The sequence below is a fragment of the Sturnira hondurensis genome, unplaced genomic scaffold, assembly GCF_014824575.4.
Source record: "Sturnira hondurensis isolate 20B ecotype Veracruz unplaced genomic scaffold, ASM1482457v3 Scaffold0020119, whole genome shotgun sequence".
NCBI classification, from domain to species: Eukaryota; Metazoa; Chordata; class Mammalia; order Chiroptera; family Phyllostomidae; genus Sturnira; species Sturnira hondurensis.
In genome coordinates, this window is record NW_028092750.1 from 4710396 (window position 1) to 4774976 (window position 64581).

Below are 64581 nucleotides of genomic sequence, written 5' to 3' on the forward strand. Positions count from 1 at the left end.
GGAGCCACACAAGAAGCAGCCTGAGGGGATGAGTGTTGGTTTTCTCAGGGTGGGGCGGGAGACAGCTTCATCTGTGGCGTCTCGGGGCAGAGGGGCCACAGCTGGGTGCAGGACACACCCTCACTGAGTACTGGTGGGCACCTTCAGCAGAGCCAGGGTCTTCTCGAGACCCTTACTAAGAGCAGTGGCTTCTTCCAGGAGTCCAGTACGTGGCCACAAGCAGAGGCACCTCCAGCCACCCCACACTCTGCCAGAGTCCCCTGCCTGGCACAACCCACCCTCACTGGGCCCGGCAGCCACTCAGCCCTTCAGTTTTGAAATAACTTGAGGTGAAACTAACGAGGCCAGGGTCGCAGCTCAGATGGCAGACTCTTCTAGGCAGCTTTAAACAATGTATAACAGGGTTTCTGGAATAAAAAGATGCTCTCAGGCAAGTGCTGGCTTGAAGTAGTTAGCTACTTTTCTACAGCCAAAACAGAAATAACAAACCAGAAAAAAACAACAAAAAAAATGTAACAAAAACGCCCTGGCCACCCTTGTCTGTAAATAACAGTAACAGTGGCCACAGTGCAGAGAAAGAAAGAGGAAAGCAAGTCCTAACACCTCCCAGAAATGACCTGACTCCACATGTTCCCTGGCAGGCCCTGTCATCCTGGCCAGGGGCTCCCGAGCAGAGGCAGCCCCAGAGGGACCTGGAGTGGGGGGCAGGAGTGGGGGGACCTGGAGTGGGGGGCAGGCAAGGCAGGAGGGGGCTGGGAAGATCTAGCTGTTCAGTTTATACCTTTGTGTCCACCCCCATGGGAAGGGCTCTAGCATCCTGTGTGCTCAGAAATATAAAAGAAAGCAATCAAAATAGTGTTTATTTCGAGCTGGGTCTGTCCTTCTCTCTGGCGCCCTCTCCCTTTGGCGGGTGGGGTGGGGCTGGCTCTCTACCTAACCATGACCTGGTGGTGGCAGGTGTCGGCAGAACCCGGGACAAAGGAAGGCAGTGAGAGCTGGACAACAGTCAGAAATGCACACCCGCCCACTACAGCATGGACCAGATCCTGGCGCCCCCAGGCCTGTGGCCCTGCCCAACACGCTTTCTGCATCTTGTAGGAACTGATGGCTCAGGGTCTGGGGTGGGAGGAGAGAGTGCTCGCAGGAAGAGTCCAAGGAGGCAGCTCACAGCCTCCCATGGGAGAGGAACAGCCGAGGGGGGTGGGGGGTGCTTGGCGGCATTGCAAGCTCAGAATCACAAGCTCGGCCGTTTGCAGGGACAGTGTGTGCAGTCCCTGGGCTCAGAGAGACTCCGTTGGGACCACTGACCGGCGGGGTGACGGAGCCGGGGCTGGGTGACAGAGTGCTGGGACTGCACTCACAGACGGTCCATCCGGAAGGTGTCCTCGGTGGCTGGGTCGGCGAGGACCATGTCAGGGTCGTTGAGCATGTGCAGTCCATCCAGGGTCAGGGGGTCAATCTTGAGTTCGTCCAGGGGAAACTGGCTGTCAGAGTCGAAGCTGACATCGCCGACCCCGGCCAGTGTGCTGGTAAGTTCTTTAGAGAGGCTGGGAGGGGACTCCCCTGTCACTGGAGGGAGGGGTGACACAAAAGTCAATTCATTCTTCGTTCCCCACCCCTACGCCCAGGGAAGAGGGTTTGGACCACCCCAGGGATGCTCACTAGGTATCTGCCTTCCAGGGCACACTGGCAGTATCTGGGGGTGTTTTCAGTTGTCATGACTGGGGAAGGGGTGCTACTGATGTCATGAGGGTGGAAACCAGGGACAATGCTGAACACTCCACAGTGCACAGGACGGCCGCACCCAGAGAAAGATCCAGCTCCAGACACCATGTCAGAGATGCAGGCTAGGACGTATGCATCAAGGCACCTCCCTTAGGCTTGGAGGAAGTCTGGTTCCTCTATAGAGACCCAGGTTCAAACCTGGACTCCCTCTTCTACTTGTGGGGAGTCCCTGGGCCTCAGTTTCCCCATCTAAAATCAGTATGAAAGTCCCCATCTTTCTGGACTGTTGGGGTCATCGGGAGCACTTGGTCCTCCTCAGGCATCTGAGGCACCCTCAGGGAGAGGAGGAAGTTCTGGGTCTACATATGGGGTTTAGGGCTCAAGGGGCTCTAGGCATAGATCCTCTCCATCCTGAAGATGTGAGTGGGGCCCACCAGGCAGTGTCCCCCTCAATCCTACAAATAGCCCTGGCTTATAAGGAAACTGCTTCCTTCTTCAGTAAAACCCAGAACCTTCGGGAGGAAGCCGGGGGTGGGGGGTAGGGGGGCGGGTGGGAGGGCCTCAGAGGTCTGGGCTCTGTGTTGCATGAAGCAGGACTTCCTCACACAGGCTGTTAACACCCCGCATTCCTCCACCCCCCCCACCCCGTCACTGTGCTCAGGCCACTTGAAGCACTGCGGTGTGTGCAAGCTGTACAGGTCTGTCAGCTGCACAACAGTACCCTGCTCACCCCTGCCCTGGTCACCTACACCCCCAATACACTCAGCTAACAGGGCTCAGGTGTCTGGGTGGCAGGCATGGGACTGGGGGACTGATTCTGTATAGTTCTTGCTCTGAGCACAGAGCACTGTATCCCTGGTGTAGGGTCCAGGTGTGTGTCCCCCTGGCCTGTCTACAGCTAGCCAGTGAGTCAGGGTTGGGGGGTGGTCTGGCCTCCTTGGGGCCACACCAAAGGCAGGAATACCTCAGTCAGTCATGACTCACCCTGCAGGGCAGAGGGTTCTGTCTCCTGCAGGGCCGAGGCCTACGGCAGCTGCCAGCCCTGCAGGAGCACCAGGACTGAGACCCCTGCCCAGGACTCCATGCATGGGGCCTCACCTGTGAGAATGATGTTGGGGATGCTGCTATGGCTGGGATAGCCCAGCTGCTGTGCGTCTGGCAGGCTCCCGTGGCTGCCTGTCAAGCCCATCATGGCCGCCTGCGAGTAGTTGAGTGTAGAGCCTGGGCTGTACAGACTGCTAGAGCTGATGGCAGTCTCCATCATGTTGAACTGTTCCAGCTGGGAGGGGATACAGGGTGTGAGGCTGGCCGCCAAGCACTGGGTGCTTTGAGCTGGCCTGCTTGAGGCTGCCAGGACCACATCCTCTGCAGGACGCCTGGTGCTGTACTCAGGCCCACCCTCAAGGGCTGCCCACGTGAGTCCCTCTGCTCGGGGTATCACCCTCTCCTAACTCTCAGGGCTTGCTAGATGAATGAATAAGTGGATGGATGGATAAATGAATGGATGGGTGAGTGACCGGCTCCAGGCAGTGACCAACCCCTCCTGTGCCTGTACACCTGATTCTGGCCTCCACACAAAGCCAACATGACCTCCCACAAACCCACATGCATGGACCACGCCAAGTGCCAATCTCTGCTGGCGTTCACTGCCACTCGAGGTGCAGATGCCAGGGGAGGCAACGATGGCCCCATGCTCCACTGCCTGGAGACAGGGGGTGGAAGTCAAGCCTGAGGGCGGACAGGGTCCAGGCAAACATTTGCTGGGGGCACTGTGGCCCGGGCGCCTGCTCACCTGGTGGGACAGAGCATTGGCCTGCCTGGCTGCCATCTGCTGCTCATAGTATGAGTCCCCAAACATGCTGCCCAGGTTGGAAGAGTGCTGCAGATAGAAGAGAGGCCTGCTGTCATCACAATCCCCAAGACTGGGGCGGGGGATGGGGGCTGCTGTGGCAGGGGGGGTCTCCCACAGGCTGGTTGAGCCCGCAGGGAGGCCCTGAGACCTCCTAGAGGACGCTCAAGGGAGGGGAGGCCTATGACAGCTATTCCAGGGCTCCCAGGAGGACCCACTCTGAGCTGGTGCTCCCCCGTCTCAGGATGATGGCTTCTTTCCACGGCCTGTTCCTGGGGGGGGGGGCGGGGGACTGCACCGTGACATCTCCCAAAGCACCAACCCCATCTCCTCTCCTTGAGTACACATGAGGGTGACCTCCTTTCTGTCAGACAGAAGAGGAGGGGCTTAGGGATGTGGGTATCAGGAACCCTGCCTGACAGGGCCCAGAGGAAAGAGTGTAACAGGGGCAAAGGCACAAGGTTTTTTAAGTGTTCGGGATTTGATGAGCACTTGGTGACCTTTGTCGGGCTCCCAGGAAGATATGGGACTGGTCAGCAGGCCACGCACATGTGGGTAGGATGGGCACAAACATAGGACAGGCGCTTGGAAAACCCCTCCCCTGTTGGCCCCGGGCTGCCTGCTGCTGAGACCCCAGGGCCCGTGGGCAGGCATATGGCTCCATTACTGCTCGTTCAAGGCTGGCCAGGAAGGGGGCTACTGCTGGGAACGGAGTGGGAAGACAGGGCCTCAGATGTGGTGGGGACACCAGAAGGAGCCTGGAGTCCTTGCCCACTCTGGAGATATGGCCCCAGATGGTGGGATGGATGGAGCCTGACAGGATGCGGAAGGGATATAAGAGGGACAGCTGGTGTGTGGCCAGGCTGCACCCGAAATTCCAGGCCTGGAGAGAGACACCCCAGCCTGGACCCCAAGTGTCTTTTCTGCAGGACAGGGTGGCTCATGGAAGCTGCTGTACCATGGCCATTCCCAGATGTCCCAAGTGATGTATTTAGCATGCATCATCTCAAATATCTCCACAGACCAAATGCCCTGGAACCCTCCCTCTGAGCTCCCTGTTCTAGAAAGGTCCCCATGTGCTCTGATGATGACCAAGGATTGAGTCTTAGGCCTCCATCCCAGCCAGAGCTTGGCCACAAATCCACTGGCTGCTCCAGCTGGTTGGTGGGCTGAGAACAGAAAGGGACAAACAGCTACCTCAGTGGGCAAGGAGGGTCTTGGAAATGAATGTTCTATTTCCAGAGAAGAGTTAAAAATCACCAGCTTCAGGCTGAAGGTTTTGGCTGCGTTTCCCCATAAAGGAGGTGGCAGGTCTGTTCCAGGGCACTTGTTCCTTTCCCTGTGGCTTTAGCCTCAGAAAGGCCCAGCATGCAGAGGGGACCCCAGGCCATGGTTTCTCTTGTGAGGAGGCCATGAAGGTGTGCCAAAAAAGTTTGCTCAGAATTAAACAGGGAGGCAGCATGCACACCTGTACAACTCCAGCTGCCTGAGACCCAATGTGTCTGCTCGAGGCTGGGTGGCATCCCCCTCCCCGGGCCTCTGTGTCCAGGAGAGATGCTCTCTGGGCCATGGAAGCATGGGGGAACCAATGCATCCTGGAGGACCAAACCTGCAGAGGGTAGTCAGGTCTGCCCTCTGCCTGGTACTTGTTGCCCCTCTAAGCTGCTGTCTCTGGTTCCGTCAGACAGCCTGATGGCTCCATCCTCACACCTGAATGAGCAGCCTGCATCCCTCATGAGCACATGACGGATGGACAGATGTACCAACACACAGACCGGGGCTTGACATGACAGGAACACGCTCTCTGCCCAGGATGGACCACTTTGGTTCAGGCAAATCTCTCCTGAAAGAAATCTGCTTGACCCTAAATGCCTGTCCTGCTTCAAACTGGAGGGATGTTATTCAGGGACTGGCCCTGGGAAGGGCTGCCCATCTGGGACAGGCCCCAGCTGCTTGCCCTGCCAGGATCAGCTTCTCTAGCCTGCTGTGTCCCACAGCACCGCACAACGAGACCACCTTTGCGGAGCTCTGAGAGCTCAGAGCTACTGTGGATGGACTGAGTATTCAGGCACTAGGCTGGGCCCTGGCATGTCCCAAGCTTACTGACGCTTGCCTTCCCTGCCTGCCTACAGAGCAGGAGGCGGCACCCCAGTGGTTCCAGCAGGATCCCTAGCGGCTGTGGTGGCAGAGGAAGCACCTGGGGAGGGCCTCTTCTGTAGCAGACGGAGCCTTGAGTCCTCTTTGAGCAGATGCCTACTGTCCCAACACAAAGAACCGGGCTTGGGGTACATGTCTGAGAGCTGGGGAGGTGGGGACAAAGGAGCCCAATGTCTTTCCTGTCAGGTCCTATCTGGAGCACTTCTCCATGCTCTAAGTAGGAAGTAAAACCCTATTTCCCCTTCGTCAAAAATGAGGCCTCAGAGCCTGGGGCACTGCAGGGGATCCTAGCGGTTTCTCAGCTTGGTGACCTTTTGGAGACTGAGAGACTGCTTCTAGAGTAAGATGTTTCAGGCCCAGATGTCAGTGTTTTGGGCACCCCTTCTTCTTTGATGGAACTTTCCATCCTGAATGGAATGTGGCTATGACCGAGCTGGGTATGTGAAGTCAGAGACTGGGGCCCAGATGTGCCGGGCATGGGGAGGAAACCTGCATCTGATGGTCGTTGTCAAGCCCTAACTGTGGCCTAGAGCCTGGGGTCAGCCTCAGTCTCATCTGTGGGAGGGGGACAAGGACCCAACAGGCTGCTGTGCTGTTTAGAGAAACTTCCTAGGGGACACACCTTCCAATGGGATATAAGAGACTGAAGGAGGCTGAAGAGTCAGTGCCCCAACCACAGTGGGCTGCCACCTCAGCTGTGCCCCAAAGCAAGGGAAACACCCCCCACTTCAAAAGCCTTAAGGTACCAGGCTTCAGGGTGGGCAGATGCAGGTGGGGACATGTGCACAGGCTGTTGGATGAGCATTTGAGGCACACTCAGGGCTGTTCCCAGTCACTGAATGAGGAGCTGGGGGGTGGCTGACCCTAAGATCATTAACAGGAGTAAAGTGCCAACCACCCCCAGCCAGAGCCTTGCACAGACCAGAGGAGCAGCGGGAACGAGGGGCAGCGCCTTATCCTCCCAGCCCTGTGGAGCGGACAAGATGAGATGAAGTGAGGCACAAGGCACAAATGGTAGGCAGGGGCACAGGGGTGCAAGGCAAGGCTGGGGCGTGGGTGATGGCATCCCTTACTTGTGGGGAGCTCCCAGGGGAGAAGCCTTGATTGGAGACGGGTGAGGTGGGAGACTGGTTGGCTGGGGTGCCAGCACTAGTGCGGTACTGCTGCAGAGCCGGGGCCTGCAACAACAGACGGGTCAGGATGCAGAGGCCCCAGCCCAGCTCCCCACTGAGCCCCCACAGGTTCCCACCCCTCAGTGAGCAGGGGACCTGGGCCCAGAGCCCAGGGCCCCATGGAGACCTGCCTCCATACCCAGCTCCAAGGTGTGGGGGCTGTAGTCAGAGAACCTGCAAATCAGCCTCATGGAGTTGCTCTGGAGGGCTGTGGAGGAGTAAGGGAGGGGTCTACCTCAACTTAGCAGGCTTCAAAGCACCCACACCCCATACATATGCACACACCCACATACATGTACACCCATGCACTCACAGGCAGGGATGGCCCAGGGCTGGGCAGGCAGGCACTGCCTTTTGCTTCTGACTCTGGGTGGGCCCCGGGCATGTCCCGCACACCTCAAGGTGGTAGCACTGATAGCAGGGCTCTCAGCATCAAGGAGTCACTATCATTGGCCTGGCTTAAAACAAGCCGGATGAGGCCATGCTATTCAGAGACCTCAGAAAACTAGCCACTTCCTTGTTCAAAGGCAGAGGGCCCTGGTTTTTCATCTGGCCCTGGATTTAAACCCTGCCTGACCTCTCTAAGTCTGCTGTTCACTGAGGTCCAGGCAGCCAGCCCAGGGCCCCATAAGTGCTCAGTCTTCTCCGTTTCCTCAGGGGCCTGTTCTGAGCAGTGTGTGAAGGGGCCTGATCCTGGGAGGGGCATGGGAACTCAATGAACAGGGTGTGTGTGGCACCAGTGTGGTCACTTGCTGAAGATGCTCTCCCTGCCTGGGAGAGTCTGCAGAAACTCCGGAGGAGGCTGCCTGTGCCCCAAGGGAGTCAGAGACAGCAGTCCCTGGATGGTGCCGGGCAATGTACTTCCTGCTCCGGGAGCCGGGGGAGGAGCTATGTGTATACCTGGCTCAAATACCTAGGCCCCCAACGTCCATCCAGCTTCAAAGCCAGGCCCTACAGCAGGAGGGTGTTAGGGAACTGGGTGCCCAGGCTAGCCCCAGCATCAGAGCTGCCCCTACACCTGCTGTGTTAATGCCGAAGGAAAGGCTTGGACACTTTCCTGTGTGGGTGTGCCTGCCCACCCACGGGCTGGAACAGCTTGGAAACATGGGTCTCTACCGTTAGGGCACTGCCTGCCCCATCAGCTCAGGGGGTCTATTCTTTGCAGAGCATATGCTGTTCTGAAGGCATTTGTCCTGTGGCGGTAGCTGAGGTTCAGTGGAGAGGGCACTGTGCTCCACACATGGGTCTCTGCTCCACTGGATGTGACTAAACGTAGCAATGACCATGCCCTTCCCACCAGGGTCTGAACAGTCAAGAGGGTTTAGGACTGCAGGGGAAGAACCTAGCACTTGTTACCTGAGCCCAGCTCAGGTAGGTCTGAGCTGCAGTCCCTGGCCTGGGCAGGGGGTCCCATGGTTTGAGCCACAACACCCCCCAGCCCAGCCCAGGAAAGTGGGTCCCACGGTCTGAGCCCTGGGCCTCAGGTACAGGGTCCTGTTCTATAATGGAGCTATAGCCCCCAGTGCAGGCAGGGGTCGGGGGTGGGTCTCAGGGACCGAGGTGAAGCCCTCGGCTCAGGCACTGTGCTGTATCTCCTTCTCCCCTCCAAATTCACCTCTATCTTCTCTGGCTCCCAGATGTCCATTCCCCAGGCCCTGAGAGCTCTCCCTGACTCCAGGGAAGACCCTTTTTGGATAGAAAGGGTGGGGAGCAGGTATCAAGGGCCATAGGGGCTGACTTGGCAGTCACACATGAGTAGCCCATATTGGGTAAAGTTCAGGGCACTGACCCTTGCTTGTGCCTTAGTTTCCCCCATATGTACATGAGGTGACAACCTTGGCTTGAGAATTCCAGGCAGAAACTCCAGTGGGCACCCAGCTCCCAGTAGTGTCTGTCTGCTTCAGCCCCAAATCCTGCTAAACTGGCCTCCAAGTAGAGCCCTGAAACAGCTGCAGATGTAGCTGGGTGCCTGACTATCCTTGGGTGCTGGGCACCCAACTATCCCACAGTCCCAGGCTCCTCCTGCATGACCCCAGAGCCAGGCCCCTAGGACCCTGTCCCAGGCTTACCGAGGCAATGTCGATCCCCATTGGCGGCTGGCCTGGGTTGTCTGGGGGGGGCTGGGGGAGAGAGGACGGTACCGTGACCGTGAGCGGAGGCAGCTGGGGCCCCCGTGTCAGGCTGGAGCTTGGCATCAGAGGGCTGCCTGGGGGGAGGCCAACGGGCACCTGGGGAGGTGGTGGAGGTGGCTGCTGCTGAGATGCAGGTGGTGGGGGTGGCGGGGGCTGGGGCTGCGGTGGAGTCGACTGCTGGGAGCCTGCCTGGGTGAAGAAGGCGTAGGGCAGCTGCTGCTCCAGAGACAGGGCGTCCATGGCCATGGTCTGTGGGAAGAGTAGGGCATCAGGCTCAGATGTCAGCAGTGGGCCCCAGGGGGCTCCCACAGCCTGGCAAGCTCAGCGATATGATGGATGAGCAAAGGGATGTCCATACACTGGATCTGGGATGCACAAGCCTAGAGAGGGCCTGGCCCAGGGTCATGAAGGTCAGGCTACAGCGGGAGAGGACTTGGGCATCTGATGCAGCTGGCTACACCCTGCACCTAACCAGCCTTTCTTTCACCCTCGCCAACCCAAGAAATGGCACAACCTTCTGCACTCACTCAGGCTCAGAAAGTGCTGGCCTCTCTGAGCTGAAGTTCCCCCACCGCAGCCAGGCACCAGGTATGACACTCCAGTAGCTTAATGGGTGGCTAGTGCCTAGCTCCCTGGTGGGGGAAGGGACCTCCCCACCACCACCTTGCAGCCTGGCCCACCTGGGGAGGTCAGACAGGGTACTGGTGAGGAAGGCACTGATGTAGCCACTTGGTGATGACAAGCTCAAACCTCCTCAGAGTTGGAAAAAGGAAAACAAGCAGAAGAAGTTTCCAACCATTATGAGCCTGTGGGGAGAGTCCCTGGAACAGGCTGGACTTCTGACCTGTGTTGGAGGAGGCAGTACAGGCCTTAGAGCTTAGCAGATGCCTAACCTCTAACAAGCGGTTAGTTAGTGATCACAAAGTACTTTCCAGAAAGGGAAAGCAAGCCTAAGAGACTAGGGGTGGGGAGAAGGGGCAGGGGTCACAGATAGAGAGAGTGATGACACAGCTGCCAGAAGCCACCATGGCTCTGTCTGCATCCTGAGCTGAACAAGACCACTGCACAAGCAGACACGGAGGGGAACCTGGCCTGGAACAGGCTTCGAAACGTATGAAGGAATGGCCTGATTTTGTTGTAAGTGGATGATTCCATCAAGGTTATGTTAAAAGAAAAAAAAGAGGTAAAATATGTCAGGGATTTTTAAAAAATAGACAAAATGGACAAATTCCTAGAAACACACCAATTACCAAAACTGACCCAAGAAAAAACAGAAAATCTGAGTAGACCTATATCAAGTAAGGATGTTGAATTAGTAATCACAAACCTCCCAGTAAACATGAAAGCCTGGACCTGGGTGGCTTCACTCATAAACTCTAGCAAACATTAGAAGAATTACCACCACCCTGACTGGGGTAGTTCAGTGGGCTGCGTGTTTCCCCACAACCTGAAAGGTCGCTGGTTTAATTCCCTGTCAGGGCACATGTCTGGGTTGTGAGCCAGGTCCCCAGCTGCAGACGTGCAAACTGGTTGATGTTTCTCTCCCTCTCCCTTACCTCTCTCTAAAAACAAATAAATAAAATCTTTAACAACAGAAAGAAAGAACACCCATTCTTCTCAAACTCTTTCAAAAAACAGAGGAGAGAATGCTTCCTAACTCATTCTTTGAGCCTCAGTTAACTAAGTGGACAAGAGAAGAATCAAATTACTGAAATCAGAATTGAAAGTGGGGACATTACTACCAACTGTACCGAAATAAAGGATTATGAGAGAGTGCTATTACTATGAACAGCTGTACACCAGCTCACTGCGTGACCTAAATGAAACAGACCAATTCCCAGGCACACACAACCACCAAAAAAGCAGATGAAGCAAAATTACAGTAAATTGAAAAAGAAAACTGGCTAAAATTTTATTTTGGCCCTGATCAGGTAGTTCAGTTAGCTAGAACATCATCCCCATACACCAAGGCTGAGGATTCAATCCTAGGTCAGGGCATATGCAAGAATCAACCAATGAATGCATAAATAGAACAGCAAGTCAATGTTTCTCTCTCTCTCAAAATCAATCAATACATTTTTTAAAGTAAAAATAAGTAAAATTTTGTTTTGGAAAATTCCAATTAGACCCCAAAGAAGAGAATAATGAAGTATGCTCACTCATACCACAAGAGCTAACGTCAGAGAACAGCCCGTGATGGCAGAGGGGGTTCCAAACCACTGATCAATGCATTTCCCATGTATTTGAAAAGTTGACAAAAAGCCAAAAATGCTGGGCTGTTTCTATGGTCCCTCTGGAAGGAATAGGAGGCCTCCTAGAGAGGCAGAGCTGGGATGCCCCCCACCCCACTGTGCCCTCGCACCTGAGTGATGGGTGACAGGGGGGAGAGGGTGGGTGACACCTGCTGGGCCTGCTGCCGACGTGCTTCCGAGCTCAGGGACAGAGGGCTGACACCGGCCGGACGGTGCTGTGGTGAGGAGCCTGGAGTACTCATCCCTGGAAGAAAGGAAGGGTGAGCATGACTCCAGCCTCCAAAGGGCCACTCACACACTCACAAGTCACTACTGGGGACAGCTCAATCGCTAAGACAGAAGCCAGTGGGCATGTCCTGATTGTCAAACTCAGGGTACCTTCCTCCTCCAAGGTCCTGCTACCCTGACCTTTGGGCCCCCAGCTCTGTGTGGTCTCTATTCTCCTTCTAGAATCCCATGAGGACCAACACTGTCCATGCTGATCCTGTCATCCCTTCAGGAGGGGTGTGTACTGCAGGCCCTACCAGGGAGAACTCTGCCTCTGGGCTGCCACACTATTGCCCCTGGATGGATATGTCACCAGGCTGGTCTAACGAGAGACCCTGCCCTGGGACTTTTGATGGAACTTTAAGAGAGCCCAGAGCTGTGTGTGTGTGTGTGTGAGAGGGGATCCTTTGGCTGGAACAGGATCAGTGGAAGCATGAGGTGGGAGAGACGGCACCTAAGCCCTGGATGTAGCTACACGGGCATTTCTTCTCTTCTAGAGACAACTGATCTTTTTCTCCTAAACTGGCTTGGGTTTTGGTTAGCTTCAAGCAAGTCAGTCCCGCCTGACACTGTTTCCTCTTGATCTCCATTCAATGCACATGCCCCTTTCTATAACTGCTCCTTTGGCCAGATCTCCTCTCAGCCCTGGACCTGTGTAGCCAGAAGCTGTTCTATGCCCCATCCCACTTCCATGTCCTTTTCCCCCCACCTGTGTATTCTCCATGCTAAAGTATCAACCTCGCTGGGATGCCTAACCTAGAAACTCAGTTATTTTTTATCTTCTTCCCAAACCCTCATTTGTGATGAAGCTCCTGCCAGGAACTCAACATTGTCCCTCCCCTCCCCTTGGGCTCCTCCCCCAGCAATCTGATCCCTGGATACATCTGTTGTGAAGGAGCTCAGTGAGGTCAGGTTCAGTGTGGCAGCAGTTGAGGCCTGTTGGGTTATCCTAGGGCACTGTGCCAGGGAGGCAACAGGCCTCCTGATGCCAGGAAGAGCCCCGAGGGCCTGGCTAATCCCCCAGACTCTGTTTCCTTGTCTTTGAGGTGGAAATGGTATCAGCCACCCTTGCCAGTTAACTGTGAGGCTTTAATGAGGTTGTGAGCCAGCTCTGGAGAGTCTGGCCCACAGGCAAGGCCACTGAAGGTGCCTAACTCACCCAGGAGAGCTGGCCCATCCTGCCAAGGGCACCAGATCAACCTTGTTCTAGCAGGTACAATGACAGGTTCATAGGCTAGGGGGCTGCACCCAGCATGCACTGAGGGAGATGACAGGCAGCCTTCTCTCTGCCCAGGGCAGCTGCTCGCTGCGTCATCCATGTGAGGCAAGCTCGGTCACGCCTGCACTTCCCCTTGGATGCCCTGGTGGCTCATCTTGGCTGAGCACTGCGGGGGGGGGCTGTTGCTGTTGACTGCTCCCGAGGTACAGCCCAGGGATCCAATTTCCGCACAGACTGTGGGCCTGAGAATCAGGCTGCTTTTGACAGAGCGATGCCAAGGGAGGCACATTCAAGAGGCCTGGACAGGAGTCCAGGAGACACCTGGACTCTTGGAGTGGGTGCCCTGGGCTGTTCCCTCTTCTTCTCTAAGCATTCAATACTTCATAGGTCCAGCAGACTGAGGAACATGTGACATCCAGAAAGCCGATGTCAGGGTTCAGTAAGTAGCAGAGTCAAATGCCAGGGGTAAGAGGAACAGTGGGGTGACAGGGACAGGTAGGACTGTGGCAAATAGGAGTGTTCTGGCCCATCTTGAGCATAGGACCTTGACCCACTGCTGTTAGGCCTCCTGATTCAAGAGAAGCCAGTAATCCAGATTTTTACATGCACTCTCCTGATGTTTAAGTGTCTATTCAAAGCATCACGCACACAGTTGTGGGCCAGACAAAATACACCATTGGGCTGAATTTGGCACTTGGGCTGCCAGCTTCTAACATCTGCCCTGAATACAAAGGCATTTTTGAATCCCCTGTTGGAATTGCAGAGTGAGCTCCTGGCCTCACATGGGAGCCAGGAGGGTGGACGAATGCCTTGCTGTTGAATTCGTTTTGGCAACCTGGATCACCTTTGGGAAAAGGAGCGGGGCCAGCTGGAAGAGAAGTCTGGGCAGGCAGGGAGAGCTGCCAGGGGAGGATGGGCCAGGTGGCAGGGGCCTGGCCTAAGGCACGTAAGCCCAGAGTGTGGGGGCAGCCAGGTGCAGAGCATTGACAGGAAGGAGGACCCAGGACTGTTGTCCTCCCAGGTCCCAGTGGACCGTCAGGGAAACGACTCCAGCAAATGTGGAAGGGGACAAGAGGAGCTGCTTTCTCCCTGGTGGGAAGGCCTCTTCCTCCTCTAAGGCTCACGTTCTGACTGGTGGGAGGGCTGGATGGGAGAACAATTTCCATGTGTGCCAGAGGCTGAGGCTCAGCTTGATTTAAAATGTGCCTGGAAAATGAAGCCCCTGCCAAGTGAGCTGCTGGTACGGCAGGTTAGGAAACAACCCCACACATGTCAGATATCACCGGCAGATACTGGAGATGGGTGGTTGGGGCCTGGCCCCCCACACCTCAGAGTCCCCTCCCACTTGCCCCCCAACTCGGGGTCTGCAGCTCTTATACATGCTTGTTTTCCTGAGCTTGTTTAGACTGTTCAGGTTAGAAGTACACAGCTCCTGGTGGGTGCTGGGGGGCTGGCCAAGGACCCTTGGGTGGAGGGGGTGATGATCTGGAGGCCGGAGTCAGAAGTGTGGAAAAAATGGGGCCAGGAAACTGCAATGTCAGCACCAGCCAGGGAAAGGTGGGAGGCACCAGCCCCAGAACTGACCTTCCAATTTCTTCCTTTGCACAGGCCAATGCCTGCACTGCAGCCCACTGGTCTCTAGGGGTCATGGGTCTCAGGCTTCTCTGAATCTGCCCATTTGTACTTGGGTCCTCCCTGAGGGGCACAGCCAGGCTGATGAGACTTAACCCTCTGCTCCGTTGTTAAGTCTGGATGGGCACAGGGCCAGGAATGTTGTAGAAAGAACACAACCACAACATCGTCAGGCTGAAGTCCCAGTCCTCTCTTCACTGTCTGGCCTCCATCGACTTGTCTAACTGGGAACATGGCACTGTCCTCAACACACCTCATCTTTCCAGCCCATGTGGGCACCAGAGCCAGGACTGACTCTCCTCCACTGCCCAAATCAACCAGGCTCCCAAGCCAGCCAGTTTCCCCTGGAAATCTCTCTGCAGAGTGTCTGATGGGGCCCTGCCCTGATCCAGGTGCTGCCTGCCCCCTAAAAGCCTGTTCTCCCAGGACGGCAACAAATGTGACTTTAAGCATGTAATTCTCTCAGAAAACACTGCGTGGCACTGCCTGCTACACTCGAAGTGATAAATGGGTGAGCACTGGCCATTCTGTGGCCCTGGGCAGGACAGAGACTACACGATGTAGTGCTCTCACTCACCACCAGGTCCTGATACCTGTGGGCTCACAGAGGGGCCCTCCCAACCCCTCCTGTCTGTCCCACCACTAGGACTGCTGGGGAACACCCTATCTCCTCCCTGAATGCAAAGCCACACACCCCACAGTTAACTCGGGGCAGAGGTCACAGTGGGGTTGCAGGAGAGGCCCAGCCCAGGGTACAGGTGAGAGCAAAGTAGTAACTTGAGATGTGTACAGAAAAGCAAGTTTGTGTGAGAGTCTGGGTGGAAGGTGTGGGCAGAAGCCACGAGGCCTCACTGAGGGGAGGAGGTGTGAACAGAGATGGGACAGGTGAGGGGGCCCCCCCTGCTGCCTAGAGGAAGGAGAGGACTGAACAGAGATGGGACAGGTGAGGGCCCCCCCCACCCCCCGCTGCTTAGAGGAAGGAGAGGACCATGGGAGAGGAAGAGCACATGTGAAGGCCCCAAGGTGAGCTAATCAGCTGGAGAGGAGAGGTGCAGGGGGTGGGTGATAAGGGGCTATGCAAGGTTCCAAGCAGAGGGTCTTGGGCTGACAGCTGTTCTGGGTAGAGAAGGGGTGGGGACTAGGTAGAGAGGGTGGCAGCAGGTTGAGGGCTGTGAAGGCCCAAGGGGCTGCTAGGAGGACCCAAGTTGGGCTGGGTCCTAATGGTGGGGCTAATGAGACATGCCAATGGGGCAGGGTGGGCAAGGGAACAGGCAAATTGAGGAGGACACCTCCAGGTTCCTGGCCTGTGCTGCAGGGGACAGTGCTATTGACCTCTAGGAGGAACAGGGTGAGTGGGGGTGGTGCCAGGAGATACTGAGATGGGCAAGGGCCACAAGGGTCATCCCTGAAGACATGACCAAGGAGAAAGGAGTGTGGAGCCTGGGGAGGGAGTTAGGCTAAAAAGTCCCAAGTATGTATCCACACTCAGCTAAGGGAAGGGAGAGCCTGGCCCACCCCACTCTCTGAAGCCCTAGCACCCCTCGGAGCCACTGTCCCATCCCTGGGGGCACCATGAACCTTCCCACCAGCGTGCATTTTCCCAGGCTGTGCCCTCTGCCTAAACATTGCCCCCCTCCCCGGGGCAGCCTGGTAACACCAAGCCCCCATGCTGGGCTCTGCTCCCACCCTATGCCCAGAATTTTGGAAGTGACCCTGCTCAGTCACTTTGTGTGTGTGTGTACACACACACACACACACACACACACGCGCGCGCGCGTTGTCCTTGCTAGACAGTGAGCTCTGCCAGGGAAGAAAGTGTGCTCACCCTCCCGGCCTTACCCTGGCCAGTGCCACCGATGCCCAGGTGCGTCAGGTTGGCAGTGAGGTTGCCGGTGCTACTGGAACTGCTGAGAGCAGGGAAGGTGGGCTCCTCAGGGTCCAGTGGGGTTGGGAGCGGGGAAGGGAAGTGGATGTTGGTCAGGTCAGGCAGGGAACCCCCAGTGTTGTGAGCGGCAGGGATCAGGGTTGTAGTGTTTTCTTGGTCAGCAGATGGAAAGATGCTAGGAAAAGGCCAGACACAAAGGAATGAGCTCTTGAATTGTGGCTGCCAGTTCCCCAGAAGCTGTAACAGAAGTGGGAAGGGGCTTGCAAAAACACTAACAAAAAAACCCCCTAGCAGGTGCAAAATAACATTCTGTGATTAGATGCTGCTACGCTGCAGAAACAACCATTAGCCCCAACCTCTACTTCCTAAATGGGATCTTAGGAAGCAGCCTACCCCTGCGGGGACAGGAGATGGGTAAGGGTCATCCTGTTGCCTGGGGACAGGGTGTGTCTAAGAGATGGGAACATCTTCCAAAGCAAGCCTTGCTGGGTGGCTGCCAGCAGCTTGGCATCCCTCTTGCCTGGACTTGTAGTAAGCAGCTGGGAATTTGTGGTAGGGAAGATGGGGGTTGTCCAAGCAGCCCCTGGTGGCCATAGGCATGCAGGGCAGGTCCCATTGTGACTTACTTGATTCCAGGGACCTCGCAGGACTTGGGCCTGGACCCTGTCTGAAAGAAAAGACAGCAGAGGCTGACAGCTTCCTCACAGAATAGCTGACCTCCCCAAGAGGGCCTAGTGATGCTCAAGGAGAAGCAAGTTTATGGGGTCCCAGGGAATCTTGCAGATGAAGAATGGCCTTGTGGGATGGTGGGGGTGGGGGGTTGTCCCAGACATGCCCGGAGCAAAACCAAGAGTTAAGCAGAGAGGGTCTCCCTGTGGCCCCTCCGACTTCACTCTGTCTGCCTGCTAAGGCGTGGTCCAGGGCTGATGTGGTGCCTTGTCAGAGCTGGCATCCGGAGGGGATCATGCTGCCTGTTCTTTACATCTCAACCCCTCAGGGCTATGCCCGGGCTGTCAGCTACTAGCTCTGAAGCCAGCCAGCTGGAAACCTGGGTGGCAAGGGCTAACCCCTTATACATTCCTGGAGCAGGGCAGGGACTGTCTCTGCTCAGCATTCGTCTGTCTACCCTTAGAAAGGACATCATATGGGGAGGCCTGAGGGAGTTTGGACTGGTTGCCCTAAACACAAAGAGGCTGCCACTCTGCCTCAAGCTGCCCCTCTTCCTGTGGTGCCCAGAACTGCTACTCCCACGGGGACCTCAGTACTCCACTACTTGAGAACGAGAACTCTGACTGCCCTGCAGGCTGGCTTGGGACAAGTGGTCCCAGGGAAACCCTGTCTGCAATAAGACTGGTTTTTCCTCTAAACTAGAGATGTTATCACCACTGGAGATTTATCTGTAGGCTCCAGGCCAAAACTCCTAGACTCTCCTTCAAAGACAAAGCAGAGAACTCTCTTCCTATGGCAGCAGACATGACAGGACAAAGCCTGGGTGCTGACAGAGGCTCTGCTGTGTCACGTTCCCTAGTTCCTGTCTGCCTCAGGGGCCCTCAGGTAGACACTCCTGCTGATGTGTTCTTTAGGGATTAGCAGACAAGAACGTGGGCTTACTGGGGAGGGCTGGGCCAGCCCGCACACATACCCAGTGAGGGGGGAGCAACTGATGGCAGTGGCTGGGGCGCCTGAGGGGGGCATGTGACCAGCAGACCTTGATGAACTGGGGTGGAAGGAGTTTCTACCAGGCCACCAGCTGCTTAATTCTGGGAGTAAACACTCACTTCATTACTATATTTTTACAAAACACCTTGACAATGACTTTCCAAAAGCATTCCATATAAACAGTATTAAGTATTCACCCATCGTGCCCAAGCTGCCTCAAACAAATCCAATGAAATCCCTATACTGACATCCTCCCAGAGGCATGCAGCATTTTGCCCAGTAGTTAAAGGGGGTCTTGCCAGGATGCTGGGCTCTTCCACCCTCTTCGCACTCCCAGGAGGTCAGGGTATTTCCCCAACACTTGCCACCTTCTCCTTCTTTATGGCAGCCCCATATTCAGGTGTGGGCAGAGCCCGTGATGTTCTTGTCTCACCCCTGTGCAGGGCCCATGCCAATCACCGTACTGTCCAATGTTTGTGTATGTGCTGTAGAAGCAAGCACGGGTTTCATTTAATCCTTTATATGCTTTACAAGTGTAAGAGGCCTGTGTTCATGTTAAACTGGCTGACACAAGGGGTCAAATCTGAGTTAGGGTTTTATTTCACGGAGAATGAGGCTCCCTCAATATGTTCTTTCATCATCTTTGCCCAGCTGTGCTTAAAAAAAGATCAAGAATGAAACCACTTCTGGAAAGCCTATAGGCTCTTACCTTCTTGGTGTCCCATGCTTGCTTAGAAAGGTTCTTGTCTGTGTCTGACGTGGTCTCCTCCATTCCCGGCACTGTTAGCAGTAAGACTGGAGTAGGGTACAGGGAGGAGAGTCAGAAACGGCATCTCCCTACAGCTCCCTGGTGGTACCAGGAGAGCATTTCCCTGACACACAGTGACTTCTGAGGATTGTACTGAAGTAAAAAAGGGTTTCATTTAAAACAAAAAAAAAACTAAAAAAAAAATAAGTCAGGAGCCCCTGTGACTTAAGCTCTGGAATTAAGGACATACATTGACTCAGCCTCCTAACGGGGCCAACTTGGGTCTTGGAGGCCTAGGGCTACAAAGAACAGCTGAGAAATTCTCCCCGCCTCCCTTGAGCAGCCACCGCCCTGTGGACACCTGCCTCTCCCTCCTGGGCCATCAGCACAGTGTCACACCACTCAGTGTCAGCTGGGTTGGCTGGATCCATCATGGTAGCTGTGGGCCCATGAGTTAGTTGCAATGCCAGCCAGCCCTAGAGGAGGGGAGGAGGGGAGGGAAGGTCTGAGAGACTGGATGGCCATCAATTGGGGCCATGAGACCAGCTGCGCCTGAAGTCCCTTTTGTTGGACCTTTTGGTAACAGTGGGATTAAACATTTTCCTGACGGGACCCAATTTCTTCATGCCTGTTGGAGGTCCAGTTTTTCACTGGCAACAGAATCATAATGAACAGGGCCAGATGGGTTAACTCATCCTTTCTGAAACCTGGAGGGGCCAGCCTGGAGGGGGGGGCAGCCACACAAACCCCCAACCCCATCACTATCTGAGCCCCTCCTAGAGGAATAGGGACAAGTGACACATCTTGTCTACCCCAACCCCAAGGCCAAGTAGACTCTGAGCTGTCAGGGATTCAAAGCTTGCAGCTCCCTTCCCCAGTCACAGAGTCCTGCCTATCCCAAAAGCCCTCATTCTTAGGAGATGGCCACCTCAGAGCTGCCTCCCACCCCTGCATAGGGAACGGAAGGGAAATGCCAGGCACTGTGTCCTTGTCACCTCTGAACATTTAGAATCCTGTTATTACAGAGACAGTTCCTTCTGTAATCTCACCCTCACTGCCTGATAAGCGAGGGTCCCAGGAAGATGGAGTGCAAAGAGGGCACCCCCCCATAAGAGGTAAAGTTCTGGTGGACAATCCTTCTACCAGTAGAATCTCCCTGGTGCTTACAGGTTTGCCCAGTGAGCTGCTAATAGAAAGTAAGCATGTGGGCCTTAACTCTACATGATTAATTCTCTGGTTTCAGTGTAATGAGGGAGGTAAGGCCCCTAAGGGGTTTCCTGGGGCTGGCCTCACAGCATCACACTCCCCTCTCTGGATGACGCTGTCCCGGTTTTAAGATGGCATGTGCTCTCCTGGGAGGTCCCAGAGACCCTGCCTGTGCTCATCTCCGAGGAGGGACTGGGGGCCTGGGCACAGACCTGCCAGGCGGCAGGGCTATGTACATGGCCATATTGGAGAGGAGGATCTAGGCAAGAGCTGGGAGAGCACCAGCCCCTTTCTCACCCACCAAGGCCAGGAAGGGCCCAGGGGCTGTGGCAGGAGGGTTCTGAGCAGCAGAACCAGGATGTAGTCCAGTGTGAAGCCCTGGATCAAGCTGCATCAAAAGTTGAACATCTAGCTCTGGTCTGCTCAATGGTGAACCGATAACTGCCCCTTTTGCTTGATCTTGCTGCTGCCTACATTTAAAAGAAAGGCCCCCCAGACTGCATGGCCATGACAAAGCCATGAACAGAAGGCAATGGGTAGTTGCAGGTGTTTTCTCCGCCTAGAAAAACTCCTATACTCTCTTCAAAATCCAACACAAATAGTGCCATCTCTAAAGATTCCCTGGGCCCCTTCTTCTCCCACAGCACCCATTGAGTCTTCCTTTGCAGGTCTGTCCTCCCATGAGCTGTGACCTCTGAGAGCACAGGGGCTACCATTGGACTTGTCTGACCTGAGGAAAGACACCCATGTGCCCGGTCCATACCTCTTTTCTGGTGTGCATCCTGGGACCCGCCCGTAAAGGGCTCTGGCTGGGTAGGTGTCATTGTGCTCTGGTGCAGGGCAGAGTCAGAATTGGTCCTGGGAGAGGAGAAAGACAGTAAGCCCGGGCCCCAGGGGTGGTAAAGGGCAATCCTGGCCCCTGTAATCCACGACATGCCTGATGGGACAAGGCAGAAGTCATAGGTCATTTCTGTGACCTGCTGCATCTCAGCATTGTTCTCAAAAGAACCAGAGGAGTGACTGTGACCATGGTTTTCACGTGCAAAGCCTGTCTGAAGCAGAGCTGTCCCTCTGTAGTAACTTGTCCCTACCTGTCCCTGACCCCTCCCACCCCCACCTGCCTACCCCATGCACTCTCAGTTTTAGGAAAATGACAGAACCTTCCTGCTGAAACCCTCTGGAAAGGGGCCCCAATGGTCCCACAGTGGCCAAGCCTTATTGGGTACTACAAGGCCCTAGCCCATCACTGGGTTCCTTTTGGTGACATACACCAATGAGCAACCCCACCCTCTGGGACACTCAGTTACAAACCAGGTGTGACAGACAGGAAAAGGAGGCAGTGACTTAAGACTCCTAAGAGAAGGCAGCCCCTGGGAGTGAAGGGAGGTATGAGGGAATGGCTAGGGAAAGGATGTTGCTCTAATCAGCCAAAATGCAGCTGGGAACTCCACCCTCTGCCCCAGGGCCAGGGTCACCCAATCTGCTCCCAGCAACAAGCGCCTGGAGGGAGGGGTTCCAAACAGCCTTCAGATGCCCAGCATACTATGGGTGACCAAGGGGAGCTGGGTGGACAGGAAAAAGGCAGGCCCATCAGCACAGCTGGCAATTTGGGGGTGAGAATAGAGCTGCACACACCCAATGGGGATGTCCCAGACACTGAGAGTGCTGTGAAGAAAACTTAGCTAAGGAAGAAGAGCAAATTAAAAAGGACCAGGCTTGGGCCAGCTGAGCAGTGAGGACCAGTAGGGGCCCTATCCCCCTACCAGCTGTGTGTCTTTGAGCAAGTGTCCTGACCTCTCTGTGCTCAATTTCCTATCTCTACAATGGGGAGGATGACAGTACATATTCCATGAAGCTGTGTTTTATATCAGTTAGTGTATGCGACGGTTGAATAGGGCCTGATATATGATAAGTGCTGGGTGGAAATTTAATTATGTTATTGAATTAAATATATTATATATTGTAGTGTATATGTGTATATATATATTTTTTTAAGTTTGCTTACTTTTGGTCTTTTCTTTACTGAAATTACACATATATACATTTTCTGTGTATGATAAAGTATATGTAACATAAAATTTACTAGTTTAATCATTTTAAAAGATTTTTTTTGAGATTTTATTTATTTACTTTTAGAGAGAGGAAGGGAAAGAGAAGAAGAGAGAGAGAGCGCGAAACAGCAAGGTGGGAGAGATACATGAATTAGTTGCTTCTTACATACTCCCAACCAGGGACCTGGCTTATAACCCAGGCATGTACTCTGACTGGGAATCAAACCAGCGACCTTTTGATTTGTATGCCAGCGCTCAATCCACTGAACCACACCAGCCAGGGCCATCTTAGTTGTTTTGAAGTGTGTACTTCTGTGGCATTGAGTGTATTCACATTGGGTGCAACTTGTATTATTGTAGGTATTTATATTTATTATTATCCTAGACCTTTATAAATGATAGTATTATGGGTGTTTTTTTCCTCTTTTAGGTATATTTATTTATTTTCCCAGTCTTCTAGCAATAAATGTATAATACTTTTATAACCACATTTTCATGACCACTTAGCAATGTGGGAAACCACAGCATTAAACGAAAAAAAGCAAGCTATAACACTGACTATCCAATATAATCTCAACTTCACTTAAAAAAGAAAAGAGCTGAAACTCCTGGATAATTAGTTTTGTCATTTCCAAGTGACTACACGTTGGTCTTCCAAGCACAACCAGGATGAAAGTTTGGTTTTGTTTTCAACAAGAGGTCTGGGGCTGGCTCTGGGTCACTGACCTTCTCCAGCTGGTATCCGAGGGTGGTGAGAGGTACACAGTACCATAAGGGCAGCTGTCCGCTTGAGTGTGAGTTAAGGGGATGGTGCTGTTGACTCAGGCCCCACCCTAGTCCCAGAAACCTGGTGGCCAGGCTACTGGGAGTCTGCAAACAGCTGGGGCCGCAGGGCGGGAAGGGGGGCCCTTTCCTTCCTGGCTGTGAGTGGCCCCAGGGGCAGCCCTATCCACCTAGCACTCAGCACTCACCCCCTGCAAGCGCACGTGCGGGCTGCACCCCTTCCAAGAGGGGCCTCAGCCGTGAAACCAGGGCCCACAGGGGCGGCAGGGAGTCTAATTCAGATGACCCAGGTCACAACTCTTAATTCTCGGCTGATGGGCGGATCCTGGGGCCTGAGGGCTCCGTCTGGGACCCAGCTGGTCAGACTCCCCAGCCATAGAAATGAGAACCAGCAAAGAACAGGCTTCTCTCTTCTAGAAAGCAGGGGGTCCCAGAGCAGCACTTAGACTCTGGGGGGGGGGGGGCAGGGCAGGGCTGCCTGGCTGAGCACCAAGAGGTGGCTGAGTTGGGAGGGACTCCTGACCACCTCTCTGCTTGGCTGAGGTGCAGACGGGAGTTTAGTGTGTTCAGATGGAGTCTCCCTTGGATCTGTCTGGGTCTGGCTCAGACCCCTCAGCCCCACTGCCTTGGCTGGTCTGTCCTCCACGTGGCCTTGGGAGAGGTCCACCAACAGGGCCTTGATGTGTGGTCACCCTGCTCACAGCCTTCCTGGGCCCCACTGTCCAGCCGGGAGTCCAAGTGCAATGTGATTCAGTGTCACCTTCCCCAACTCTCACCACAGGCTGCATGCTTCAGTAGCCGCCACCTCTGCATCTTTGTTCCCTATGTCCCTCAGACCCCATGTAGCCACGGGCTCTTCAGCTTGCCTCACTGCCTCCTCTGAGAAGTCCACAGGGAAGTCCACTGGGGAGGCCCTGATCCATCCTCAGAACTGGTAGCTTCATTAGTTAGATGAACTCAGGGTCCTGCTGTCACCAACAGGGCCCAGCCCCCCGACCCAAGTCCTCTGTGCAAAGGATATCTGCCGTCCGTGTTTGTCCACCGACAGGGGCCGGCGGTGTGGGGAGCCGAGCCGGCCACGCTCCCGGTACACTCTGTCTACCAGCCCATGGTGCCGGGTAGTCCGGCTGGTGTCCAGGCCTGAGGACTGGAAGGGTGTCTGGGGGAGGAGTGAGAGCCAGCATAGGGAGAAAGAGAGAAAAAGAGAGAAACCCAAAATGGTTATCAGCTGTGGCCTGCCCCCAGGATCTGATCTTAGGGCCTCCCCCACTGCCGAGACCCTCTCAGCCACCATGAGGCAACCTGGACAGGTTTCCTCCTGTGAACAGCGCCCGGCCTCCGAGCACTATGGCCATGGAGGTGAGCTGCGGACCCCGGGCGCCATGGTGGCAGGCGTGCAGTGAGGCCAACATGCACGGGCCAGGCAGAGCGGCACAAGCTCAGGGCCGATGCCAGCCAGGGTGCCAGGGGTGCAGATGGCCTGAGCAGCACCCTCCCCCACTCAGCCTCACCAGGTGCAGACAGGCCTCCGCCTTCTCTCTCGGGCCTGGCTGGCCTTCCCTTCCCACCTACGTCATCCCCGGAGGGGCTGCCAAGAGACAGCCCGGGGCTTCTAGCCGAGGATGTTGAGGGGCCCACCTGGCCAAGTGCTGGCTCCCTAGAGACTCCTTGTTGAGCCTGGGGCTGTTCTTAACCTAGAGCCTCCAGAGCCCTCCCTTACCATATCCCAGCACCACTACAAGCCAAGCGCAGGTATTTTCTGGGGGCCCTGGCCCATGGTTGGCAGAATAGGGCTTCCTTCTAGCACCTAGGGCTGGCAAGAGACACCTCCAGCCAAGCCCTGATCCTTCTCCAAGCTCTATGCCCCTGGGACCCCCAGGAGCCTGCTCTCTGCCATCCCTGGCACCCTGGGGCTCCTTGCCATCTGACTGCAGTAAGACTGGCAGCCTCAGTCAGTTCTGGACACAGCCTGTCCCCCTGCATGGCCATCTGGTCCTTGGGTCCTCCTGTCTTCTCTGGGAAGTGGGGTAAAAAGTGATTTCCTTCTACCATGGCTGGAAACCTGCTCTTCCCCATGTATCCGAACACCTCGCCTGACATTCAGGGCTGGCTGCTCTTCCAGTGTCTAGGACCCCTGTCTCTCTGACCCACCAAGCAATCTGCCATTTGGGAGATAGCTGTGACTAAGAGAGGGAGGGAACCTTGCCATCCAGCAGGGACACCAGAGGGTAGGGGCCACTCACCTCCTCTTAGATATATGCTTGGAAAGCGGAGGGAAAATCGAGGCGGCTGAAGCAGAGCCAGAGTCAGAGAGATGCTCAGCCAAGCTACAGCCCAGCTCACCAGGCTGCATCTAGGATCTGTGCACACACATGTGCATGTGGTACGGGAACAACCTAGAAGCATTGGTGCGCATGCTTGAATTCTTGGGTTGGGGTCTCTCCACATGACCACACACACTTCTCCAGACATGGGGGTACAGAGCAGATAGGTTTCTGTTTGTCAGACAGACACCTCCCAACAGGCCAGGAGGGCAGCCACGCTGGGGACACCAAAAGCCTCAGCCCGGGGGCTCATTTACCAGAGAGACAGGAGCTGCTGCCAGGGCATCCCCCAGAAATCCGCTGGGCTGGAAATGCAAAGAACCAAGACTCTGAGATGCTCTGACCTCCCCTGGTCCCCTGGAGCCCCAGCAGGCCCCTGCACCCTCAGCCCTAGGGGCTCCACGCTGGCCCACACAGGCAAGCTCAGGGTGTCCAAAGAGACGCCTTCCTCCAGAGAGGAGGGAACAGGAAGACAGAGGAAGGGGAGAGCAGGGGGAGGGGAAAGAACCCCAACTCAGAAGTGCCCTGACGAAAGGTCAGCTTGACAGCCCTAGGCATCCGTTCTAATGAGCAGGCTGTCCAAGGAGGGCCATGCCCCAGGGACCCAAAGCTGAGCTGATCAGACCCTGAGCCAGCCTGGGGGATCCTGGCCAGTGGTCTGCTGCATCCCAGTGGCAGCATCATGGGAAGACTAGTGGATGGGGGGTTACTTGTGTGGGGGCTGAGCTCCTTGAGGGACCAGACCACCTGGCCTATCAGCATGTGAACAGTTATGGCTGTTTCTGGGTGCCTGTCTCAGCAATGGGACAGAAGTGTGGCAGACCATGAACTTGTCCCTATGGAGCAGACACCATGCTTGCTGGGGGTGGCCTGGCTCTCAGCGCCAGCTCCCCAGCCCACCTTGCCTCTGCTTCCACCTGCAGACCAAGGAAAGAGGCTGGCACTGTGCCCAGGTGGTGAGCCTTATCTTCTGCTCTTTATGATAAGGATGTGCATGGCGGCTCTGTGGCCTGCGGGAGCCATGCTACGTGGGTCTCAGCCAAGAAACGTTTGCAGACAAGTGGGGTCAGGCCTCAGGGCCTCCTTCTGAGAACCGCTGGGCTTGCGGATTAGTGAGGCTGATGGAGCCAAGCCCCAGAGGCCCTAAGCGGTTCCCGCTGCCGCACAGCCGGCCAACAGGTGTAGTGGCTGCTGAAGTGCTTGAGGCCAGACTAAAGCTTCGCTGCAGGGTCTGCTGATGCTGACAGGGGACTGGCTGGGGGGATCCGGGTGAGGGCTGGCCAGGCCATCCCAGGAATAGGAAAGGAATAGGTGGGTGTGGGGAGAGAGGGCTGTGGCAATTGTCTGCTGACCCCAGCTGTCTGCAGCAGCCATCACGCACACACGCTTACCCGGAGTGGATGTGTCCCAGGTGAGAAGCCAGGGAAAGCTCTGCTAGGGAGGAAGTCTGGGAAGGGGGCAGAGGATGCTGCTCACCTGGAAGGGCAGATCCACAGTGCCGCTCCCAATCTGGTTCACATTGGGCAGGGACCCGCCATAGTATTGGCCGCGGCTTGGGCCCAGCTGCAGATACTGTGACTTCTGGAGCTGGAGCTGCAAGAGAGAAATCATCAGCTGCAGAGAGAGCTGGGGAGCCCTCTCTAGCACACCCCGCAGAGTGCCACCCCCAAAGAACCTGGAAGGGACTCAAATGGTGGGATCAGTGGCACCAGTCACAGAGGGTGTGAGACCCCATGACTCAGATTCTCAAAGGAGCCAGGTGTCCCTCTACCCAAAATGGCAGAATCAGAAACTCAAGGTGCCCTGGGAAGTCCTTCCCAGGACTTTGTGAACTTAGGGGAGCCCTCTTTGCTGGCTGACATGGCAGATTTGTGAATGAGTGAGAGTACAGAACAGGCCTGGAGACTGCAGCGTGAGGAGGAGGCCCCTCACCCACCCAAGGGAGCCATTCCTCATCGTGGCCAAAGGCTTTGTTACTGGGGAGCAGGCCAGAGGCTGCGAATTGACGCCAGGACACAAGAGAAATCTTCTTTCCAATAGCCTGAATCAGAGGGGCCGGCTCAGAAGCATAGCTCTGGCTTTCAAAGTGCAGGATGTGGACCCCGCCGGCAACACACACAGGGCTGCCAGACTCTGAGTTCAAGGGTCCTGCCCAAGCCTCCAGGCTCTTTCTGCCTGTCCCTCTGCCTCACCAGTGCTGAGCTCAGCTCTCATCTGGACTGACTGAATTCCTGCAAAGTCCTCTGCCCATCATTCAACTGGGGACTCATCCCCCCTCTGAACCAGGCGCTCAGGGCTCCCTGACCAGCAACAGCTGCCTCTAACCTGGCATCTGCCTCTTTTCTCTCAAGCAGCTGATTCCACTTTTTGGGAACAACAGCATATGCCCTGACCCAGGCAGCACGGCCTGCAGCCCACCACACCGCAATGGGAGGCAGGCGTCATGAACAAGAGGCGGTAGCTGGGCATGCAGGAAGGGGTGGTGTTGCTCTCCTGGCTGGGGCGGTTGCTAGGGTCGACTCTGTATACACAACAAGGCCACTTGCGGTCCCTCACAAATAGCTCCTGGCAGCCTCCATTAGCTGGCTGCTCACACCGCCAGCTCCCCAATGACAACCCAGCTTCCTGGGGGGCCTTGGACACTGGAGGGAAAGTGAAGTCCGGGAACTGGCCACGGGCCCAGCAGAGCACCTCACCCAGGTAAACAGCTGTTTCCTGTAAGCTGTGTGGAGCCGGGAGAGAGGCTGACCTCGCTCAGTTCCTGCCCAGGTGGTTCTCAGCATCTGAGGGGCCCATCCCAGGTCCATCTCCGACAGGAACAACCCACTGTATCCCTCCCCACTGTCATGAGACGAACAGGCCAGAGCCCCCACCCCTTCCTGATCACAGGTCAGCTCAGACTCAAGACTCACCTCATCCCCTCCTTGTGTCTGAGCCATGTGGCAGGAGCCTGCCCTGCTTCCATCTCTCAAGAACCGTGTGCCCCTATACGGTCGCAGCCCTCTTCTGGCCCAGTTTCCCTCTCCAGTTTCCTCACCTCAGCCCTGGGCCCCTTTGTTTCCATGCAGGGCCCCTTACCACCACCCCCCCCAGACATCCTGTGCTCAAGTCCCACACCATGTCCTTCTCCCGTGTTCCCACCCAACACCCACTCCCCACAGAGAGCCTTACGTAATGGCAGCTTTTCTAGCCACAGGGGTGGGGTCACCCAGCAAAGTGCCCTTTCCCAACTTCTGTTAGTGCCCACACCCCTGCTGGGCACATTCCCCTCCCCCCATCCTGGCAGCATGCACAGGGCTGAGCAAAGTGGGGACATGGGCAGGCAACAGGTGCCAATGGCCCTGGGAAGATGTGGTGTGACAGGCAGCCACTCCTCCAGGGCAGTACCCAGTTCTCAGTCCCTTCCCCCCATATCCCAGTGCCAACAGGATGCAGTGACACCCCCACTGCCAGCCCCTCCCAGGCCCATCAGCAATCTCCATGGCAAATGGTGGACCTTCTAACGAGATTAAGGAGAGCCAGTGTGCTGAAGGCTGAGCTCTGTCCTGCAAAGTTAGGATGGACCAGGGAGAGGTCATGTGCTCTGAGCAGGACTCAGCTTCCCCCTCTCGCCACAAAGGCTTCAGTTTGGACCTTTGCTCTTCCTGACCACCAGGCTCCACCAACTGAGATGGTTGCTGCCTTCAGGCCATTGCACTGATGCCTCCGCCAAGAGGCTCGTCCACTAGGCTAGACCAACACTGAGCACCTCGCCTCCACAGGGTCCCCTCCCCTACAGCTCACTGTCCAAATCACCCAACCAAGGTCTGTCTGTCTTCTCCCATTGGACTGTCATCCCCATAAGGACCCTGGCATAATGAAAGAGCTCAGCACACTTGGGGAATGAGTGACAAGTGACATTGAGCACAAGAGGAGGAAGAGCTGGATGTGCTGAGGATCCCCAGGCAGGAACCATGTTTAACTTCTGCCCACATGGGACCCTTAACCCCAACCTTGGGGAAACTGAGGCACAAGGAAGAACAGATGGCTGTCCTAGTGCAGAGGCAGCATATGCCCCAGTCTGGAGCCCAACCTGAAAACTGGCCATGAGAGGGAAGCAAAGAGCACACTCGGTTCCCCAGCCAGCTCAAGCACATGATGCTTCTGGGACCGAGAGCTACCCAGGACTTGGGGTGTGGGGATTTGCACACCTGGCCCGAGCCACCTTTGGGGGTGTCTGTGGGAGGAAGAGACTTGGGCTTCACCAGGTTCTCCAAGTGTTCCAGCAGCCACTGGGGTGCAGGCAGGGAGCCCCAAAAGCCCTTGAAAAAATCTAACTCTGAGTCTTGTGGCGCCACCATTTGGTTTTCCAGGGCCACCACTCTCTGGCAGGCACATGCATCCAGTTTGCCCGGCTGTGTTCCTCCAGGTCCCTTCCCAGGCTTGCTCTAGTTCCAGCCTGGGCAGCAGGTGGTGAGTCCAAGAAGGGCAGACAGCCCCTCCCAGGCTCCATTCCCCACCGTGGGCCCTCCCCCCGCCACTGCTCAGTGGAAGAAACATGTGCACAGCTGTGGACATCTCTCTGAAGCCACAGAGGACAGCACCAAACATTCTGGGCAGAGTCATTCCAAGGAGAAGAGGGTCGAGGGCCACCAGCTCTGACCTGGGACTCCTCAAGACTCCATCCTGTGGCTGTAACAGACAGCAGTGACCACTCATGTCACAAGTCCATGGGCCATGCTGTCTCTTCCCATGCCTCCCCTTATACACTCTGGGAAGGACTGGAAACCTGGACTCTGTGGGAGGTGGCTGTGCTTGTAGGTACCCAACTCGGGAGGCCCAAGACAGCTTTTCTTGTTTTAAACTTTTTTAGCGAAGCAAAATTCCCGTAACATAAAACAAACCATTTTAACACATACCGTGTTCACAATGTTGTGTAACCATCACCTCTACCTAGTTCCAGAACACTCTGTCACCCCAAAGGGAGCCCCCATCCCCATTAGCAGTCATTCCCCACCTCCCCTCACCCCTGACAACCACTAAGCTTCTTTCTGTCTCTGTGGCTTTACCTGTTCTGCACCAGTCACATAGATGGAATCACACATTATGTGGCCTTTTGTGTCTGGCTTCTATCACTCAGCGTGACGTTTTCCAGTTCGTCTCCTGTTGTGGCCTGTGTCAGTGCCTCACTCCTTTTCATGGCTGAACAATGTTCCCTTGTGTGGCTGGACCACACACCACACACATTGTGTTTACCCTTCACCTACTGATGGACCCTTTGGCTGTTTCCACCTTTTGGCAACTGTGAACAGTGCTGCTGTGGACATTGGTGTATAAGTATCTGTGTGAGTCCCTGTTCAAATCTCTAGGTATATCCCTAAGAGTGAAATGACTAGGTCATATGCTAACTCTATAATTGATTTTGAGGAACAGCCATACTGTTTTCCACAGAGGCTGCACAATTTTACATTCCTACCAGCAATGCATAAGGGCTCTAATACTTGTTGGGTTCTGTTGTTTTGACAGTAGCCATCCCGATAGGTGTCACGCAATATCTCATTGTGGATTTGACTGGCATTTCCCTGGTAACTAGTGACTAAACCCCTTTTCATGGCTTGTTGACCATCTGTGTATCACCTTTGGAGAAATGTCTGTCAAGGCCTTAACCCATTTTTAAACTGGCTTTATTTGTATTTTGCTTTTCTTTTTTAAATTTAATCTTTACTGTATTTATTCCCATTTCATTTAGTCACCTTCTGCCCCCTTCCCTGTCTTTCTCATGTTGAGTCATAAGAATTCTTTATATATTTTGCATATTAATCCCTTATCAACTACATGGCTCACAAATATTTTCTCCCATTCTATGAGTTTTTATTTTAAGATTCTGTTTATTTGTTTTTAGAGAAGGAAAGGGGAGAAGAAAGAGAGAGAGAAATATCAATGTGGTTGCCTCTCATGTGGCCCCCATAGGTGACCTGGCCTACATCCCAGGCATGAGCTCTGACTGGGAATCGAACCAGCGACCCTTTGGTTTGCAGCCTGCACTCAATCCACTGAGCTATGCCAGCCAGGGCCCATTTTATGGTTCTTTTTATTTTCTTGATAGTCTTTTGATGCACACATTTTTAATATCGACAGGTCCAGTTAATCTATTTTTCTTTTGCTGCTTATGCTTTTAGTGTCATATCTAAAAATCCATCGCCTAATCTAAGGCCAGAAAGTTACACCTCTGCTGCCTTCTAGGAGTTTTATGGATTCAGCTCCTACATTTAGGACTTTCGTCCATTTTGTGTTAATTCTCATTAATGTTGTTGCTGCCCTGCTCCCACCTCACAGCCAGCCCCATGCCGACCATGGGGACTCCACAGTGAGGAGAGCCCAGCCAACCCCCTGAAGCATGCCGGGGACACTGGAGTTTCGCATCACACATCTGCTTAGCAAGAAAGGGAGTAATGAATGAATGAGGGAATGAATGAAAGCATCACACAGGCTTGTGGCCAGCAGGATTCCAGGCTGAGTCACCCAGCCCCCCGGCTGAGTGAGACACTCCCCAGCTGCCTCCTCATTCGTTCCCAAAGTGTAAATACAGAACCAGATACACAAACACCGAGTGCGCCTCGGAATGCCTTTAATCAGGCTCTGTGCTCTCTGCCAAGTTCCCAGCCCCGGCTGAATCAGAGGGTCCGCTGGGAGCAAGTTTGTTTCCCTGTTGGTGTGGTTGTTGAGCACAGACCTTCCGGCTGGGATGTGTGAAGGATCCCTCAGGGTCTGAGCTCAGCACAGCTGGCTCATGGGGGCCTCTCTCCCAGAAAATGAGACCCCAGCCCCGCCAGCCACCTGGGCGCCCATGCTGAGTGGGGCCTTGCGGCAGCGCTCAGGGGGAAAACCTGGCTTCTCCTCTCTTTTACAAGCAGGGAAACTGAGACACTGAGGGACAACAGACTTGCCCTGAGGTTGCCCAGTGACAGGAGAGGCCTCAGTCACAATCCAGGTTCCTTTCCTAGCAAATCCAACTTCCCACAAAGCCTGCCCTTCTGCCTCCGGATCCTAACACTCACCCCATGCTTCCAGAACTTTCCCATGGAGTTCCTTCCCATCACCTGGGTTTCAGCTCATACACCTTCTCAGGAAGCCTTCCCTGACCACCACTTCCAAAACAACTCTCTATCTTAGCTCAGGCTGCTGTAACAAAGAACCACAGAGTGGGCAGCTTAACAGATACTTATTTCTCATGGCTCTGGAGGACAGGAGCCTGAGACCAAGATGTCAGCAGGGTAGGGTTCTGGGGAGGGTCCTCTTACTGAGTTGCTGATGTCCACCTTCTCGCCTGTCCTCTCATGGTCTTTCCTTGGGTATGTGTGAAGAAGACTCTCTCCTCTTCCTCTTCTCGTTAGGGTACCAGTCATACCTTAGAAGCCCAACCTTCTGACCTCATTTCATCTTAATCACCTTCTCGAAGGCCTCATCTTGAAGGTCCCATCTCCACATGTAACCACGTTGCGGATTAGGGCTTCCAGATGTGAACTTGTCCATGGGGACACAATTGAGACCACAGCACCTGCTCTGGGATATGCTGCTTGCCAGAGGGCCAGTGATCCCTGATGGCCGGGCCCCTGCTCGCTGGGCCTCCCTGGGTGCCTCTAGGACCAGCACGCCCCGCCCCCAGGGAGTGACCATCCATAGCTGAGAAACCCAGAGTTGCCCCACAGCCAGCCAGGACCAGGGATCCCAGGAATCTCCCAGCTAGAGTCCCCAGGGTGCAGAGTGGCCTGTGGGGAGGGGCCTTCTTGTATCTGGACTTGGAGAGCCCAAGAGTCAGTGAGGTAAGGGAGTACACTCCCCTGGGGCTACTGAGTGGCAGAGGAGAGGAAAATTATGGGCAGCATTTCCAGCATCAGTCCCCCAAATGCAAAGTGACATGCTAGCTCACTGGGATCTTGGGCTGGGAAATGGGTGGGAGCGCCTGAAGAACACCACAGGTGACTGACTGCAAGGCTGTGGGATGGAGCTGGAACAGCAAATGAAGCAGTTCAGCTCCTGTGCAGACCTGACCAGTCTCCCCCAAAATTCATGCTGCCTTGAAATCTCAGACTGTGACCTTGTTTGAAAATGGAGAGTTTGAAGATGTTATTAGTTAAAGATCATCCCAGATTTAAGGAGGTCCCTAAATCCAATGACTAGTACCCTTATAAAAACAGACAGACAGACAGACAGGGATGGAAGCAGAAATTGAGGTGACAGAGATACATGCGAGGCTTGGGATGGACTCCACTTCAGGGCTCCCAAAAAGACCCAACCCTGCCCGCACCCTGACCTTGGACTTCTGGTCTCTGGAACTGTAAGGGAGTAAATTTGTTGTTTTAAGCCCCTGAGACTAGACAGCTGGGGAGAGCTGATGACAGGGACCATCAAACTGACACTCCAGGATAAAGAATGAGCTAGTCAGGGACTAGGCAGAAGTGGAGGCCCAGGAAGAAGGGGGGAGATTGAAGCCAGGCCAGCTCTGACGGACAGTCACTGCAAAGCGGGAGGGAGGACAATGCTGAAGCCCAGATCAGGACAGCACAGGGCCTGACCACAGACCCAGGAGCTGATGGCCCTAGAGTGGACTTGCCAGACAGGGTGTCTCAGCACACTGGGAGCTGCCAAGGGCCTGTCCCTACAACATACCTCCCTGAAAACTCATGGGGAGCAACCTGCCTAATCCTAAGCCAACTGTACCCCAACATCCTGGGTGCACTGAGTGGAGCAGCAACAGAGATGTGGGGCCTCACTGGGTAGGCAGCTCAGCCTGGCTGCACACCTCCCTCTGGCCTGCATCTGGGCACCACATCCACAGGGTCAGGGCGGGATGTTGTGAGCAATGTGATCTCCCCTTACCCGCTCATCCACATGTTGACTGTGGGGCCACAGCACTTCACCATCAGGTCCGAAGGGGGCTACGCAGCAGAGGTTCCCACCCCTGCCCTGTACAAGCCTTGGCTAGTCTGGGAGACGGTGCAGGGCCCTGACCGAGAAGCAGAGGGTAGTGTTTTGCAAGGTCCACACTCAGCCCAAAGGCAAAGCTCAGAGACACCAGCAAGGCCAATTGGAAGAGTGGACTCCCATTTGTTGTCATCTGGCGGTAGCTGTACGCTGCGACTTTTTTACTCTGGTTCCATGTCATCACGTCCTTAAGGGAGGAAACTGACTGCCCTGCATGACACAAGATGACCAGTGCTTGAGCGCCAACCTCATCCCATCTGCCTGAGCACCTGCTTCCCACAGCATGACTGAGTGTGCTCACTGCTGGCCAGCATCCCCTGAAGCAGGTGGCTGACCTCAGCCCACACAACACGACCCCATCTGAATAGCCAAGGGCACTTGGTTTCCCCTGAGACCTCCAGAAGCTCTCCAGGCCTCCCAGGGGCTGCCTGGCCTGACACAGCAGGAGGCTGTGGAGGGATCGCGTAACTGGGAGACTTTTGGCGAAAAGAGCTTCCAAGAATGAGACAAACAGAATCGAGTCAACTTCTAAAGATGATCAGGCTTGAAAAAGGTACTTGGAGATGCTCATTTATACCATGACTACATTCTCATGTTACTTGGCTTCTGGAGCTAGTAAGATCAGATCTCTGATATCAAATCCCTTGGACACTACAGCTCACAATTCATTCTGTGCAGCTAATTAAGCTGAGGAAGCCCGGGAATAAAGTTTGGAACAAGGTTAATCAAGTCCCTTGCCTAGTAAAAAAAAAAGAGAGAGACAGACAGGTGTCAGGATGGTGCACACTCTGGCTGCACAACCCCTAGGTGCACACTCCCAATCCTCGGGCAGCCTCTCGGGTGGCAGGTCACTGGAGGAGAGGCGCTTCCCCAGGAGCCAGAGGGACTCTGACCCTAGAGCCTCCTCCGCCCATCCTCCACTCTTCAGCACTGTGTAAGTGCCCTGGAATTGTCAGAACAAATGACCACAAACCAAGGAACTGGAACCAACAGAAATTTATTCTGTCACAGGGCTGGAGGGTGTAAGTCTGAGACAGAGTCTGTCCCAGGCCTATCTCGTGGCTTCTGGTGACTGCCGGCAGTCCATGACTCTCCAGGGCTTATAGACACATCACACCCACCCCCTCGGGTCTTCACTTGGCCTTATCCCAGTGTGTCTGTTTCGAATTCTTGTAAGGATACCAGTCACTGAATTTAGGGCCCACCCTCCTGCAGGATGACCTCATGTTGACTTGATGACATCTGCAAAAACCTTATTTCCAAAGGTCCTGTTCACTGGTACTGAGTGGACATTTGGGGGGGGCACTCTTCAATCACAGTCACCCAATCCTATGTCACCTTGAATCCCATGCTAAGAACCATCCCATGGTGGCAAAGCCCAAGACTTCTCTTGAAGCCCTGGGCCCTCCCAGGCTGTGCTCCCCCTTTCCGAGCCTGTTTCTTCCACTGTCACCAGGGGTAGAGGGGGAGCCCCTGGTGAAGCTCTACCAGCACATGGACCTGCTCAGCACACGTCAGCCACAGCAGAAATGACCAGGACCTGAGCCACCTGAGAGGCAGGTGGCTCAAAGTGTCCTCAGAGCCATGTGGCAGCGTCCATTAAGAGCCTGAATGTGTTCCTGCCCTCCAGCCTCGTAATCCCACATATGGGAAGCTCTCCTGAGGGAGCTGTCTAAAATGCAGATTTATGCAAAAAGATGTCCATGCAAGAGCAAGGAGCTAGAACCACCCCAGGATCAGCCCAGGGCAGGGCCTCCACTCCAGGAAGAGTGAGGACACTGCCTAAGGAGCAGGAGGTGGATGGAGGGAAGCAGCCCCCACTATGATTTCTGGACCATCTCCAAGATGAGTCCGTGTGGAAAAAGGTGGACCCAGGATAAGACCAACCTGCTTCCTTTCTAGGGATATCCTCAAGTGGGGGCTGGGCACTGGAGTGTGCAGGGGCCAAGGTGGCTGGCAGGAGAGGAATTCTTTGGAACACAGGAAAGGCCTTAGCAAACCACATTACTGGGCTGAGCAAGCCTCCTGAGCTCAGAGTTGGGACCCAACACCTGGGTTGTCCCCTCCAGGACAGAGACCAATGTGAACCCCAAAAGGAGCCAATGCAATGATCCAGACAGCTAGGGGTTCTGTGAGAATGGGAGTGGTTCCCTAGAGGCCATGGAGAGGGACTTCAAGCTGGACAGAGCTGAGGAAGGAGAGGGAGCGCTTGAAGTGCAGAGGCTCCACAAATGTCAGAGGTCAGAGAGGAGGGGCCAGGGAGTGGGGTCCCACAAAGGGACCATGGATCACAGACATCTTCCCAGCATATTCAGGGGTGTGGATGGAGCACCCCCAGCTCTAGGTGGGCCTCCAGGGAAGGGGAGCAGGAGGAACAGGGTGTGTGTATCCATGTGTGTTGTATACTGGGAGAGAAAAAAAACTCTAAAACGTGTCATTTCTCTGCCTTGACTGAAGACACCCTTCAGTGTCTTCACATGGTTTTGGGGGCATGCAGGCACATATCTCTCTCTGCCTGTGTCCGAGGGAAAGGACCCTCTGAGTTTAACTTTCTACCTCATTTCTGTTGGATACAAAAATCACCAGCCAGGATGCCATTCATGGGAAATGGAGGGAATGCCTCCCAGTAGGGGACCCCTCAGCCTGGGCAGGGAGTCATACACAGATGCTGCTGCTGTGATGTGTCCTGGCCTGGCCACCTTGAAATCGGCAGGCCAAGTTTCTGACAGGTGCCTGAACCACATGGGGATGTGGTATCCCAGATGTGGCAAGGAGGCTGACCTTTCTCATGCCAAGGGGTCAACACTTACCAGCCTCCAGGACCCAAGGAACTTCAGGATGATTTGCAAGCAACTGCCTCAGGCCAATGCCAAACAAATGATTCTGCCCACAGCATCCAAAGGCTGACACCTGCCTTGCACAGGTCCTGTGTTGAAACCATCTCCCACCAACAGCTCCTTCAATGCTGCCCCTGCCCCATGATGGCAGGGGCCCCAGGGAAGATAATACAAAAGTGAGATGCCCTCATTACCATGGACCCAAAATAGCTTTTACGCTCCATTTTTTAGACATAGTTACATAATAACTCTAAAAGCCATTTCATGGCCGGGGAAGCAGGTTCCCAGGCCTGCCCAGCCCACCTTGTACTCCTCAGGCACCTCACAGCCCTGCTTTGAGCCCCCAAGACCCCACTGGGGCTTTGGGTGGCACCTGCTACAAGCCTGGGGATGGGGCAGGAGGGCCCTCAGGCTGCCTTGCTGCCCTTAGACCACATTCTTGGCTCAGTGAGGTAGACCCCACATGAACTGTGTGTGGTCCCATAGACACTCCCCTGGACAAGCCTCACTGTGGAGGAACTGTCCCCAGCCCAGGGAACAGAAAGTAAGGACAAGGGCCCAAGAAGGTGAATACTACAGGCTTGTGGAGACAAGACCAATGGTGGCATGGGTGGCTGGACAGGTAGACACTGAGGGAAGACCACAAGGAGGTCAGGTCAGAGAGCTGCCCAGGGTGGGCTGGAAGAGGGCCTGACTGCAGCACCAAGGAGGTGGGGAAAGGCAGCGGAACATCACTGGCTCTTTGCAGATCCTCCTTTTCCCTCAACTGCTCGTCGCTTCTGTGAGCAAGTCCAGCAGCTCAACCTGTAGGACCCTGGTCCCAGCCTTTGTCATCTCACACTAAGATGCCCTTATAACCTCTCCTTGCCAGCCTCCTGTTGGAAGCCTTCTCTGCACAGTGCTGCCTAAAGCTCCTTCCTTGCCTTTTCTTTATTAAGTTGAACTCACGTCACACTCCTGTTTGAAACACCAAGAGGTTAATAGTTCCTAAACAATTTAAACACAGAGCTACCACAGGATACAACAAGTCTACTCCTCGGTACAAAGCCCATGAAATGAAAACCTCTGTTCACACCAGTACTTGCACATGTGTGTTCACAGCCACCAAAAAGGTGGAAAGAACCCAAACATCCATTGATGGATGAAGGATAAACAGTGTGGTCCAACCACACAGTGGAATATTACTCGGCCATAAAAAGGAGTGAAGCTCACACACGCTACAACATGGATGAACCTCAAAAACAAGATGCTCATGAAAAAAGCCGACACAAAACCCACATTAATATGAAGTGCCTGGAACCAGCCAATCCATAGAGACAGGAAGCAAATTAGTGGTTGCCAGGTGCTGGGGAGGAGAGATAGGGAGTGACTAATCATGGGGACAGGGTCTCCTCTGGGGTTGAAGGGAATGTTCTGGAACTAGGTAGAGGTAATAGTTCACAACACTATAAATGTGCAAAATGCCACTGAAAAGTATACTTTAAAATGATAAATTTTATGTTTTGTGACTTTTACCACAATAAAAAAAAACCTGAAGAAATGAAAAGCAGCCTCAAGGTCCTGGCTGAGGGCCAAGTACACGTCAGTGTGGAGGGGAGTGGCGATCAGGACCCAGAGCATCCCTTTCCAAGCCCCCACCTGTGGGACAACAGTGTGGGTGAGGGACAGTCACCAAGGACAATGTCCCTGTCCTTAGAGTTGTGTCCTCTAATTGGGAAGCTACCATGGCCCCCCAGGTGCATGCTGAAGAACATGAACTGCTGACCAGAGACCCCTGGCCACAAAGCTTCTTGGCTCCTGCACATTCCCTCTAGAGGCAGCCTGGGATGGACAGACCTGCCTGGCACCCATGCCAGGAGTGGCACAGCCACCCATCCTGTGGTGTGGGTCCCTCGAGTCCAGGTCAGAGCCTGCAACCTGGCAGGTGGCAGGGTGGCAGCTGCGGCTGTGGCCCTCCTGAGGACTGAGAGCATTTTAAAAAATGTAAACTGGTGGCCAACTTAAAAAAATTTTTTTTGGTTAACTTAAACATCAGAATTGCTGGCTTCTCCTGAAACATTACAAGTGCCAACAACTTGGGGCCTGGACTCCTGGCTGGTGATTTTTAATTAGCCAGAGCAGGCCCACAGCTCCCCTGCCCCCCAGGCATTGGGGCAACATGGGTGCCCTCACACCCCAAGCCTGAGCCTGGGCTCTAAGAGGGTTGACACATCCTGAGGTTACCCAGCTGGCTGCAGTTCCAGGGCCACCAAGCCCAGCTCATCCCTGCTGCCCCTTGTTCCAGGTCAGCAGCTGTGTGGCTTGACCCAAAGCCCAAAGGGAGGAAGCCCCAACCCCACCCCCAGAAGCAAGCCAACTGGGACGGAAAGGTGCAGAGCTAGCAGGCTGCATGCAGGCCAAACGAGGCCCAGAATGCAGGTCTCACCCTGAGCCAAAACCCCAAAAATTCACTGCTGCATGTTCAGCATTTAACCATTAGAGGCCTCCACCAGAGTAGACTCCCTAATGCCCAGAGGCCTGCAAAGCCCTGGGGAGGGGACAGTGGCAAAGGCAGAGGGGTCAGAAGCCAGGCTCAGTGGGCACAGGCTTGCTTAAGAGTTAGGGACTCCTGAGGGGAGGGCGGGTGCGGCATATACTATACCCACACCTAGTCCCTATACAAGGGAATAGCTCTAAGACATCCCTGGAGCCAAGCCACTCAGCAGTCCCAGAAATCCTGTGTGTCTGGCCCAGCTTGCCAATCTAGAGATGGTCCCCTGGGCACTACAGCAGGCACTGGACAGGAGGCCTGGTGAGTACCTAGAAACACAGGGAGCCAGTTGTATGAGGGTGCTGGAAAAGAGGCAGCAGGAGGAGCCAGCAGGTTCGTGAAGTCTGGGATGAGCTCTGCCAGCTCATGTGCTTGCCCAAAGCATAAACAGGTCATGATGCTCCAGGCGCTGAGTCAGGCAGTAGATGCAGAAAGAAGGCAGAGGATTCCTGAGAGGCCATGCAGGAAATGGGGGGAAGGAAGGGGAAGGCCAGGTGGCCAAGGAGGTGACACTGGAGCTGGGAAGAGTACTGCAGGTGGAAGGCCCAGAAAGTACAAAGGCCCTGGAGTTGGAGTGAGGTGCTGAGTGGGGAGGACCAGCATGGAGGGAAACAAGGGTATCAGGCCAGACCGCCCACCAGTAAGCGATGCTGGGAAAGGAGGGCTCAGAGTCTCTCAGGACCTTACTCTGGGCGTGATGAGAAGCCAGTGGAAGGAAGGATTTAAGCCAGAGTGATCTAGGCCACCTTCCCTTTCAGGGTCCCCCGTGGTGGGAGGAGCTGGGAGAGGGGCCAGTGGGGAACAGGCAATGGGAGAGCGAAAAGCCCATCCACAGCAGGTATGGAAGGGACCCTGAACCCAGTGTATTCCAGGATGGGACCTGAGCTGACATCTGGAGGGATGAGTTGTCCTCCAGGCACAAGTAAGACGCCCAGGGCAGATGTGACCTAGACACTCACCTGTCCAAGGGATTGTGTGCTCTCAGATCACACATACCCATGGGTGCACTCAAAACTTCCCACTGGGTCCCAGGAGGATGTCAACAAGCTCACCAGTTCACCCCAATTCCCTCCCACAGGCTCACATGGACATGGCCCCTGGCCGGCCCCCAGACCCCGCTGGCTGACCCTCTCTCACCCCTATGCAGGCACTGGACATCCTTCCTCCCAGTGTCTCCCTCCTTCCCTACCGGTTCCCCTCTAGATGATTATGAAAGGAGCAGAAGCTATCCTCTGCTTCTCATCGCCCTGGAGCTGGGACTCCCTGCACCCTTCCTACGACTACCTTCAGGAAGAAGTCCAAAGTACCTGCAGAAACACAAGGCCAAGACAGAGCCTCTCACAATCCTGTCCCTTTGGGCACCACCTACTCATGTGCATCACCCCCATGCCAAGCCTCTACAGATGCTCTCCTCCGCCAGGTGCACCTTTTCCTGCCCCCCTCACCCAAGGCACCACTGGGCTCAATGTGCCCCCAACCCATGCCCCACCACCAGCACCTGCTGCTCCGTAAGCAGCTGCAGCCCTTGTACCTCCAAGCACCATGAAGGCTCAGAGCCAGCACCATGAAGGCTCAGAGCCGGCACCAATCAGGTATGTGTCAACAAAGGCACCTCTCCAGCCTGGTGCCCACGACTGCCCTTGCAAGGGGCTCCCCTCATCTCTGTCCCCCCTACTCCTCCCCTGGACTTGAGCTTCCTCAAACACAGCTCTCTCTGCTTCTCATGGTCACTACTCTAGGAAGGTCCTGAATGCCAAGTCAGCCATCAACCCCTGAGTGCCACTGGCTATACCTGGAAGCCTCTGTGATTCACACAGGACCGCCCTCTATCCAGCAGTCCCCACCAGGCTCTCATTCTCCTGAACCCTACACCCTGCACCCCTGCTCCTCCTGGCCCTGGCAGATGGCAGATGGCAGATCTTCCCCAAGTCACAGCCAGAAACCTGTGGTGGGGGGTACCCATTTCTCCCTTGGGCCTCCCCATCACAGCAGGCATGGCAGTCACCTCTCCATCATAGCTCCTGAGCCCCCTGAGGTCCCATGAGTCTAGCACCTAGGCCCCCTGCTCCCCTGACCAATCTTTTTTAAAAGATATTTTATTTAACTTTTTAAAAGATCATTTATTGCCCTGGCTGGTGTAGCTCAGTGGATTGAGCGCGGGCCTGTGAACCACACGATCGCAGTTCGATTCCCAGTCAGGGCACATGCCTGGGTTGCAGGCCAGTTCCCGGCAGGGGCCAGTTCCCAGCAGGGGATGCACGAGAAGCAACCATACATTGATGTTTCTCTTCCTCTCTCCTTCCCTTCCCCTCTAAAGATAAATAAATAAAATATTTATAAATAAATAAATAAATAAATAAATAAAAGATCATTTATTTATTTTTAGACAAAAGAGAAGGGGGAGAGAGGGAGAGAAACATCAATGTGTGATTGCCTCTCATCCACCCTGCACCGGGGAACCTGGCCCACAACCCAGGCGTGTGCCCTGACTAGGAATCGAACCAGCGACCCTTTGGTTCACAGGCTGACACTCAATCCACTGAGCCACACCAGCCAGAGCCCTGACCAATCTTTTCTCAAGCTCTCCCTAAACTCAAAGCCATCCGAGGGTTTCCTCTTCCCTATCCCTACAGCCAGCTTCAGGATCACATCTAAGCTCCCACCTTGGCTCTCTGGGGCCTATGGGAATCCACCCTTGTTCTCTCCTCGCTTGCTACCTGTCCCCTACCCAGACTCACCTTGTAGCACAATTATGCCTCAGACAATTCCCCCAGGCGTTTGTGTCCTCATGCCCACTATTCCTCTCCTCCCACAGACCATTCCCTTCCCTATCCCCCTCCTGTTCCACCACAGAGCTCTCCTCCAGGCAACCTTCTGGAATTGGCCCCAGCTTCTGGCAGCCTCCTTTCTCCTCTAAGTCAGTGGCTCCCCAGGGCACAACTTCCTCTGCAGACCACCGAGTGTGCGCAGGTCCAGTCCTCACTCCTGGATCTGACCAGGCCCGTTATGTGCTTGCCCAGGGTCACACAGCTGGGAGGAGGAGAGCAGGACTTCATACTGTAAAGATGGCAACATGACTCAAAGCTCTCTACAGTCAATGCAATCCCTATCAAAACCCCTACAATGTTTTTACAGAAACAGAAAAACCCACCATAAAATGTATATGGGATCTCAAGGGACCCTGAATAGCCAGGACAATCTTTTTTTTTAAAGACTATTTATTTTTAGAGAGAGGGGAGGGGAGGGAGAAAGAGAGAGAGAGAAATATCAATGTGCAAGAGAAACATCAATCGGTTGTCTCTTGCACACCCCCAACCAGGGAGGGACTAAACCCACAACCCATGCATGCACCCTGACCAGGAATTGAACTGGAAATCTTTTGCTTTGTGGAATGACACCCAACCCACTAAGCCTCACCAGTCAAGGCATTAAGCCAATCTTTTTTTTGTTCTTTTTAGAAGAAAAAAGTTGGAGGACTCACACTTTCTGATTTCTAAACTTACTACAAAGCTACAGGAATCAAGACACTGGTAGTGGCATAAAAGACAGGCACATAGACCAGCGGAACAGGACAGAGCCCAGAAATAAACCCTTGTGTATATGGTCAAGTGATTTTTGACAAGGGTGCCAAAACCATTCAATAGGGAAAGGACAGTCATTTCAAATGAATGGTGCTGGGAAAACTGGATATCCACAAGAAAATACTAAAGTTGGACCAATCCCTTATACCATATATAAATATTAACTCATCATGGATCAAAGACCTAAAGCTAAAACTATAACTAAAACTGTAAAAGCTAAAACTATAAAACTCAGAAGAAAACAGTGAAAAAGCTTCATAACATGAGATTTGGCAATGACTTCTTGGCTATGACACCAAAAGCACAGTCAACAAAAGAAAAAATATGTAGGCTGGACTTTGTCAAAATTAAAAACATTTGTGTATCAAAGGGCACAATCAACAGAGTGAAGAGGCCCCATTCCCATGGAACGTGAGAAAATATTTGCAAATCATGTATCTGATAAGGGATTACTATCCAGAATATATACAAAACTACTAAAACTCGACAACAAAAATAAACGACATGATTCAAATATGAGCAAAGAACCTGAATGAACATTTCTCCAAAGAAAATTTACAAACAGCCAATAAGCACATGAAAAGATGCTCAACATCACTCATCACCAGGGAAAAGCAAATCAAAACCATGAGATACTACCTCTAAGATGGTTATAATTAAAAAAATAGAAACATAAAATAATAATTGTTGACAAAAATGTGGAGAGATTGGAGCCCTTGTACACTATTGGTGAGAATGCAGCTATAATACTATGGAAACCTATACAGAGATTCCTAGGAAAATCAAACACAGAATTACCATATGACCCAGCAATCCCACTCCTGGGTATACACCAAGAAAAAATGGGAGCAGGGATTCAAAAAGATATTTGTACAGATGGTCCCCAACTTATGATTTTTTTACTTTACATGATGGTATGAATGCAATACAAATAATAAATCACATGAGATATTTAGTACTTTATTATAAAAGTACTTTGTGTTAGATGATGATTTTGCCTAGCTGTGGACTAATGTAAGTATTCTGAGCACAGTTGAAGCTAGGCTAAGCTATGTTCAGTAGGTGAGGTGCATTAAGTGCATTTTGACTCAGCATTATTTTCAACTTACAGTGGGTTTATCAGAACTTAACCCCAACATTACGTTAAGAAGCATCTTCATCTATCTGCACACCCATGTTCACAGCAACATTATTCACAATAATCAATAGGTGGAAGCAACTCAAGTACCCACTGAAGGATGAGAGAATAAACAAAATGTGATACATATATGCATACACAGAATATTATGCAGCCTTAAAAAGGAAAGAAATTCTGACACCTGCTACAGTATGAATGAACCTTGAGAACATTATGCTCCATGAAATAAGCCAGACATACCAGGAAAAAAAAATACAGTATGGTTTCACTTATCTGAAGTCCCTAGAGGAGTTAGATCCACAGAGACAGAAAGAATAGTGGATACCATAGGCTGGGGGAGGGGAAATGTGGAGTTAGTGTTAATGGGGTCAGAGTTTCAGTTTTGCAAGAGGAAAAGCCCTGGAGATGGTGGTGTGACGGCTGCACAACAATGTCAAAGTAATTAATGCCACTGAACTATACACTTAAAAATGGTTAAGATGGTGTGTATACTTTACCACAGTTTTAAAAAGAAAAAATATTAAAAGAAAACTTGCATGTTACTTGTGTAGGATTCCTACCAAAAAACCACCTTGGCCCAATCGTGAGAAAACACCACAGGAGCCACACGCCGAGGGACAGTCTACAAAAAGACTGGGCAGTTCTCAATGGGCTGAGGGTCATGGACAACCAGAAACCCGGGGCAGTGATTGTGGATCTGGGACTGCGACAGGACGACTATTGCAATATGGGAGCCTGGAGATGATCCTAGGCCACAGACAGGTCACCAGGGGACAGCTGGGGAAATCCGAATGCAGGCTGGAGTCTAGTTAATAGAACTGCGATGACGCTGCTGTTCTGGTTGGTCCGGCCCACCCTGGTCATGTGAGATATTCACACTCAGGGGCTATGGGAAGTGTCTGTGCTGTCTTTGCATCTTTTCACTAAATCTAAAATTATCTCAAAAGAAAAAGTGATAAGAATGAACACAACACTTCCCCAGAAAGGATACTGAACAGACATTCATAGTGCCGTGGCAATCGTCACATGTCGAGCCATGGCACTGTGTGTGCTGGGTAAGACCCTGCTCTCATGCTGCCCCATGAAGACCCTGAAACTGGCCAGGGACAAGGCTAAGTGCTTCAGGAGGGCACACTGTCTAATCTGAACAACTCTACAGGGGGAAACTGAGGCAAAGAAAGGAGTCATTTGGGAGAAGCTGGCAGAGGCAGGGCCTGAACTGCAATGACAATCCACTTGGCCAGGTGTCAAAGGGCCCACAGGGCAGGCTCTTGGGCACAAGTGGCCCCAGCAGGCCCCCTGTAATAGATGCTCAGGGCCCCTCCCTGCATTTGCTGAGCCAGTAGCAGGAATTAGTGGCTGCTTGCCACTTCGGGCATAAAGGAGGCTGCTGGGCCCATCAATCACTCCTGAGGCTGTGCATTGATTCTGTGACAATTTAATGAGCCGCTCCTGCCCTAATTATAGCTATCAAACCCCACCTGACTGGAAGGACAGAGGGATAGAGACAGTGCAATACTCACAGGTGCGAAAGGGCCCAAGGAAAAGGGCTGCAGGGATCTGTCTCTTCAGTTACTTGAGAAACACTGAAATTGATTTCAACACGAGAGGCTTTAGCCAGGAGGGCATGGACACAGTGGCTACACCAAGTCTCTGGCGGTGTGGACAGCTCTTGTGCCTTTGTGGGGTGCACTCTGCCTCCCCGTGTCCCCAGCCCGAGGGCTGGCAGCCCTGTAGAACCAGCCCTGGGCACTCTGCCTCCCAGAGACTTCCGGGTGAGTGACCAGGTGGCATACACCCACCCCCTCCACAGAGGAAAAGGGAAGCACTTTTGGTTTTCTGTTTTCAATTTTCACCAAAGTTTTGAGACGTTAATGGTTTCTTTTATATTTAAAAAAAAAAGGCAAGGCAGAGCCCTTCCCTGCAACCCCAGCTGACAGGAAAGGACAACCTGCTAGCACTCTCAGGATCTTCTTCGCCTTACAGAGAGCCCCAGGCACGGGGCACTCAGGAGATGGCCAAGCTCCAAGGATTGTATCTAGAAACAGGGAGCTCAGACACTTGGCAGCCGATGAGGAAAAAAGTCTGTCCTTTGCTGTAGACTCAACCCTCTGGACAGAAGACCATGCTCCGGATTTGGGATGAAACCTCCATGACCAGAGAAGCAGCTGGATGGGATCTTGGAGGAGGAGGAATTTCATATATGGAATTAGCACCTGAGGTCTCCTCTCTGTTTCAGAGATGCCCTTCCTTGTACCGGAACATGAAGTTGAAGCCATTTAATATAAACCTCCCTGTTCACAACCCTGGGAATCAGATTCCTGATTTCAGGTGAAATATCACTGCCAAGTCAGCAAGTCCTGTACCAAGTCTGAATTCATTCCCCTGGTGATACCTTTCCTTGGGGGACACCTGCCCCAACACCCTCTCAGGTCCCTGAAGTCCCCTCCTTGGTTTCCCCAGGCCTGTCCCTATATGGTGGCTAGAGCAATCTTTGCTAAACCTGCATCTCATACCAGGCCCTGCTCCTAACCTTACCAAGCACCCCTGCCCCAGAACGGGGCCCATGAGGCATAACCCACTGAGCTCAACCAGCCTTTGCCCCCACAACTGGGCTCCCCACACCCATTGCTCACCCTCATCATCAGGGGCTCAGCCCAAATGTCACCTCCCCTAAAAAGCTCCCACCCCATTCCTCTCTCAGAGCTATGACCTCAGGGCCATGGCAAGGGACCAACTGGCCACTGGTATGGTTTCCCCTAAGGGCAAGGCCCCATCTGACTGCAGGGAGTCCCCAGGGCCCCACACAACATGGCTGCTCAATAAACACTAACTGAAGGAAGGGCTTTTCTATTCAAACCCCAGCCTCTGCGGGGCACCTCATGGGAGACCTCACTGGAAGATCCAATGCTTCTCATGTTCTCCCCAGGGCACTTGGGGGGCCCACCCCCTCCTACCCCATCCTGTCACACACTGCACATGATCAGTATAAACTCCAAGTTTCTCCCTGAAGTTCGGCAAACTTGAGCTCCACAAAGACCATCATGCTCTCCACCTGCCTCTGTGCCCTCAGTGCCTGCCTGATTTACTCTCCCAGATGGAGAACAGGACCCCATGCCATACTCCTGATGCGTACAGGGGAAACCTGACAGTGTAGTGGGAAACCAAGGAGATTCAAGAGTGAATGGGAGGCAGGACTTCCCCCAGGGAGGTCACAGTCCAGTGTCTGCTTAGTGTCTACTCCAGTGTATGCACCTGCTCAGTGTCTGTTGACAACACCCTTGTGCCTGCTGTATGCTTGCTGACTACACGTGTGCCTGCTGCATGCCCACCAAGTACCTGCTGAATACACGTGTACCTACTGAGCATCTGCAAAGCACCTGCTGAATGCCTTCCGTATGCCCACCCAGTGCCCACGGAGTGCCGCCTGCCTTGTGCTGGCAGTGCATGTGCCTCCAAAATTTCAGCAGCAAGCACACAGTGAGCATCTGTGCACAGGGCCCCATTTTGGGCATGCTACATGGGCTAACCCACCTAAGTGTCACCATAGTCCAATGAATGAGGTAGAGACCACTGTGACTCCCAATTCACGTAGAGGGGGCAAAGCCCAGAGGAGACGTCTGGGTTTAAACTCACCCAGGAGGAAGCAAGGAGAAGCCTGCCGCATGGCGCTGCCAGGCACCAGGTGCTGCAGAATCCTCCAAGCCCATCTAAAATCCCTAAGGAAGAGACCCTGACCACAGTTTGTTTCCATCTGACAAATACTAAAATATTGATTCTCCAGGTCCTTGGACCACGAGGCATTTGGTGGTTTCCTTGTTTGTGAACATGAACCCCCAATTGGCTGGTAGCCCTGCCCCACCAGAGCAAGGTACCCACCTCTGCCCAGGGGCCTGGCTGGACATGGTGACAGGAGGGTAGGGGAAAAGAGGGAATCAGAGACACCCTGGCCAGAAACAAAGGGCTGTGCCACCCTACAAGCTCCAAAGTGAGGTGGGATTCTTTCATCCTTGCTCCTTTCTCTATAGGTCCCCCATCGCAGCCAGGGGGCCCCCATCTTGCCTCCCTTCTCACCTCCCAATAAATGCTGTTATTATTAACCCCTAAATGCCCCAAATCAGCTTCCCTCTGTCCTCACTGTTGGCTACCCCAAGCTGCTGTGCCCACCCTGCACCTGGCTACTTGCATGCATGGAATGAACACAATACATATATGGTTTGTAAAACACCAGAAACAAAAGCCAAGGTCCTCAAACAATAGCTACAAACAAGTTCAGTGTAAGGCATGATCCTCCATGGCTGCATTAAGAAATACACAAGCTCTAGATTCAGATAGCACCTCCACACACCGTGAACCATGGGACTTCTCATGCCTCAGCTTCTCATCTGGGCAACAGGGGAAGCAACAGGCTCCTCCTCCGGGTCACTGCAACAACCCACAGGGTACACCCACATGGGCTCTAGCACCTCTAGTCACTCATGTTGCTATTCTACTGGAACCCTCCATGGCTCCCCATCACCCACATGCACAGTTTGTCCCAGGGCCCTCTACCACACAACCACTTCCCTCCTAGATCTCTGCCCACACAGCCTGCTCCTTGAACAGTTCCTCAGTGTACAGGGTTCCAGCAGCCTATGCCCCACCCTAACCAGCTGGCAAACTCCCAGAACCGTATGGACTAACCAAACAGCCACTGGGTTAGTCCAGCCCAGGTCCAACCCCAGCTCCCCCTCTAATGCTCTCTAAGCCTTGGTCTCCCCCTCTGTAAACCAGAGAGGATGCCATCAGCTTCTAGGGTTGTTGACACACGTCTCATGGCATCAGGGACCTCCACCCACCCATCTGCACCTGCATAATTCTGGCACACAGAGGGGCACAGTGCAGGGCTAGTGCTGCCAGCTTGTTCTCTGGGATAGGGCCATTCTGGGCACTGCAGGGTGTTGAGCTATATCCCTTGTCACCACTCCACCCAAGTCGTGACAACCAAAAATGTCCCCAGGTGATTACAGGTGTCCCCAGAGGACAGAATTAGCAGGAAACACCCATTTGTGATGCTCCCCCAGGACTGCATTCAGGCCAGTACTCCCAAGCCAGACCCCACACCTGACATCTGAATGGCATTTCCCAGTCCCATTTAAGAAGAAATCCTTAGCACCAAAAATAATCCCAGGCCCTGAGGCTGTCACCTCCCCTCACTGGAGCAGTACTAAAGGGAGCCACAGGCCCTGAGCCCAAACCAGGAACCCTCCAGTGCAGAGAACAGCAGAGAAAGGCCAATGGAGCCTTCCATAATGCCTAGAACAGCCTGGCAGTGTAACACAATTAACCAGACCAGGGCCAGAATGCTTACTGCATGGACAAGAGTCACCAGGGACTGTACCCCCGGCCAGCTTGGGGACAGTGACAGCAAACACCCGCTCTGGCTGTATGAACCAACAATGACCACCACTGTGCCACCAACCAAGGGCCAAACAGCTTGCTCACCCCCTGACTGAGGCTGACCTTCACCTGGCACAGCCATGGTGACTCCAGTGTCCAGGCCTCCCAGCAAGGCCTGTATGGCAGGGTCCTGGACCCCCACTCAGAATTCAGGCTCCCCACACCAAACCTACAGAAGCAGAATCTTGGAGGAGCCTGCATCCTTCAGCTACCAGATGGTTCAGAGGCCCCCAAAAGCAGAAGACACAACTCCCGCCATCCTCCCGATCTTCCATGTTGCTCTAGGTCAGTGGATCTCAAATTGCAGGTGAGACCCACTGACCAAGGGTGAAACGCCTTTTGTAAAGGGCTAGGTAACAGGCGGCAAACACAAGACCTGTGGGCAAATCCGGCCCTCTACCTTGTTTCATCCGGCCCTGCGCCTTGTTTCTACCCAGTGGCAGTGCTGGGCTCTCGCTTAACTGTTAAGGAGTAGTTACATTTATACAGTCCTAAAATTACGTTCGGCCCTTTGAAGGCAACTCTGAAGCTGATGCAGCCCCTGGTGAAAATGAGTTTGACACCCCTGGGCTAGATGGTAAATACTTGTATTTTTGCCTCTCCAGGCTACATGGTCCCTGTCACAATGGTTGAACTCTGCCATACACCAGGTGTAAGCAAATGGACATGGCTGTGTTCTAATAAAACGTTATTTACAAGAACAGGCCCAAGTGGCCCAAGAAGGCTCTGCAAGCAGCAGAAGGTTCAAATTCATGCTCTTAATTCCTCGTTCTGGACAGAACACGTGTGCTCATCCTGGGCCTGAACACCAGCTTTGCCTCTTCCCAGCTGGGGCCTCAGTTTCCCCATATGTACAAGAGGGAACCCCTCCTCTCTGAGGGTGAGTGAGCAAAAACAATAGAAGTTTGGTGAAAACTACATGGTGCCAGGCAGAAACTGAGAGTGCAGAGGGCAAACTTGACCCCTCACCACAGGGTTACGACCTCAAACCTTCACCCCATACCCCCACTACATCCTGCCATACTTTTGGTCAGTTCCTGATGGGCCCCAGGGCCCTGGCTCCTGCTGTTGTCTTTCTGGCATGTTCACCATCACTGTTGGACCCAGTGTGGAGTGAGGTACCTAGTTCCTGGTGGTGGCTGAATGAAGGGTCCACCTAGGCCTCGAAAGGCAACATGGTACAACCTGTCAGCCAGCCAGAGAAGGACAGATGTGCACACCTACAGATGGCCCCTAGGCCCACCATCTAAAGATTGTTTCCACAAGGTACCTGCATTCTGCAGGCTCTGTCTCAGCTTAAGGAAGAGTATCCCAGGCTTGCCATTACAGATGACCATGGACCAGGCAAAACAACAGCAGTTTATTCTCTCACAGCTCTGGAGACCAGATGTCCAAAGTATAGGCATCAGCAGGGCCATACTCCCTCTGAAGGAGGCTCTAGGGAAGGATTTTTCCTTGTCTCTTCTGGCTTCTGAGGCTCTAGGTATCCTTGGCTTGTGGCTGCATCACCCCAGTTTCTGCCATCATCACTACATGACCTTTTCCCTGTGTCTGTGTCCTCTCCTTTTTTCATAGCGTTGCCAGTCATTGGATTTAAGGCCACCTTAAATCCAGGATGATCACATCTTGAGATCATTACCCTAATTACATCTTCAGAGATTTCTTTTCCAAATAAGAGCACAGTCACAGGTTCTGGGGGTCAGGATGTGGGCAAATATTTTTAGGGGTCAGGGTGCGCAGCTTACAACCAGGAAAATGCCAGGGCCTTCTGGGGGCAGGGGAGAGCTCCCCAACCTCTCAGGAGAGCAGCTCACAGAGTCCTGCATGCATGGAGGCTACAGATGGTACCAGACATTTGGAACAGCCGGCACAGTGGCAAATGGTGCCAAAGCCAGAACTGGGGCCAGGACTTGGGCCAGGACTGGAGGCAGCCTCCAGGCTTAGCTCACCTGAGCCACCATTGCACTTTCCTCCATCCTGTGCAGAGACAGACCCCTATCACAGAGTATGACCAAAACATCCCTGTTCTTTCAATGTGGCCAGAGCTACAGCCAGGCTGAGTCATATGAACTGTTTTGTTCATAGGATTTTTCTGGCCTGGGTCTATTCCCTGGGATGCTCATAGCTTCCTGTGTCCTAAGCCCCGGGCAAGAGGGCAACATACCCCAGATGCAATCTATCCATATATCCTGGTGGCTCTGATGCTGAAATACCACCAAAATCCACTGATTCTGCTCAATCCATACCCCTCCCCACTCCCCAAACTAGACATTGCAGTGCCCTCTCACTGTCTGCTGCCTTCCCCCTTGCCAGTTCAACTCACACCCCTCTTTGCAGGACAGAAGACACCCTCAAATAGTTAAACAGAGAGTTACCCTATGACCCAGCAACTCCACTCCTAGGTGTACGCCTACGGGAAAGGAAGGCCTGCATCTACACGAGTACTTGGATATGAATTATCATGGCAGCATTATTCACGACAGCCAAAAGGTGGAAACAACACACATCTGTTGACTGACAAAGGATAAACAAAATGTGGTCTACCCACACAATGGAATATTACTCAGCCACGAAAAGGACTAAAGCACCGAAACACACCACAACGTGGATGAACCTTGAAACATCACACTAGGTAAAAGTCGTCAGACACAACAGCCCACATGGTGTATAATTCCATTGTTATGAAATGTTCAGAACAGGCAAATCCATAGAGACAGACTAATGTTTGCCAGAGGCTAGGGTAGTGAGGAGTGAGTGACTGCTAATGGGGATGTGGTTTCCTTTTGGAGTGAAAGAAATGTTCTGGAACTAGATAGAGCTAATGGTTGCACAACATGGTAAATGTTCTAAAACACCATAGCATTGTACACTTTAATGGGTGGGTTGAATGTGTTGGGAATTATATCTCAATACAGCTGTTACAAAAATAAGAAGCAGCTCAGGCTTCTCACCATCATAAACACCCCTCCCCCAGGCAGAATCCAGGGTTCCCAAAACCACTCCAGCTTCGCCTCTCCCACCCTCTCTCCACAAGCCAGCTCTCCGGCCTCTGACTTGTCCTCAACTTTGCCACACCCTCCCCACCTTGGGGCTCTGTATCTGCTTGTCCCACACACAGAGTACTCTTGCCTCACATGGGGGGCTCTGTCACATTCTCCAGGTGTTGGCACCCCCCAACCAGTCAGGCCACATCACCTTGCCTCTTCTGAGAGCCTGTGTTTCGTTCATTTGCAGCAATTCTCTCCTGTTAAAACCACGCCAACTTCCCAAAAGCACAGCCCTTGTAGGCTCTGTATGCTGCATTATTGCACCCAACATAATCCCTGGAACATGCTGGACAATCAAAAATGTTATTAGCCCTCACTGGTATGGCTCACCAGGTTGAGCGCGGGCCTGCAAACCAAAAGGTTGCCAATTCGATTTCCTGTCAGGGCACATGCCTGGGTTGCAGGCCAGGTCCCTATTTGGGGGCAAACAAGAGGAAAGCAATTGATGTTTCTCTCCCTCTCTTTCTCCCTCCCTTTTCTCTCTGACAATAAATAAAATCTTTTTAAAAAATGTTATTATGTGGGATGAACAAGTTACCTCAACTTAATAGGTGAGGACTCAGAGTTAAAAACCTGCTCAAAGTCACACAGCAGAGCACCACAGCCTCCCTGCATATCACGCTACCCAAGTCTGAGAATGGTAAAGAAACACTCATACACCCTCAACATGAAAGTGGTCTCCCTGACATCACAACCTGTCCCCTCACCCAACCTGGCCCTCATGCCCCTGCTTCACAGGAAGGTGGCAGAGTTGATTCACTCATCAAAGGGCTGAATGCCCTTTCACAGGAGAAAGCACTGCGGGCATGGCCATCACCACTGAGGACCGTGAGCAGACACACAGAAACACGAGTGGCCCTGCCCACTCCAGCAGTGGGCAAGCTTTCCTGCAGAATTCATGGGAGAGGAGCAGCTACCAACAGGGCCATGCCCCATCTGTTAGCACGTGCAGGCGAAACCCTAGTGTGTACTGCGGAGAGAGGCAGTGAGGGAAGGCTGCAGCCACACAGTGAGGACAGGACGGGAGCCTGCATTAAGTGGGTTCACTCACCTTCACCAGGCACTACAGATAAGCCGCTTGCCACAGGCAATGGCTGAACGGATTGGGAGCAAGGTTGTCCCTCCTGGTCCCAGGTAAGAGAAAAGTCATCCGCCTGTCCAGGTGGTCCAGGCATGAAAGTAGGGGCAGAGCTTTGAATTCTATCTGCCCAGGCACAAGGGCTGCACCCCTGCCCACTCAGTTCTCTCCAAACTGAAGGTTTTTGGTCCTCTGCACTGCTGACACTGGGGCCAGATCACTCACTCTCTGTGGTCAGGTCTGTCCATGGGGTGGTGAACAGCATCCCTGTCCTCTACCCACCAGGCGCCAGTAGCACCCCCACCTCCAGTCATGATAACCAAAACCAAAAACGTCTCCAGTCATTGCCATATGTCCCTTGAGGGGCAGAACTGCCCCCAGCAGAGAACACTGCTCTGTCTCTAAAATCCAGTATAAGCTCATCTCTGCCCAGAGACCATGCCCACCCCACCTCCCCAAATCCTGACGTAAAGGAAGGCAACAGAGAGAGAGGGGGAGACAGGAGATGTGAAATGGTTACCAGGGCTGAGAGAACTGCTGTCTCTGTGTCTTTTCTAAATCTATTAATGGATGAACAAGTAAACAAAATGCGGTCCACCGTCCAATGGAATATTATTCAGCCATAAAAAAGAATAAAGTCTGATTCATGCTTCAACATGGATGAACCTTGAAAACATCACGCTGAGTGAAAGAAGGCAATCCCAACATGTCACATAGTGTATGATCCCGAATATTAGGTAAATCCAGAGAGAGAGAAAGCAGATTGGTGGTTGCCAGGAGCCAGGGGAGGGTGGAACAGAGGCTGACTGCTCATTAGTACCAGGTTTTCTTTGGGGAAGATGAAAATGTTTTGGGATTAGACAGTGGTGATGGTTGTACAACTCTGTAAATACACTAAAAACTATTGAACTATACACTTTAAACAAGCGTACAAGTGTATAAACAGGCTGTTAAAGAGCCTTTTCAACAACAATAATCCGTGCCCAACCCCAAGGCAGAAACAGGATCTCCAATCATGAAGACAGCCATGAACTTCACACAACCTCCTTCTTCCTGTCATACTGCATATATTTGACACCAAGTGTGTGCTGGCACACAGTACATGCTAGAGACAAGATGACATAGACGTTCCTGCCCAATGAAGCCCTGACTTCAGTGTCACTCCAGTTGCTCACTTCCATTCATTCATTCATTCATTCACCAACCTCTCTTCCTCTATTTCTTGAGCAAGAACATGAGCTGCTGGAGCAGGGACAAGAAGCACCTGACTGACAGTGAGCACCAGACCAATATGTGCCAAATAAATGAATAGAAATGAAGACACTCATTCTAGTCTATAATGTCATGATCTCACAGAGAAAAAGGCAACTATTTGAAAAATGATGTGACCTGAAAATTCCACCTGAAAAATCAGACTGAAGCTGAAGTCACAGAGGTAGGTCTGCTTGGTATGGTCAAATCAGTAGCCAAACCTAGGGAGCAGCAATGTGGATGTCAAACCCTCTCTGAGGCCCCAAGGTGCAGGGTGGGTGTTGCACGGCTCTGCAGGAACACAGAAGGCATTACTGATACCTGTGCAAAGCATGCTTGCCTTCTGGTCCACAAGGAAGGGCTTGCTAGACACACTTCACAAAGAAAGACAAGGCCCGGGGAGCTCAGTACTTTGTTGTGATCACAGAGCCAGAGAGCTGAGGTCCAGGAAAAAAGCAAGGCCACCAACATCAGCCCCAACCCAGCTCACACTCCAGGGCCATCGAGGCTTCCCAGATGAGGTTAGCATATAACCAAGCCTGTCTCTCCAAACCAGACCCAGCCAATCACCTGAAGAAATCTGTTCCTCCATCCTGTTCCTCTGTCCTAGTGCAAGGAACATCACCTGGTCCCCACCATATATGCTGCATGAGGAAGAGGAAGCTGTCTCCACTCGAAGCTCCAGGACTGAGCACACCTGCCTTCCTGACCCCCTAAGGGACCCACAGGGGAGGGCATCTGACCTTACCCTCAGGTTTTCTAAAGGTCTGTTCCACCTCAGATGTGCAGGTCGGGGCACATGTCCTGCCGACACCCAGAAAATGAGGCACAGACACCAATGATGTAGACACCCATCCCTTCAGGTAGCAACATGTGGAGTCACTTGTCCCCTCAAGTAGCAATGATGTGGGAGCACCTGTCACTCATTCCCAGGTACCAGTGATGTTTTCAAGAGACACCCAGTTCATATATATCAGTGTCATCCTGTCTCCCCTAGGTAGCAGTAACATGGGGCCACCTGTCCCCCTCAGGTAACAATGATGTGAAAACACCTGTCACTGTCAGGTTACAATCTAGTGGCACCTGCTACCTCCAGGTGGTAATGATATAGAGGTCCCTGACCCTCCAGGTAACACTGATGTGAGGGCACCTGTCCTTCCCCCCACCCCGGATTCAGGTAGCAATGATGCGGGGGCACCTGTTTTCATCAGGTAGCAATGATGTTGGGACAACGGTCCCCCATTAGGTAATTATGTACTACTAACATGGAGGCCCCTGGCCCTCCAGGTAGTAATGATGTGAAGGCACCTGTCCGCCATCAGGTACCGATGATGTGGGGCACCAATTCCGCCCACGATGCTGAGAGAGTGGGGACACCTGTCCCCTCTGGCCGGGCCAAGCCCCGCCCCGCCGCGCGCCCCGCCCCCGCCGCGCGCCCCCGCCCCGTGCACGCGCTGGACACGCGCCTTCTCCTCCTCCCTCTTGGCCCTGAGGGGTGGGCGCGGCAGCCCCCTCACCCGCGCAGCCCGCGTCAGGCTCAGGTCCTTCATGACCTCCTCGAAAGCCGCCGTCTCCTCTGCCTGCTTCTGGTTGTGCAGCGCGATCTTCTCGCTAAATTTCCGCGGATTGTTCGAAGTCGCCATCTTCTCGCCGCCGCCTCCTCCTCCTCCTCCTCCACCTCCTCACCCCCCCAACGCCGCCACTTGCCAGTGCCACCACGCAGGCGCCAGCCAGGCCCGCGGGCGGCGGGCGGTGCGCAGGCGCGGCAGCAGTCGGAGAGCGACGCAGGCGCACAGGAGAGGCGCACAGTGCGGGGATAACAGCGCATGCGCGCCCCCCGCCAGCGCAGTCGGGCCCACGGGGAAAGCAAAAGGAAATTTCGGCGCAGGCGTAGTGTGCTTCCTCCTGGCTCGCTGGACAGCGGCCGCTGGCTGTTGGGCAGGGTCCAAAGACAGGCCCGGCGCTGCATTTCCAGGAGGGCGCCAGGCACACTCAAACCCCTTCAATTTATAGGGATGGGGTCAGATCCTCCAAGGACAGGGGGCACCCTGAGTCTGAGCCTTGGCTCAGGCCAGTTCAACTTTACGATTAGTCCAGGACCTTGCTCGTCCCCGCATTCATTGACTGAACAACTATTTATTGAGAGTCGAGTCAATAAATAGTCCAACGACTATTTATTGTGAGTGCCAGGCAGACGTGGTCCCTGCCCTCAAGGGGTGCACAGTGTGGGAGGGGTGAGACATAATCCATGAACAGACTGACCCAAGAACGTTTCAGATAGAGATAAATGTGACGGGGGAAAAACTTCAGTGATGGGAGAAGGGTTGGGGGGTGCTGGGTCTGAACTTACCAGGATGAACACTTCATAAGGTATATAAATGTCTAATCACTATGTTGTACACCTGAAATTAGTATGATATTGTAATGTCCACTGAAATTGGAAAATATATATTTTATTTTAAAAAGAATTCAGTGATGGGCTGGCAGGAAAATGGTGATGTTAGGGAGGAAGCTTCCCACCATCAGCACCATCAGGGAAAGGGAAGCATTTGAACTGAAGCCTGAGGCTTGTGAGCAGCCCCAGTCCAAAAATCTTGGAATCCTTAATACCTTTCTTTCCCTACCACCTCACATTGTACCAATTCCTATTCTCTGGATCCTCACGCCCAAAGAACCAGAACTATAGAGCTTCAGCTTCCTCTCTGAATTTCTCCAGCCCAGCCTTGCTCAAAGATCCTAATTTTTGCCATGGGATGCTAAAGGAAAGATCCAGAAATCCCACTCAGACCCAGCTGTGAATGGAATAGTAGAGTATGCCAGATGACAAAGGGATGACCCAGGGAAGCAAAAGGGGTTCTGTCTGATACCCAGCAGTTCCTCCCTAAGCAAAGGGACCCCAACCACCAATATCAAAGGTTTATATTCAGGATACCCTAGGGATTCTAGGGCATGGATGGGGAGAAGCCAGGAAGGGCAGCCAGGGGAGTGTGAGGCAGGTGTAATTGCACAAAACAATATGTGTTTTACTAGGGCTGGGGATGGCTGAGGGGGAACACCAGTGGAGACCATAAGAGGACAACATCTTTTTCCAGATAGACTTTTAGTCCCACTTTCCAACTGCTTACGGAAATTTTCATATTAAATGTATATACATACATAGATTTTAAGTTGGAATGTCCTGGGCACTTCCACTGCTCCATTTATTCTTTTGGTCCATGTGGTTTTGGGAACTTTCATGGACTCTAGCATTTTCACCTAACAAGCATCTGCCCCTCTTTTGGGTGGCAAGAAACAACTGCCCTACAGGGAACACTCATTCTGACTTTCAGTCCAAGAAATGTGGATGGACCTGGTCTCACCAACTCCTTTTCCCCACAAACACCTCTTCCCAAGTTGAAAGGCTTGGACAATCAGCAGAGCCCACTGCTGTGACCTTCACTGTTGGTTCAGGGAAGGCATGTGACCCAATTTGCCCAATGAAATGCCATTCTGGAATTTTTGCTCGAATACACTGTCAATTTTTTAATCTCAGCTCAGGGGAGCAAACAGAACCCTGGAAGCTGCTGCCTTCAGAGAGTGGGAGGTTCCCTGGTCACGGGACACACACAGTGGCACACTTCAGATAGGGCCCTCAGGGAAGGTCTCTCAGAGGAGGGGCCTGAAAGATGAGAAGGTGCCAGCCATGAAAGGATCTGCGGGAAGAGTGGTCCAGGAAGAACTCAACAATATGTTGGAAAGAGAAGCACCCTCTTTGCTTGGGTGGCTGACTTGAAGGATAACACAAGCCTCCAGTGTCAGCGGTCACTACCTGAAGAGAGATAGGCCAAGAGAGTGAACAGAGGCAAAAGCAGAGAGAGAGAGCGAGAGAGCGATACTATCTGAGCTCCTGGATCCAGCCATGCCCAAAGATAGACAGCCCTGCCTTTTCAGTTACGTCAGCCAATAATTTATTCTCTTTTTTTGCTGAAGTTGATTTGAAGTTCCTTTTCTGTCCCTGGCATTAACTCAGCTTCTGGGAGTCAAGTGTAGGGCTAGGCATCCTACAGAGTGGAGAAATAGAGACAGAGCACACAGATGTCAACTGCCATAGCAAGTTAAGTGCCAGACCCAGAACTAGAACTCAGGTCTGAGAGCAGAGCTCAGCTTCCTTCTCTGTACTGGGTTTTGTAAGGTTTGAATGAGATTAACACGAGGCAAGTGCCTGGCTCATCAGCGCTCAAAAAATGCTGGTTACCTTGATCACTTCCAAACACCTGCACGAAGCTGGTTTCTGGGGAATAGAAAGAGGAAACAAGATTTGGGGGGGTGGCAGGGTTATCAGGTCACAAAAAGGGGCTGTGCCCCCAGGGCAGAGGTGAGATACCAGCGCTGGCTCTGTTCACCCTCATTCATCCCTCACACCAGCAGTGACAAGAGCCATCCTAAATCCTAATGATGAGTCAGAGGAAGCCATCAGCCCTACTCATTGCACAATGGCTGGACCTTGACCCAAGCCTTCCTCCTGCTCCACCGAGGAGGGCAAGCCTGAGGCATCTGGTGACTCAGAAAGAACCCAGCCTTGACATTTTCACTTTCTTAGTTTATCAAAGAAAGCTGCTGCCACCAAGTATGGCCTGGGTGGGGCTTCTTGGAGCAGCCCATGGTCTTTGTAAACTGGGGTGGATCTCACGATGCCCACTGCACTTAGGAAAAAATCTGCCCTCCTCCTAGTTGCTCACATGGTTCTTGCCCCTCTTCCTGGCCCCTCATCGAAGCTGCTCCTGCTTCCTTACTCTTCTACCTCCAGATCTTTGCATGTACTGCTGATTCTTCCCACCGCTCTTCCCCCAGATCCTTTCATGGCTGGCACCTTCTCATCTTTCAGGCCCCTCCTCTGAGAGACCTTCCCTGAGGGCCCTATCTGAGGTGTGCCACTGTGTGTGTCCCATGACCAGGGAACCCCCCCACTCTCTGAAGGCAGCAGCTTCCAGGGTTCTGTTTGCTCCCCTGAGCTGAGATCAAAAACTGAAAGTGTAGCCCTGGCTGGTGTAGCTCAGTGAATTGAGCACAGGCCTGCGAACCACACAATCTCGGTTTGATTCCCAGTCAGGGCACATGCCTGGGTTGTAGGCCAGTTCCCAGCAGGGAACTCACGAGAGGCAACCATACATTGAAGTTTCTCTCCTTCCCTTCCCCTCTAAAGATAAATAAATAAAATCTTAAAAAAAAAACACCTGAAAGTGTATTCACCCTTCCCAAACACTGCAGGGCTAGAGTTCCCTAAGTGATGCAGACAGGACACAGACATACCCAGTTCCCTACTTTTAAGGCTTATTCTCTATCCATTAAAGATTCTGAGCACTTTAGGCCTCATATTATATTTGTTCCTTCTATTTTCCTGGTTCCTCAGAGCTAACACAAGACTAGGCACAGAGAGGTAATTAAGAAGTGTCTGTTAAATGAATCGTTTTCTGCCTGGGAAACTCCTATTCATGTCTCCTCTAGAAAATCCATACTGACCCCTGAGGAGAACTGTGTTCCTCACCCTAGGCTCACCAAGACCTGGGTCCTTCTCCAGTCAGTCCTGACCCGAAGAGGCTGGGAGTGTCCGATTGTTAAATACTCCGCTTTAGTTACAGAGCGCATCCCAGTGTAAGCCAAGAGATGATGCCTTATAAGCCATTTCCTGTTGCCTCCAGGATTTAGTTTTCTCTCATCTACTCCATAGATCTGCCTGGCTCCATTTGTTCCTTGCCAGTTACCCCAGCATCATCTTCCACCCTTCCCTTTCTCAGGTCCTCTACTCTAGCCTTGCTGCATCCTGCCTCAGGGCCTTTGCTCAGGCTTTCTGTCTAGAATGCCCTTTCCCCTGTGTCCAGACAGAAAGCCTCTAAATACAAGCTAAATAAAAACCTAAGCCCAGTGGATTGAGCATGGGCCTGCGAACCAGAGTATCGAGGTTTGATTCCCAGTCAGGGCACATGCCTGGGTTGCAGGCCAGTTCCCAGCAGGGGACCCACGAGAGGCAACCATATATTGATATTCTCTTCCTCTCTCCTTCCCTTCCCCTCTAAAGATAAATAAATAAAATCTTAAAAAAAAAAAACCTAAACTGTTGAGCGTTCTACATGGCCCAGACCTTGCTGATTCTACAGCTGTGTGACAACAGGAAAGTGACTTCACCTCTCTGAACTTTGCTGTTCTCCCATGTTAAACGGGAACAGTGGTGATCCTCACAGCTGATTCTTGGGAAGATTAAATAGATAATGCTAGTAAAGCACTTAGCTTAGCGCCTGCTTCCTTGCCAGCACTCAATAACTGTTTGGGGAAGCAAACACTACCCCGGGACGTGTTTTCATGCCTTGCTTTTCTGCACAGCCTTATAAGGAATCTTAGTTGATCTGGGGTACCCCCATTGCATGGAGGTAAATTTGGACCATTGGACAGAGAAGGCAAAGAATAAATCATCTAGGGCCTGTCTTTGACTTCCAAACCAGGCCTTCATCAGACAGAGTTTTGAAAGCAAAGCCAGAGCCAGGTCTGATTATAATGCGAAAAGGAGAACCAGTCAACAGAGGCCAGAAATGGCAGACACAGTGCTCACTCTTTACAACTGAACAGGAAGGTGTTAGACGAGGACGTGAGTACCTAGGCCCCCCCACCCAGGGCTGAGTGTGGGGTTGAGGGTGAGACAGGGCAGGACTGGCAAGGAGAGTAGCAAGAGGCTGGTAGCTGAGGGAGGCAGGGACTTGGGGGATGGCTCCAGGGCAGGGGTTCCCAACCTCTGGGTCAGGGACCAGTAGCGGTCTGGGCCTGTTAGGAACCGTGCCACCCAGCAGGAGGTAAGCTTGAATGTAATGTGCTTGAATTATCCCAAAACCATTACTGCCCCCCATCCACAGAAAAATCATCTTCTATGAAATGGTCCTTGGTGACAAAAGGGTTGGGGGCTGCTGCTCTAGAGATGGCAGGACCCGGGCAGGACAAACAGTCCATTTCCTCCCATTGCAACCACTAGAGGGAACCTCCAATGACAACACAATGCCCAAGCTTGGCTGAGCTGCAACTGAACCCCCCACACAGACCCCCTGCCCACTGTCCTAAAGCCCAGGGCATTTACAATCCCAACCTATGTGACAAAAGAAGATTCCCAACCTTCAGGGGGTACTCACTGGCTTTTCTTTTGGTGGCCCAATAGGCTTTTCTTTTTGGTGGCTTAACATCTGAGTCCCCATCCAAGCCTGGGGAGTCCCCACCATGGGAAGTCAGCCTCCCACTAACAAAAGCCCCAGAGCCAACAGTGTGATGCATGCAACCATGGGCCTCAGTTCTCTCTCTGTTCCTGTTTCCTACCCTTTACCTCACCATCGTGCATCTTTCCTCTGTAAGAATTATTTCCCAGCCCTGATTTTGAGTTTGGCCATGTGATTTGCTTTGGCCAACGGCACACGGGAAGAAGTGTCAGCATACACGTTCTAAACCAGGTCTCCTCAGGAGGCCTCGTGTGACTCCACTTGTCCTCTGGCCCCAAAGAACATTATTTTGGCTGCCTGCTGGTCCGAGGATGAAGATAGGTAGGGCTGAGCACCCCCTTCACCTCACCCCAGCCTTGTACCTGGAAGAGAGCTGCCCAGCTGAGGGCAGCACAGAATAGGCATCCACAACTGAGTCACAGATACATGAAAAGCACCCATTTATTTCTGTATGCCATTGAGATTTGGGTTGTTACAAGGTGGCAGCAGCTGACTAGCACACTTGTGTACTCACTTCTCCGGGGACACAGGCAGCTAGACTGGCACAGGACATGGGGTAGGCCAATAGGATGTTTCCACTCAGGAGCAAGTGATACAAAGAAACACCATCAGGGCAGGAGCATCCAGTTTCCAGGGGTGGCTATGGCTGAGTGCCAAGGACAGATGGCATTGCCAGTTGAGACATCTGGATTCTGGGGTGATGGCACAAGCATCCTTACCAATCAGTCGCCTGATCTGACTTCAGCTGATCACCCCAGCTGCCTAGTCACCTCGATTCTTACTATTTTCTGAGCCTGGTTTTCCCACCTTCCTGCCACTTCTATGAGCAATCCAGCAGCCCTCCAATGCATGTTTTTTGCTATTAGTTAGCCAGATCAGTTTCTGTGATTTGCAAAAACAATACAAAACAACAACAAAAAAACCAAACCCTGACTTACGGTAAGATTGGGAACCCCAGCATCTGTTACCTTTATATTATAAGTTTGTAAGTGTCTGGGTTGAAAATATCAGAATAGCTGATCACTAGTATCTTAAGATACTAAGTACCACAGACATTGTGATTTCTCATAAAAAGGAATCTGGAGATCAGAGTTTCCAGGGTGGAACTGGTGGCCTCATGGTTTCAGGGTTCTGGGAGGTGGCATCTCTGTGCCTCTCTTAATGCTCCTCATGGCCACAAGATGGCTGCAAAAGTTCCTGGCATCCTATGTCCTCATAGGAAGCATTAAGGGATGGAAGAGGGCAATAAAGCTTCTCCTGTGACCAGAAACTCCCACCCCAGACCTTCCCTTAAAGCTTACTGCCCAAAGCTGGGAGGTTTGCCCAGATTGAAAACAACCCCTGCAAAAGGCATTACCAAGAAAATCTGAGCCAAATCCTAAATTAACCCCCACCCGAGGCTGGGCACACTGCTGCTGGCACCAAATCAGGGCTCTGTGGGTGAGGGAGGAGAAATGGCTGCCAGGCTGACCACAGCAGAGTCAGCCACAAGAATTGGGCTGGGGTCTAGTTGTGGAGGAGCATGGACTCATGGACCACCTGCCCTTGGGGGTCCACAGATAGCACCCACGGATGCTAGAGTGGATGAGGCTCTGCTCCCACCTTCCCACCCAACCTCTCATTTGTGCAATAAACATTCCTGGCAGTGCCCCGGGACACACAGCCAGGTACCCCTAATAAAACCCGTGCTCGGAGACTCTACCATGAGAAGTGAAATCTCCAGGGCCCGTGAGAACAGAGGAGCTGTAGCTGCATTCCAGGACACAAAGCCAGAGGCAGATTTCCAAACTGGCCAGGTCCGGGGCAGATTCCCACCTCACACAGCTCCCCCAAGGCCCCTTTGGCCCTTACTTGCTGCGAGGCCCCAGAAGTCACACTTGGCCTCCCTCTCACGAGCCTGCATCCCACTGTCCCCAGAGACAGCGTTTTCCCACAGCCCGGGCCCAGGTGCAGAGGGAGGCTCCGGCAGCCGAGTCCAGGGCCTCAGTGGGGAAGCAGGCCATCTGGAAGGAGATGGGCTTTCCTCAAGCTCGGTCCCCACGCACAGTGGATGCTGTCCTGGGTGAAAGGTGAAGGGAAGTGATAAGGTGATGAGCTGCAGACCCCTTCAGGGTACCACACAGAAATGGCCAGACTGGGCCAGGGAAGTGTGTGCAAGCTATTTGTTCAGCTGTGGATGAACAAGCACATGTGTGCAGATATGCCTGAGTGTGAGCATGTGTGTTTGTGTGTGCAAGCCTCTGTGTGTATGTGTACACATGTTCTGCCTTTCTCTGAAGGACACAAACATTCACAAAGTAAAGTTTCAAGCCAGTTTCTGCTAAATTAAAAACAGCTTTTTCGTGTTTAAAGTTTACAATACAAAAAATAATTTTCCTTTCTTCCAGGGGGGTGGGTGGAGAAGGAGGGATAGGGGGCCCCTG

General features: G+C 53.1%; 1 protein-coding gene across 7 annotated transcripts; it reads right to left on the reverse strand.

The window, feature by feature from the left end:
- Positions 1-721: 721 nt before the first annotated feature.
- CRTC1 (CREB regulated transcription coactivator 1) lies at positions 722-56593 on the reverse strand. Of its 7 annotated transcripts, XM_037028917.1 has the most exons (16): positions 56444-56593; positions 26538-26654; positions 25319-25366; positions 23759-23896; positions 22681-22742; positions 20667-20761; positions 18659-18744; positions 16917-16957; positions 16245-16465; positions 11398-11531; positions 9132-9284; positions 8973-9023; positions 6805-6909; positions 3518-3604; positions 2824-3004; positions 722-1569 (listed from the first exon to the last, which is right to left on the reverse strand). In XM_037028917.1, the coding sequence occupies exons 1-16, from the start codon at positions 56567-56569 to the stop codon at positions 1358-1360; spliced, it is 1857 nt and encodes a 618-aa protein (XP_036884812.1). In that variant the 5' UTR covers positions 56570-56593; the 3' UTR covers positions 722-1357. The 7 variants fall into 7 exon arrangements, with proteins under 7 accessions (XP_036884812.1, XP_036884814.1, XP_036884813.1 ...); XM_037028919.1 differs by lacking the exon at positions 25319-25366; XM_037028918.1 differs by lacking the exon at positions 8973-9023.
- Between the last annotated feature and the right edge of the window lie 7988 nt (positions 56594-64581).

What these genes read in the sequence shown, in the direction of transcription:
- CRTC1 (XM_037028913.1), bottom strand. Translation starts at nt 56,569, where the DNA reads ATGGCGACTTCGAACAATCCGCGGAAATTTAGCGAGAAGATCGCGCTG. An exon ending in CAGCAGCTCCTGTCTCTCTG is followed by an intron (nt 23,897 to 25,318) that starts GTAAATGAGCCC and finishes CTCCTCCCCCAG; the next exon opens with ACACCCTTCCAGTCCTCAGG. An exon ending in AAGCATGGGACACCAAGAAG is followed by an intron (nt 16,958 to 18,658) that starts GTAAGAGCCTAT and finishes CTTTTCTTTCAG; the next exon opens with ACAGGGTCCAGGCCCAAGTC.